Source organism: Asterias rubens, chromosome 13 (assembly GCF_902459465.1).
Source record: "Asterias rubens chromosome 13, eAstRub1.3, whole genome shotgun sequence".
NCBI lineage: Eukaryota > Metazoa > Echinodermata > Asteroidea > Forcipulatida > Asteriidae > Asterias > Asterias rubens.
In genome coordinates, this window is record NC_047074.1 from 3,145,660 (window position 1) to 3,214,249 (window position 68,590).

The 68,590-nt window shown below is 40.5% G+C and overlaps 4 protein-coding genes across 4 annotated transcripts; 2 read left to right on the plus strand and 2 right to left on the minus strand.

The window, feature by feature from the left end:
- The first annotated feature begins 492 nt into the window (after positions 1–492).
- On the plus strand, positions 493–5,133 carry LOC117298583 (polyamine oxidase 1-like). The gene is made up of 2 exons (XM_033781901.1): positions 493–812; positions 2,567–5,133. Exon 2 carries the CDS (start codon positions 3,072–3,074, stop codon positions 4,455–4,457), a length of 1,386 nt encoding a protein of 461 aa, XP_033637792.1. The 5' UTR covers positions 493–812; positions 2,567–3,071; the 3' UTR covers positions 4,458–5,133.
- A 7,583-nt stretch (positions 5,134–12,716) lies between these two features.
- Positions 12,717–39,302, minus strand: LOC117298550 (structural maintenance of chromosomes protein 4-like). Its single transcript, XM_033781865.1, has 25 exons — positions 39,260–39,302; positions 38,693–38,762; positions 36,669–36,886; positions 35,900–36,094; positions 34,957–35,136; positions 33,634–33,798; positions 31,952–32,079; positions 29,877–30,017; positions 28,987–29,137; positions 27,906–28,070; positions 26,833–27,011; positions 26,345–26,585; positions 25,424–25,585; positions 24,604–24,644; positions 24,172–24,359; positions 23,577–23,809; positions 21,672–21,795; positions 20,992–21,181; positions 19,888–20,005; positions 19,343–19,412; positions 18,589–18,719; positions 17,642–17,821; positions 15,999–16,231; positions 15,098–15,281; positions 12,717–14,571 (listed from the first exon to the last, which is right to left on the minus strand). The coding sequence occupies exons 2-25, from the start codon at positions 38,751–38,753 to the stop codon at positions 14,353–14,355; spliced, it is 3,897 nt and encodes a 1,298-aa protein (XP_033637756.1). The 5' UTR covers positions 38,754–38,762; positions 39,260–39,302; the 3' UTR covers positions 12,717–14,352.
- Positions 39,303–39,734: 432 nt separating this feature from the next.
- Positions 39,735–42,169, plus strand: LOC117298817 (succinate dehydrogenase assembly factor 2, mitochondrial-like). The gene is made up of 4 exons (XM_033782154.1): positions 39,735–39,839; positions 40,585–40,766; positions 41,367–41,476; positions 41,876–42,169. The coding sequence occupies exons 1-4, from the start codon at positions 39,762–39,764 to the stop codon at positions 42,001–42,003; spliced, it is 498 nt and encodes a 165-aa protein (XP_033638045.1). The 5' UTR covers positions 39,735–39,761; the 3' UTR covers positions 42,004–42,169.
- A 2,438-nt stretch (positions 42,170–44,607) lies between these two features.
- On the minus strand, positions 44,608–57,601 carry LOC117298514 (dehydrogenase/reductase SDR family member 12-like). The gene is given in 10 exon segments (XM_033781807.1): positions 44,608–44,982; positions 45,175–45,403; positions 46,597–46,704; positions 47,851–47,994; positions 49,522–49,617; positions 50,671–50,753; positions 52,645–52,710; positions 52,713–52,777; positions 54,166–54,248; positions 57,410–57,601. Coding segments are annotated over 9 exon segments (969 nt in total). The 5' UTR covers positions 54,222–54,248; positions 57,410–57,601; the 3' UTR covers positions 44,608–44,860.
- Positions 57,602–68,590: the final 10,989 nt, after the last annotated feature.

Sequence of the window (68,590 nt, forward strand, 5' to 3'; positions counted from 1 at the left end):
CTGAGAGACTATGAATATAATTTCTTGAGTATTTTTGAAATATTTTAGAATGTTTAGCATAAAAATAGTGGATAATAATATGGGAGTTTATTTTGTGTGGTGCAAAACTAGCGCCCTCTCATCCTTACGCTCAGTACAAGTGATTTAACGTCTCGAACAACAACTAGCTCCGCTTGCTACAAGCAGCTAGCAAAGTAGTCTTGGCCCACGACGGCAGTGATCGATAGTTGATAGTGCTACTACGCGCAGTAACAACAAAGCGCAGTGCACCATCGATCACTGACGTCTTGTACCAAGACTAATAGCACAGCGACGGCCGTATCAGTGCGCCTGCGCGTGACTCGTTGACCTTGTTTACGTTTTATGCATGACGTCCGCTTTCTGCCTTGTATCACCAATCACGTGATCAAAGCCCCTGCGAATCAGCTGACATTGTTTACAAAATAAAGGTCAGCTGTGTTTCCATTGTGTGTGTATTGGCAGTGCTAATGTCATAACAGTAAACACTGTGATGCGATTGTGCGATTGAGCCAGTGACGCAGTGCAAATAAAGAGCTGTTATCGCGAAGTCTTTTGAGTCAAAAATCTCGATAACGATTGAAGCTTTTCAATAGTTTTTTTTTCTCGATTTGTTCGAGAAAACCATTCTTTTCTGGACAGGAACATTTTGAGTTTACCGTCAGCGAAGTTGAGGGGAAAATGAAATAGGTAGTACCTCTCCCCTTTCGAATCTTTACTCTCTGAAAACTGACAGTTTCGTCTAGATTCTCTGGAAGTTGAAGACAAATTATTTTACGTCTGACTGTAAAGAGGTAAGCCATGTCTGTGTAAACATTGATTACATGTAATTATTTCGTTTGGTGTGGATTTTTTGTTTACAAGCCAATTTTATAATAGAGCGACTATTTTACCTACTGACACTTGTTTGATTTGTGCATTGGAAAAAAACTCTCGTTATAGTATAGTACTAAATCTAGGTGGTACAAAGACCCGGTTATATTGGGGCACTGTACTGATTTTAAAGTCACCTGGAAGTGGTATTTTTTCAAAATAAAGCTTTTGTCACTAATATATGTGTTTTGATGAGTGGAATGTGAATAAACAGTTAACTAAGGTTTTAAAAAATCAGTTCTTATGTTATTGACAAATTTAAGAGTAGACCCCGACGCGAGAGGGCGCTGTTCGTGATGTCAATCGAGGCAGACTTTGCCTGTAATGCGTAGAGTAAACACAATTGCAAAGTACATGTACGGACCAAGTCGTGAGTTTGTACGTTTCAAAAAAAAAAATTGTGTTTTTTTCCGGCAATGCCGACCAGGTGTATTGCTGCTGAATGCAGAAAAACACTTTTTGAAATGTACCAACTCACGACTTAGATACATGTACTTTGCACGTGTGTTTACTATACGCATTGCAGGCAAAGTCTGCCTCGATTGACGTCACAAAAGGGGTAGGCGGAGTCAGCCCCCCAAACAACTTTATATATTTTTTAAACATATAAATCGTGGCAAACAATTACTAAGAAAATTGTTTTATTGTTCGTAAGCATATATACTCTAATGTTTGAAAGAAAAAAAAAATCTATTTCCAGGTGACTTTAATTTTTGTGATATCTGCAAGGAAAGTGAAGATTTTAGAAATGGCTTGCAGGCCCGACCCGAATGCACCCTACATGTAGTCCAACCTTGTTGAGCTGTTTATGGCTCCGCTTTTAACATCGGTCTCATCACTGTCACCATGTAATGGCGACAGTGATGAGACCAATGTTAAAAGCGGAACCATAAACAGCTCAACAAGGTGGGCTAAATGCACCCTTAATGTGTACTCGGAACATTCCACATAATACATTTCATAAGGTTTCTGGCTGTAAATCTCCAGACACCAAAAACTACATTTTAAGGACCCAATGTGTAATTTCTTTTTCTTTTCCCCTTCGGCAACTGTTCTACTGGCATGCCAATCCGGAGGATCTTGTAAATTTTCTTGTGTCAACCCCCATAATAATACTTACAATTTACCAAGTAAGTTTTCCTTGTGGTTTATTACTTTTTAAATTTTTTAGTATAGCTGGTTAAATTTATCACATAAAATAATAATAATAATACATGTAAACCAGAAGGGAAAAAATAACTGATTTTTTTTTATGATTTGGGATTGAGCGAAGACAAATTTTCTAAAGCAGGATTTGAACCAACGACCTCCGGATTTCCATGCCAGTAGCCAGCGCTCAACCAACTACACATGTGTAAGCTATCTAGCGCTCTGTTGGAGTTCTCCCCATTTTGTCTGCCGCTTCCCAGGTTGTATATTGTAAACTTGGGTTTGATCTGTGGCTTCACGGTTGTATGGCTGGCGACTGGCATCCCCTTCCAAGGATTTTGAAAAAATAGGGACACCACCAACATAGGGCTAGATGGCCGTTTGTAGAATGCCGGCACGTTATTCCGGAGGTCTTTGGTTCAAATCCCGATTCTTAATCGTAAATTTTTCTTTGTTCAACCCCAAATCCTTAAAAAAACAAAACAAAAACATTTGCACTTCCTGCTTTTGTCTCGACAAATGTTAGGTTATCTGCTGGTTGAGGAACAATCACCGTGATCATCAGAGTTTCTTTCAAGTTTTTTTTCTCCGTTTGATCTTCATCATGTTTTTCTACCGCATCTCATGGAAGATTGCAGCTAGCTGATATTTGTTCATTCAGTTTTAAACTCTATAGTCCAGAAGAAATGCACAACTTCAAGGACCGACGCTACTTGTGGAAACAGCAGCTCGTGCACAGGCTGCATTTAAAGAAGACTCAGTTCTTGTCTATTTTACCCGACGACTCCTTCGCCAATTTAACCAGAACGATGAGGAACCAAATGATTTTGAGAACTACAGGGGAGATGATTCTCCCTGGAAAAAATAGACACAGTAATAAACATTTCTGTATAGCAAGCAGTTGTTAGATTAGACAAAAAAGAACTGCTTGCTTTGCTTCGGTGTGGAGTGTAAAAAAAAGAAGGAACTTTTTTTGAGTGAGGTGCAAGATTCTGTGTTTTGAATGAACCTTTGGATATGCAATTTTAAGAATGAGTTTGAACTTTGTGGGGAAACTTGGAGGAGGGGGTATCCAGCAAGTGGACAATGGGCAGAAGGTGTTAATTCTTGGTGCAGGCGCGGCGGGGTTGGCTGCGGCGAGCACTTTTTTGAGCCAGGGTATTGATCAGTTTTTGGTCATTGAAGGAGCTGACCACATCGGCGGGCGGGTACAAGATGTTGAATTTGGTGGAATTCAAGTCGAGAGGGGCGCCAACTGGCTCCAGCCCGAGGAAGGTCTCATTGAGAGGATAGCTGAAAGAGCCGGTCTAGCAAGTCACAGGTTGTCGTACGGCGAATCGTGGGATGCGAGAAGTAGCGATAAAGAGGTGTTCCCTGAGTGGGAGGTAGAGAAAGTGTTGTATGAGTTTAGCAACTTCATGGAGCAGGCGGTCGACTTTGCCGTGAAGTGCCCAGATGGCGACATGACCATGAGAGATTTCCTGGTGGATAAGAAGTGGTCAGTCAGGTCAGATATTATCCATAAGGCCATCGAGTGGTACCAGTTTGATTTTGAGTACTCCATTCCACCGGAGCAAACCTCAATTTCAAGCAGTAACTGGGAGCGCTGCAGCGAAAACAGCAAGTTTGTCATAGATCAGCGGGGTTTCAAAGCGATTTTCGCCGACGTGGTCACCCACCTGGCTCAAAAAAATGCTCTCAGGCTAAATAAGCGGGTCATCTCAATTGACCAGTCACAGAAAGACAAAGTCTATGTGACATGCGATGATGGCTCTGTCTTTTGCGCAGACGCCGTACTGCTCACTTTTAATTTAGGCGTGCTGCAAAGCCGTCTGGTGGCGTTTAACCCACCCTTACCAAAATGGAAAACGGCAGCCATCGACCATACCCCAGTCGGCGCCTTCACCAAGATTTTCCTCAAGTTTCCCCACAAGTTCTGGGACGACAAGGAGTGGATCATGCACATGAGTGACCAGCGAGGCTACTATCCGACCTTCATGAATATGGAGATGAGTGGCCTTTTCCCTCAAGGTACCAACATCCTCGTGGGGTTCGTCGTCGGCGACGAAGCTCGTCGAGTTGAGAACCAACCGATCGAGGAAACTCTCCAAGAAGTCGTCTCTGTTTTGAAGGATTTATACGGGGAGCAGGCAGTACCCCAACCCACCGACATTATGCTGTCTGGGTGGCTGAATGACCCTCTTCAGATGGGCGCCTTCTCGGTTCCGCACACCTCAAAGAGGGTCATTCACCAGCTACAGACTAGCGTCGGGAGGGTCTACTTTGGAGGGGAGGCTACAGATGAGAAATTTGCAGGGTACGTGATCGGGGGAATGAGGAGCGGACAGAGAGAGGCGAAGAGAATTACACGGCAAGTGTTTGGGCGTAAGATCAAGAGGGAAGGATTTAGCGGTTAATCATGCTTTGAATCCAGTATTGATTTCATACAGCTACTAAGAACACACCTTTTAGACAATAATAGTAATATGGACTTGTATTTGCGGAAAATTGATCCAGTCGCATACAAAAAACAACAAGGGTGGCACAAAAAATAATTAGTACAGAACAAACTTATCAACAAGTGAAGAGAAAAGCTTGCGAAACAGTGCATCTTGTATAGCAGACTTTGTCTTTGTTTAAAGAAAGGCAAGTTGTGTTTAGGCAAGTTCATTTACTTTGATAAGATTACAAAATAAATATAAGGTTTGCGGTAACACCGTCTAAAAAAAAATATATCTAAAAATAATCTTTAATTGAATTGCCAGTGATAAAACGGTATATATTGGGAAAAAAAAAAAAAAAAAAAAAAAGAAATTGGTGATGGGTTGGGAAAGTAGCACCAGAGTTGTGTATTTAGAGAGTTGCGATAACTTGCAATTAAAAGCCAGACGAGGCTGTGCGTTGTGCTTCATGTGGACTGAAAATGGGGTCCTGCAAGCAACCCCGCGTCCGACTAAAAAAACTAGTCCCTCCGTTATGCAACTTTTGTCAATACACAGCTCTTAGGTGTACCACATTGATATTTGTATGAAAATGTGTCCACCAAAATTTATATACATGTAATGGTCAAAAAAAAAAAAAAAAAAAAAAAAAGGGTTAGTATGGATGATTTTAAATGTTGTTGCAATCTTGATTACGCCTCTCTCCGTCTTGTCTATATTTTTGAATATTTCTTCCTCATGTGTAGCCTTCCATTACTCATTGTGAAGTTTTAAATTGCAGTCCACAAGAGTATTGACGACAACTACATTTGTATGTGACGCACACCACAAGATAAAATTTTTTGTTTTTTTGTTTTTTAAAGGCAGTGGACACTATTGGTAATTACTCAAAATTATTGTTAGCATAAAACCTTACTTGGTTACGAGTAATGGGGTGCTGTTGATAGTATAAATCATTGTGAGAAACGGCTCCCTCTGAATAACGTAGTTTTCAAGAAAGAAGTAATTTTCCACAAATTTGATTTCAAGACCCCAGAATTAGATTTTGAGGTCTCAAAATCAAGCATCTGAAAGCACACAACTTTGTGTGACAAGGGTGTTTTTTCTTTCATTATTATCTCGCAACTTCGACGACCAATTGAGCTCAAGTTTTCACAGGTTTGTTATTTTATGCATGTTGAGATACACCAAGTGAGAAGACCGGTCTTTGACAATTACCAAAAGTGTCCAGTGTCTTTAATGGAATCTTTACATTGACTCTCAAGTATTTTCATTTAGTTTGCAAGCGTACAAAGTCACGGCATTGACTTTGTTAGAATTTGTTTTTTGGTTTTGATTTGATGAGGTCTCCTTTACTGCAATTTAAGGCTTTTATGCAATGAATGCTCTGTAGTAGCCTGAGGTTTGTGGATTTGAAATCTCACAAGTTTCCACTGAATAGGAAATTGCTACTAAAAATGAAATTTCGCATTCTTTCATAATATTCCAGTAATCGTGTGATTCAAAATTTAAGATTGTAGTGTAACATTTATGAATCATAATCTAAAACATTAAAACAACAAAAAAAAGAAACGAGAAGAAAAGTATGAAAGCTTTATCTGAATTTTTTTTAAAAAGTGGTTTGTTAAAATGCTCTTTAAAACTGAATTGAAAAAAAAAAATTAAATAATATAAACATGTATCATATTTTTGAGGTAATTGATTTAAACAAATGGCACAGAAAGGATCTAATTCTAATGTTTATTTTAAGTTTCCAATAAAGTTAAGTTTACTGTTAAAGATAGGGTCATAGATTGGCATTTGTCCATGCAATATTGATTTATATGTAGGCAAAATTTTCAAAGAAAATACAACTTGAGTGGCCTGTAGAAGTTTTAGCTGAAGACGGCAAAAACTGTCGCATTACTTTCATCAAAAAACATTGAACCCATTCCTGTAAGTGAGGTGTTGTAGGTACACATATTTGGCAACAGCATTCCCCAAAAGACGCCAGGTAAAAATTTGAATTGTCCAAACTCGCCTTGGGGTTAGTTTTTGAGACATATGAGTGTCATGGCCGAGTGTGGGTTCGAATCCCGGTCGTGACACTTGTGTCCTTGAGCAAGATACTTTACTATAATTCACTTTTGGGTAGGAGTAAAAACCCCATTTTGGGGGGTCAGTGTGTTAACAAAGTATAATCCTACTTTTAAATAAATGACATGTTTACAATTTAATGTTTAGCTTATATATTTTTGCACCTTGTATATTAAAGCACAGTAACGTTAAGGCACCGTATGCATGTATCCATAAAAGACAAAGGAGTGATAAATGATTTTAGTTTTTGTTGTTGAGAATTTCCAAATATTTTAACATCTTTTTAGCCAACTATAGAACACTTTGTCAGTGATTCTTTAATAGCTACATGTTCAGCGGGAATGCTATTTTAACTTGTTTATAGGGTTCATTGTAGGCCCTAATGTGTTTATCATTTTTTGTATGTGTGGTATTTTATGCTTCTGATTTTGTTGTTATTATCCATGCAAAAAATAGGCCCTAACTTTAAAGGGAAGGTACACAATTGAGCTCAATTGGTCATCGGAGTTGCGAGAAAATGATTAAAGAAAAAACACCCTTGTTGGACGAATTTGTGTGCTTTCAGACAGAAATAAAAGACTTCTAGCTAGAAGACTTTTATTATTTTAGTGACAAATTACCTCTTTCTCAAAAATTACGTTACTTCAGAGGGAGTCGTTTCCCACAATGTTTTATACTACCAACAGCTCCTCACTGTTCGTTACCAAGTCAGTTTTTCAGTTAATATTTGTTTTGAGTAATTACCAAACGTGTACCTTCCCTTTAAGGTTTTGAAAACCTAGTTACACTTCTGCCATTAGTGACATGCGGTCAAAACGACAATACTTTGATGTCATCTGTGGAATGTTGCGTTCTTGTTGAAAAACACCTGACTTGGTAACGAGTAAAGGAGAGCTGTTGATAGTATAACACATTGTGAGAAACAGCTCCCTCTGAAGTAACATAGTTTTTGAGAAAGAAGTAATTTCTCACTAGAATATTTGAATTTGATTTTGAGACCTCAGAATGTGATTGTGAATTCAAGAATCTGAAAGCACACAACAAGGGTGTTTTTTTTCCTCCAATATTCTCTCGTAGCTTCGACGACCAAATGAGCTCAATTTTTCACAGGTTTGTTATGTTATGCATATATTTAGATACACCAAGTGAGAAGACTGGTCTTAGACAATTTAATTACCAATAGAGTTCAGTGTCTGCAAGGCAATGGACACATTTGGTATCAAAAACCAGTATTCTCACTTGGTGTATCCAAACAAATCTGTGAAAAATTGTAAACTTATTTGGTGAAAGTTGTAAGAAAATAATGAAACAAAAAACACCCTTGTTGCATAAATTTGTGTGCTTTCAGATGTCTCAAATATTTTATTAAGTGAGAAATTGACTCTTTCTATAAAATTGTTACCTTAATAGAGGTAGTCATTTCTCAAAATGTTTTATAATATCAACAGCTCTCCATTACTTGTAACCAAGTAAGATTTGATGCTAATGTTTGTTTTGAGTCGTTACCAAAAAATGTCCGGTGCCTCTAGGCTAAGCAAAATTTACAGGAAACAAGTCGCAAATGGTACCGGTACACAGGCCTATTACACACAGTGTTTATAAATTGTACGCCTGGAAAAAAAATCTGTTGCCTTTCTTTGCCTAAGCTACTAAGAATGTTTTCGTATACGTATTGTAAAAAATTGACTTAAAGTTGACATTTATTATACCACCAATTAACCTAGGATTGAATGAACCTGGAACTAATTAAAGCAAATTATTAAATCAACAATTTCAACAAGGTATTGTTTATTAATTGTGATTATTGGAGATTAACGTTTGCTTGCACTGTAATTTCATTCAGTATGATTGTAATGGTGTTAAACATTAAATGAGGTAAACAAAATGATCTGGAATTTGTTGTTAAACGAATTTGTTTTTGATTAAGGTGTTTAGACGTACATGTAAGATTTCAAGCTTGCAAGATGTGAGAAGTACAAAATAAAACAGGGATCAGTTTGTATGAAAATTATAAAATCATGAAAATACAATTCAAGGAGCTCCTTGATGTTTGCTATTAAAGGGAATTACAGATCTGTCCTTAAAAATAACAAGAAATGGCAGCCATTTTAATTGTTCTTGTACTTGCTTGTTTAAAAATACCCCCTTTTTATTTTTTCAAAAGAAAAATCTGCAACGACCCTTTCTGCAAACATCTTTCTCATCACACTGTGTGCCAAATTCCATGCTGTATATCATTACGAAAGACACGATTCCCTCAAATATTTGCTTTTGCTCCACTGAAATGGTTTCAAAGTCTGTACTTTGATGGGTAGGCCTACTGTCTGCTGCTGGAGAACAATACAATTGTATCTGTGAACGAACTTTAAATACCTTCACAAAGTTCATGTCAAGGCATTGTCTGTGGGATGGCCGAATACAATAGACAAAAGGTTTCAAGGCTGTGTTTTTTGACAGCTAAACAAATCCATGAATAAAAATTTTACATGACTCTGTACTTCAGGACAAAGTACATCCTGTTTTTCTGCAGATGCCAAGTCACAATCGGTTCCGCAACAGTAAAGTAAAATAGTCAGCCTGTTTCCTGAACTTAAAGCCATTGGACCCTTTCGGTACAGAAACAAAATAAAAGTTCACAGATTTACAAATACCTTACAGGGTTTACAGAAGGTAATGGTGAAAGACTTCTCTTGAAATATTATTTCATGAAATGCTTTACTTTTTGAGAAAACAAGTAAAACAATATCAATTCTCGATAACGAGAATTACGGATTTATTTTAAACACATGTCATGACACGGCGAAACGTGCGGATACAAGGGTGGGTTTTCCCGTTATTTTCTCCCGACTCCGATGACCGGTTGAGCCTAAATTTTCACAGGTTTGTTATTTGGTATAGAAGTTGTGATACACGAAGTGTGGGCCTTGGACAATACTGTTTACCGAAAAGGTCCAATGGCTTTAAAGCAGTAAACAAGGCCAGCAACATTGATATTGCATAATAAACTATGAGGGGTTTCAATGACATAAAGGCAATGTCCTCCCTTAACAGTGGTCCGCTGGCTGAATGCTAGTTGAAACAACTGAGAACCGACTCTAGCCGCTAGGCTACCTCTGTGGTCTAGTGGCAAGACATATGTTTTACATGTAACATTACAAATGCAAAGGTCGTGGTTTTGGTAAGACATCTGCTCTAGCATTGGCAATGCAAAGATTGTGGTTTCGAATCCCACCTGAGTGATATTCTAACTGCCTCTAACCACCAGGCTAGCTGGGTGGTCCAAGTAAGACACCTTCTCTAGCATTAGCCATGTAAAGGGGTTGGGTTTGAATCCCATCTGATTGAAAATTCGGACTGCCTCTTTTTACCGGGCTAGCTAGGTGGTCTATCGGTAGACTAGCATGGCAAATTTCATGGGTTCGAATCCCACTGGAGTTATATTGGAAATGCCTCTATTCACTGGGCTAGCTGGGTGGTGGTGGCCCAGTGGTAAGACATCTGACCTAGCATTAGCAATGCAAAGGTCATGGGTTCAAATCCCACCTAAGTATTATTCAAAATGCCTCTACTCACCAGGCTAGTGGCTAGCTCGGTGGCCTAGTGGTAAGACATCTGACCTAGCATTAGCAATGCAAAGGTCATGGGTTCGAATCCCACCTAAGTGTTATTCAAAATGCCTCTACTCACCAGGCTAGTGGCTAGCTCGGTGGCCTAGTGGTAAGACATCTGACCTAGCATTAGCAATGCAAAGGTCATGGGTTCGAATCCCACCTAAGTGTTATTCAAAATGCCTCTACTCACCAGGCTAGTGGCTAGCTCGGTGGCCTAGTGGTAAGACATCTGACCTAGCATTAGCAATGCAAAGGTCATGGGTTCGAATCCCACCTAAGTGTTATTCAAAATGCCTCTACTCACCAGGCTAGTGGCTAGCTCGGTGGCCTAGTGGTAAGACATCTGACCTAGCATTAGCAATGCAAAGGTCATGGGTTCGAATCCCACCTAAGTGTTATTCAAAATGCCTCTACTCACCAGGCTAGTGGCTAGCTCGGTGGCCTAGTGGTAAGACATCTGACCTAGCATTAGCAATGCAAAGGTCATGGGTTCGAATCCCACCGAAGTGTTATTCAAAATGCCTCTACTCACCAGGCTAGTGGCTAGCTCGGTGGCCTAGTGGTAAGACATCTGACCTAGCATTAGCAATGCAAAGGTCATGGGTTCGAATCCCACCGAAGTGTTATTCAAAATGCCTCTACTCACCAGGCTAGTGGCTAGCTCGGTGGCCTAGTGGTAAGACATCTGCTCTAGCATGGCAAAGGTCATGGGTTCAAGTCCCACCTGAGTTATTTGCCTGTGGGGTAGTCTCTTTGTAGTTTTTTTTTTCTCGTTGAGGAGACACGCATTTCATAATAATTCCCAACTACTCAAGGTTGGAAACAATGGCTGCATATACTTATGAATATGTCAACACCCTCGTTATTTTTTTAACCAGAGTCAAATACCATCAGAGGATTACAGTAACAGGATGTGTGGGTAAAAAAAATCTGCATTAAAAACATGATCAGGTGTCGGCCATGTCTGAATTGGCGGCCACAACACAAAATAGATGTTTTTGACTTTGAGTATAGGAAAGCCTTGGTAACACGTTAAAGGCACTGGAAACTATTGGTTATTACTCAAAATAATTGTTAGCATAACAACTTACTCGGTAACGAGCAATGGAGAGCTGTTGGTAGTATAAAATATTGTGAGAAACGGCTCCCTCTGAAGTAACAGACGTTCTGAGAGAGTGGTAATTTCCCACTCGAATTGTAAAAGACTTCAGGCCCGACGCCTCTATTAGGCATCTGAAAGCACATAAATCGATGCAACGATTGTTTTTCTTCTCATTATTCTCTTGCAACTTCAATGACCAATTGGGACAAAATTTTCACAAATTTGTTATTTTTTGTTTGCATAGGTTGGGACACACCAAGTGAGAAGAGTGGTCTTGACAATTACTAAAGGCGTCCAGTGCCTTTAAGCAACAGCCACCAATTCCATTCGGACCTCATACGAAAAACAAACTGTACATGTACGTCTTGCTTTTATAACACTTTCTTCCTTTGCAGTGTATCCAAATATCCAAATCTGAAATAGATAGTGGCACGGACAACAATACATTTCCATCTTATCTAACAGTACACTAACAGTCATCAGTGTCTGTCGAGTCTTATTTTTTTATTGTCAATTGTCTAAAAGTGCACTCCACTTAAAATTGTGACTGGATCAATGCACAATTTTGGGGTGTCTGGGGGGGGGGACACTAAACAAAAAAAAGTAGAAGAACTTTGTCATAAGATTATAATGCAGTAGTACTGATTTTTAACTATTTTCCTCCTGACTCGCGCAATGGATCAAGTCCAAATTTTCCCAGGTTAGTTATTGAATGTACATGTATGGTTGATTACACTAATGTGAACTACACACTGTACATGAAGGCCTGGTCCACTAGTGAAGTTTACTCCTCGACGAGTTAAACCTATTATAGTCGCGACTACACCACTCATTTTATAATTCTCAAGATGCATTGTTGCAATGTGTGCTGCAAGTGCATCATAATAAAATTCTAGCTGAAATGAAAAGATTAAAAGGATTGTGTCACTGATGTCTGATTGTGATTTGTTTGTCGGTAAATTATGTTGTTGCGAAATAGTCGTGAGCGACACAATTGGTTCACCAAACAGGTAGTCGCACTAGCCACCCAGGCCTATTATGTACACTGTCTGTGACTGTTTTGTGACTGTTTTGTCAGCCTGTTTAAAAACATTTCACTTAACTCGCTGAAATACTGTATATACACACATCGATGTATAGTCTGTGCAATTGGTAAAACCAAACTGAATAGGCTACTCTATATCCCGATGCAAACTTAACATCTATTTCAAATATTAACCCTGAAAACTTTCTCCATCATCTAGAATCAAGAACAATAGCTGGTCCTTGGGGGGAAAAATATGAAAGAAGTACGGGGTTCTATAGACTTTTGTGTCTGTTTAATAACAATGTCCTGATTTTTCTGCCGGTAAAAAAGAAAGAAAGAAGAAATCAGACTAAAGTAGGAAGAATATCTTGCCTGTAGAATGAAAAGGGAGGAGGGGGGGGTCAATTAAATAAACACCATGAAGCATCTTCTACACCAAAAGGGATCAGATATTTATTTGCTGTCTACCAAGTATAGCAATTATTTACAATGTCTCGTTACAGTCAAGCTATAGGCCTACAATGTGAAAAGAAACTGCCATTCAACATTGAATATGGGCCTAGCAATCTTCCACAGCAAAACTTACCAACAGCGTCTTATTACATGGCACCAGCGCGTAGCGGCGACATCTGTGCTTACGGCGCATAGAATCACGTATACAGTTTGCCTTGAACACATATTTTTTCTAACAGCGCCATAAAATTGTGGTTCGATCTACACTTATATGAAGCCAATTATTTACAGATATTTACAAAGAAAACCGCCATGGACAAATTTATTTGTAAAACCATGATTCATTTTTTAGTTAAGCTGATATAAACAACTCAACCTTTCAACACTGGCCATTTGCGTCTAATCAATGGCAGTTATAAAACACCCACGGCTCGAAGGGGTCAGAGTGTTTGACAGCCTTTTTTTGTTTAGAATAAGACAACCTAAATAATTTATTGGTGGTCAGTTATTGATAATGAGTAGGCCTAATAAAGATTTTTCTTTCAGTTGATAAGGTCCTCGTCGGCTTGTTTTGCCTGAGTGGCTCTAACGTTTAATGTGGCCCACTTAGTTTGTCCGGTACGAACCCTTACAACTGGGGCATTTGGGACCATCCTTCACAGACATAATATTTATGTCCGTATTTTGCATCAACCTAAAATGCCAAATACTAGCCACTGGATAAGTAAGCTAGGTCATAGGTTTTGAATCCTTAGTTTACATTTATGAGAAATGGACGATAATAATTATTTACAATTATTTTTACAACGCAAAATACTGCGAATACAGTGCTTTATAGACACAGGTCTAAGGGCAAACAAAACAAATAATATTACTCTTTATCCCTACTACAAAATACACATCTATTGAATCGCTGCTAAAATATAGGATTCCAAACTGCCTCGAGCCACCAGGCTAGCTCGTGGTCTAGTGGTCAGGGTTTGAGTGATGTACATTTTGTACACAGGGCTCGGGGAAACAAATGAGTAGACAGTGCTTTACACACATTGTACGGGTAAAACCAACTCATAACATCTACATGTATTTACAAAATCTTGGTCTATAAAAAAACAATAGGCATAATTAAAAAAAAATTCGTTTTCCTTGAATAAACATCTTCCCACAACCCTTTCACCCAAATACCTCGTGGATTTCTTACAAATAAATCACGGCGTCAGCTTTGTCTAGTCGTGTGTTAGTGCACACTAGGACAACAAACTTTTGCAAACTTTTCAGGAAAGATTGTCTGCAATCTTCTTCATGGTCATGAAGGTTAGTAGTTAAAACGGACCTAAATTTTTACACATATAAAGTCAATACCAGGCCTGGAATTTCATCTTTTTAGAGGGTAAAGCCATCTCGTTTTAAAAGGGGCACCTCCATTGAGAAATCTTAAAATCTATGTGAACATTTGGAAGGGGCACCAAGGCCAAGACAAGGGCAACAGAGACCATGGCCTCTGTGTATTTCCAGGCCTGCAATACCTGTCTTTATCCTCGTGAATAAGGACAGGGGGACCGGTCTAATAAAAGGAACGTGCCCACCTTAGCTTGAAATAATGTCTTAGCAGACGAGTGGCTGTTGCGGTGGCTGTTGCGACACCTGTTGCTGCTGCTGCGGTTGCTGCTCAGTCAACGGTTGCTGTGCAGCGAGTTTCCTTGGGTTGATGGACACTGTCTTGGAGCAGTTATCCGTCTTGTAGATGCCGACCAATCGGTCGGCGAGCTCGAACATGTTGTTGCGGAGCGAGATAACGATGAACTGAGCATTCTTGGTGCGCTCCTGGAAGAGTTGATAAAAATAATAATGATTTTGGGGGTTGAACAAAGAATTGACTAGAGTGGGATTCGAACTAACGACCTCTGGATTAACGTGCTGCTGTTTATATTGATAAAAATAATAATATAAGTGGCTTCTTGGGATGTGTGTCGTGGTCGAGCAAATAAGAGCACCAAACACTAGCTCTGGTGTTTCTGTTCAGCAGAGTGTGGGTTTGAGTTCCGGTCGTGACACTTGTGTCCCTGAGCAAGACACTTGACCATAAATGCTTCTCCCCACCTAGGGGTAAATGGGTACCTGTGAGGGTAGAGATGGTTCTTGTGGTTGGTTTAGCTTGGTGCGCTACATATTTGGCAGCATATGCTGTATACTCCCCAGGGAGCTGTGGTGGTTTAAGGAATGAATTAAATGACCCAGTGACCAGGGGTATTAATGTTGGAAGCGCTTTGAGTGGCGATGCCCTTTTGGTGTATAAAGTGCTAAAACAAAACTGATTATTATTATTTGAAATTGGTGGAGGGTCCCTTACCTTGATGTAATGCCCAACGATGGAGACATTCTTGAAGTCCAGCGCTGCGTCAATCTCGTCCATCACATAAAGGGGGTTTGGTTTGAACTGATGCAGGGCAAAGACTAGAGACAATGAACTCAGAGTCTTCTCTCCACCGGACAAATTACAAATATTCTTCCAGCTCTTCTTGGGCGGACGAACACTAGAAAAAAAAACAATAAAGGAGAGGGAGGCGTTAATGGGCTGCGTTGGGCAGGGCTTATTGCTAGCAGGCTTCAAATTTTACACTGGACCGCTGGTCCGAGGCAAGTGATTTCAGTATTGGGCCACTAAGCTAAAGACAGGACAATTCCAGTGGCTTTGTATTTTTCTCTCAATCAATTCTACAAAATGATGTTCAAATGCCGAGTTCGAGTCTTACAAATATTTTTCAGTCCATCACGCATAAAACAGAAAAGATAAATATTTTTCTTAATGTTTTAGAAAGATGATCAAACCGTTTTCACATTTTGATTCTACTCTTTTTTAAATTTTTATTCTGGAATATAATTATAATCCTGGTCCAGTTTCTGAGCTACAAGTCCTGGCGTCGATTTCACAAAGCAATAAATTCCATCGTAAGACAAATTATCAGTATTACAACAGTGATTTGCATTGTGACATCCCACTTTCAATACTAAGCAACAACGATTGATTTGCAGTTACGATCAATCTTAGCTCTTTGTGAAATCGACCCCTAGCCCTGACTAGCCCGGCGTACATTGTCAAGGAAAAACTGCTATCGATTAGTAAACACCACTTCTCAATTTGCCCTGTGGGCTACTAAAACCTGTGCAATCTACTTCTTCCTAAAGATTAAATAATAAAACAAAATTTTAAGGCGAGGGTTTCAGAGAGTTGATAAAGAAAAAACATCTACCTGAAGACGATTCCTTCTGAGAATGGATCCAAGCTGTCGACAAGCTCCAACTCTGCGTCTCCGCCGAGCGTAATCATCTGGTACATCTCCTTCAAGTAGTCGTTGATGGAACCGAATCCTTTCATGAACATATCCAGACGCTGTTTGCGCATGTCCTCCAGGGAACGGCGCTGGCTGTTGCGCGTCTCAGTCAGCTTGTCGTATTCACCTACCCTCGCGAGGTACGTCTCTTCCTGCGAGGAATAAACCATGGGGATAAGTACCTCTAAAACATGAGACTCCCTACTATGAAACTCTAAAGTAAAACCCATAATGGGAAATTGATGTGCTCCTTCAAGAACGAAGTTCAAGGCATGTACATGCTATAGACCGATCCAGGCGCGCAAGTGCTGGGCGCCGCCATGCGCTGCTCGCCATTGCTGGGGTGTCTTTGTGCCTAGTTTTGTGCACAAAGACATGAGAAAATGTTTTCCTTTTCACTTTTTATGGGAATTGAATTTCTTCCTTGATACTCTATGAAATTTCCTTGATATGGCTGCTTGATATAACAACGTACTACATTCTTGATAAGTTTTTAAAATTAAGCAGAAAGTAAAATACTGAAATTCTGACAAAATACCTTGCCGATGTAATGCATTTTAGCGACATTATTTTATGCAGTTTCTGCGTCTTTGACCCCTAACTCGCCTAAGACAAGCACCTTTTTCAAGATGATTCGGCTTATATTGTTTTGCAAATATTTGTGATCAGTGATCTACATTGGTATATCATGGTGTCCTGTTAAGGAAATTGTGTTATTCGTTTAGGAAAACATTTTAATTTCCATAAAGAGTAAAAAGAAACATGATTTCCTCATTTCATTGTGCACAAAACTGGGCACATGTACACCCCAGCAATGGCGCGCGGTGCTAAACACTTGCGCGCCCGGTGCGCGTCGGATCGGTCTATACCTCGCATCACTAACCCCTGGTAGGGATGTACTGACAAACAATGCTGACAGGCTCCCAAAAGTGACTACTTTGAGCTCACGCTCTTTCCAACTGGAGGTTCAAAGCTTGTACGACGATTGTAGGATGCTTATTATGTGCATGTCAAAATGCAAGTATTTTGATGCGACTAGAAAAAGCAACTACAATAGTCACCCAGTAGTTAGACACTTCCTAGACTAAAGAAGAATGAGAGAGGGTCAGTTGCTATGACTTGATGCCCTGTTTTGTGCACCGGCCACATGCTATGCCCAATTAAAAGTTGCAATATACATGTACTGGCACATTTTAGTCAACCACTACAGGGGTAAGGAGTGAGCAGCACGTGCTGGGGAATCAAAATAGAGAGGCGAGATCAATCACCCCTGTGAACGAGTTTGTCGTTCACAAACCTGGGCCCATATTTATAGAGCTGCTTAGCACAAAAATTTGCTAAGCATGAAATTTCTTCCTCGATTAAAACAGGATCACAAACAAATTTTCCACATGATTTTCAGGGATAAGCAAACAACAGCTGAATACCAGTAACATGCAATATGCAACAACTGGAAATTTGGTTGGTAATCCTGTTTTTATCGAGGAAGAAATTTCATGCTTAGCAAATTTTTGTGCTAAGCAGCTCTATGAAATTGGGCCCTGGTGTAGATCCAGGCTTACTTTTTTCTTGAACTGTTGTATAGCGGCCAGGTTTGGGTTCATCTTTCCAAGTTGTTCTTCACACACAGTGATCTCATACTGTACTTCTTCAGAGTCCACGTTGGCAAGCTGCTCCTCATTCAATTCCACCAGGGTTTCCGGATTGTCACGATCGATGATGTGCAGCTCCAACTTACCAAGCTGCAAGAAAATAAATGTGAACATTTAAAGGCTCTGTACATGTTTGGTAATTACTGCACAAAAACCTACTTGGTATTAAACGAGCAAGGGAGAGCTGTTGATAGTATAGAACATTGTGAGAAACAACTCCCTCTGAAGTAGAGTAGTTTTTGAGAAAGAGGTATTTTCTCACTAAAAAAAACCCCCAAAAACTTCAGCTGAAGTCCCTATTTCTACCTGAAAGCACACAAATTTGTATAACAAAGGTGTTTTTTTCTTTCACCATTTTCTTGCAACTTCGATGACCAATGTCTGGTGTTAACTTCGAGCCCAGGGGTGGATTTCACAACGAGTTAAGACTAGTCCTATGACGAGTTAGGACAAGTTACTGGTCCCATTTGAGGAATAGCCTTACGTTGTTCATATCTCAAAGCTCCCATTCATTCCCTTGCCTCCAGAATGTAGCTGTTATGTTTTTAAATTCGCTTTCGTTATGTTTTTAATTTTGTGTCCACAAATCCCCCCCCCCTTTTTTAGAGCTGTTTTCCCAATTCCTGTTTGTCTGTTTAACTCAAGTAATATTTTTAATCTCGTATTTAACATATAAACTTGTACCTACCGTATATATTTTTGAAGAAATTTTATTGTTAACCAAATGCCATTAGTCTTTGACTTTTTATTTGGTGTTGTATTTTTATATGAAAGTTAACCCAATTTTGAATTGAATTGAAATCTCGTAGGACTAGTCCTAAGTCTTTGTGAAATTGAGCCCTGGTGTTTCTCCTCACCTCTTTCTTCCAGTGTTTGCCTTTCTGTTGGTTCTCTTTCACCAGATTCTCCCACTTCTCCAACTCATGTTTGACCTCCACCTGTTTGCTCTTAATTTCCGCTTCCTGCTGCTGGAGCTTGGATAACTCCACTGTCAAGAGGAATAACAAAGACATTGATCAATACAAGTAAGACATTAACCCTCTCAAGGAAGGCAATTCAAAGGTCACGGTTTGACCTCCCCCTGTTTACTCTTGATCTCCGCTTCCTGCTGCTGGAGCTTAGATAACTCCACTGCTAAGATGGTTTACAAAAACATTGATCAATACAAGTAAGACATTAACCCTCTCACAGTCCAGCCATTCAAAGTGCATGGTCAACCCTCACCGAGTCTGACCATTCATGACATACAAATGCAGGCCTGTGTATGCTTCGTTTTTGAAAGGGCAAGGGCACCAAGGCATTTTCAATTTGGTAAAGGGCACCCTATGAGGAAATTGTAAATTTCTACTGGAGTATTTCAAAGGCAATGACCAGGGGGCATGGAGGCAATCACCTCCGTGAAGTATCAGGCATGACATTTTAACATCGTTCAATACAATTAAAATAATAACCCTCTCCGAGTCTGACCATCTAATTGAGCCTGGGCGACTAGTGCCAAAGTCGCGACTATTGATTGCTGAGTCGCACCATGACTAACATTTTTCAACTACTCGGTTAATCGTGCCGCCACAGCTAATACAAAATAATAAGCTTGGACGGACATCCACTTACCCTTGCTTTGTTCCAGTTGTCCTTCCATATCCTTCATTTGCATCTCGGCCTCTCGGAAAGCCTCCAACACCTGAACAGAACAAACATCAAAATTTAAGATCCGATGAAGAAAAAAAAAGGAAAAATACAAATTCGGAGGAACGAAATATCTGACAATCATTCTAAGCCTTAACTGATAAAACTATTTATTTATTTATTAAATATATCTTTCGGAGGTGCTGTAGTTTTTTCAAAATTGAGTTAAACAAAAGTAACTTTTGCCTCAGTGAGATAAACATTATTTTAGCATTCATAACGGATTTACATGAACTCTCCTTACAACATTGCTCTGTGATTTTCACTTGTTTTCTCAAAAACATGACGACTAATGAAGCTGACACTTCTACAGGTAAATTAGAACACATGCATCTTCATTCGCAGTGAGTAGGGAATATGTCATGGCAAAACACATGATCTACAAAAGCTATAACAATTCTAAACATGTATTAAACGTTGTCGTTAGGAGTTTTATTTTCTGCGAGATGGGTTCCTTGGAAGTAACTTACGCTGGTGGCATCATCTTCTAGACGTTTGAATTCCACCTCAATCTTCTTCACAGCTTCAGAATTCTCCTTCTCTTCCTTTTCCATGTTCTCAACACTTTCTTGCCCTCGTTTGATATTCCTGAAAAAACGACAAAACTCTTAGTCTTAACCCTTTCGGCCAAAAGTTATTTTGATAACTCAAGCATGACGCAGAAATTCTCACACATCAGAATAGCTTGAGTTCAATTTTACAAGCACTATTATTATCTAAGAACAATCCTTTTACTTATTGAATTTCCTTTCATTTAATTAAAAAAAAACATTGAAATCAGTCAATAAATGTCCTGAAGTTCTTGGTCTTTGCTTCCCTAGTGTGTTCTGTAAACCCAAACACAACCATATGGTGCTCTGTAGGTGTTTAGCATTTGACGAGTCTCTCCACTCCAATTGTATTTGTATTTGTATTTGCACACATTTATTTCATTGCTGCCCTACATTTAAACTTACACATTTTTATAAGTATATTCAAATTATGAGTAGTTTACAGTATTACTTAGTATCTTAGGATATGAAAGTTTACAATGATTTAGATAGTTATATATTAGGAAGCTTTTGAAGTTGTTGCATAATAGCACAGGCCCCATACTTCACAGAAGGCAATTGCCTCTGTGCCCCGTGATCATTGCCTTGGTGCCCTTGAAATGCCTCAGTAGAAATTTTCAATTTCCTCATAGGGTGCCCCTTTACCACGGAGAAAATGCCTTGGTGCCCTTACCCTTTCAAAAACAAAGCATACATGCCTGATAGCAATACCGTCATTGGAAAGATCTGATCTTTCTCTTCCAATGATGGTAAGATTGGGTATAGAGGGTGGACATGAAGAAAAGTACAGCTTCTTTACAAATGGCCTTTGTGTTTAGGCTTGAGTTTTGTTCTTTTGGTTATCTTGGGCGACTCAATACACCCCTTTACAGTCCACACGGATGTAGGCTTGGGTATCATCCATTAGAAGCCAGGCTGGTAGAGCAGAGAGCGCTAACTCCCCAACTTACTGTTTGGAAATAAATGTGAGTTTTGATTTGCGTTGAATTGAAGTGGTTTATTGGTGATTTAAGTTCAGCTAACCTTTTTGCATTCTTGATGGCGACTTTAGCCTTGTTGATTGCAGTGGTCGTCTCGTCGATCTCCTTAGTGACCTTGTCCAGCCTGGCCTGCTGTACCTTCATCTTACTGCTACCGATCTCCATGATCTTATCATGTAGCGCTTTGACCTCTGCTTCGACCTTGGCAGCCGCTTCCGCCACCTTGTTGTACTCTACCATTGAAAGGAAACTAAAAGTTAGATTTGAATAATGTCTTGTGCGATGAGGATTGGGTAGTCTTAAGTAAATGTGATGCCATCAAGCTAAATGAGTCGTTTGTCGCAAATATCAGTATGGAAAAAACCTGAGCCGAAACAGGCCAACAGGGGTGAAGTAATTGTTTATTTTAGTTTTGCAAACATTTTCTTTACCAGACTGAATCTCAAATTTCCCTGCTCTGGGAATCTTTGGGTCTATGAATTAGCCTACTCAGCAGGTTTGTCTGCAGGTGAACAAATATAAGTAGCCAAAATAATTAAAGTACCATGGGTGGATTTCACATAGAGTTAAAACTAGTCTTATCTCCAGTTAGGACTAGTTACTCGTCCCTACTTGGGACTAGCCATACATTGTAATACCTCCTAGGACTAGTCCTAGCCTAACTCTTTGTGAAGTCGACCCCAGAACCAAGCAGCCGGTGAAATCGCTTGCACCTGAACCTACCTTTTGTGAACTTTGCTGCATTTTTCTCCAGAGCAGCCATGTCGATGTTCTTGCCTGAGTCACGGAACTCAATCTCGAGTTCTTTGATCTGCTCCCGAAGAGAAACTTCTTGCTCGGATTTTGCCTACAAGAGAGGAAGAAGAAACACACAAAAAAAGGTGAAAACTGTTTTTGACCTATGAGAAGATTGTTTTCTGAGTGAATTAAATTGAAGAATGTGAGGTCTTGGGAGTTTTATTTGAGGAATCCAGTCCCATTTGGCAGTCCAATGCCTGGTGTGTTTTGGCTGAGGGGTCAAGTGCACTGGACTGGAGCTCTGGTGTTTCTAATCAGCAGAGTTTGGGTTTGAGTCCTGGTCTGTGTAATTACTCAAAATAATTATTAGCATAAAACCTTTCTTGGTGACGAGAAATGTGGAGAGGTTGATGGTATAAAACATTGTGAGAAACGGCTCCCTCTGAAGTGCCATAGTTTTCGAGAAAGAAGTAATTTACCACGAATTTGATTTCGAGACCTCAGATTTAGAACTTGAGGTCTCAAAATCAACCATCTAAACGCACACAACTTCGAGTGACAAGGGTGTTTTTTTCTTTCATTATTATCTCGCAAGTTCGATGACTGATGGAGCTCAAATTTTCACAGGTTTGTTATTTTATGCATATGTTGAGATACACCAACCAGGGCTCGACTTTGGGGAAAAAATCCACAAGACCGCAGGGCTTGTTGCTCAGAATTTGTACTGGACCGGAAGATTTTTTACAAGACCAAAATTTTATTAGAAAAAAAAAAGTTAACACGATAGACGGCAGGCCTTTTTCATCCCTTAGGAGGCTTTTTTTTTTGCTGTGAAACCCAATCAATAAAGTTCCATATACCTACTTCACGTCATTCTCGCCGCCTCAAAAAAAAAAAAAATCCGATTTGACAGGCAAATCACCAACAAAACACTGCAACGTGCAGCATTCATAAAAAGATCGTCATAAAAAAAGATTGACCAAAAATTTGACAGCAGTAGTCAGAAGCTCATCACTGTTGGTAGCCATACTAAGCAAGACGTTTGGCAACAAGACCTTACTTTTAATCCATGCAACACAGGGATGTGTGGTATTGCAACCAGACCTTCTTAATGCAAATTCAACACTCCTTTGTAAGGTAACAGACTTTACACATGGTCAGTGGTAAACAAACATCGCTGTACTAAGGTGTGCCGCCGCGCCGGGTACCAACACATCACTCCCTCGTGCACTCTCCGGGTGCATAAACATAAATGGTTTGAGACTAGATGTACAAGGTGTGGGCTTGTTCGGCATAAAGTTTACTGGACCGAAGCTAAAATCACTGGCCTCGGGCCTGCGGTCCAGCGTGAAATTCGAGCCCTGCCAACTGTGAAGGCTAGTCTTTGACAATTACCAATAGTGTCCACTGCCTTTCAGCAAGTCTGTGTTTTGTTAATGTTTTCTTGTTGCTTGTTTGTCTTGTCTCCTTGTTTGTAGTTGGTCTGTCTAGGCTCTCTTCTACAAGCCTTCGCTTAATCTATAGTCTCACACTCAGCAAAAACTCTACCTGTCAAGTTGATACATACATGGCGTTACCGCAAACCAAATTTGATAAGTTATCACACGAGCACGCGCGTTATAACCATGAGCGTGCGTGTTATAGCGAATTTATCTTCCAGTCTCACGTGCAACGCACATATCGTTATTTCGCGACAAACAGCATGCACGCGCACAAAGTTTAGAATGTAAATTTGCACTGTCCGTATACGGAGCGTGACGCATTGACGCTCACAATACGCACTGTGCAATAACAAAAAACTGGAAATAGTATATAGGTTTTTATCCACCCTCTACTTCGAGCATCTGATTGGTGGATTAGCGCGTACTGGAAGATAAATATTATTATTACCTTGATATCCATTTGATGTTTCTTCAGGGTCAGCTTGGTCTCATTCAGCTGTTTCTCCAACTCATGGGTGCTTTGTTCCAGCTCACGGAGTCTCTCGCGATGCTCGGCAGTGCCGGTTCGCTTTGTCTCCAGCTCTCGCTCCATGGCCTTTAGTTGTTGAGGGGTGACGTCGACGACGACCGCGCAACCCATTCTCCCCTTGGAGACTTGCTTACCACCTCCGCTCATTGTTCCTTAGGAAGGGAAGGACGGGCGATTTTTAGTCACAATTTTTTTGGAGGTTAATTTTCCTTACTTGCAGCTAAGAAGCTGAGTTGCGAAGGACGTATTTGTACTTGGTTGGTTTCCTCTTAAAACAAGCCTGACGCCCTTTTGGGGGAATCTGAAAGCACACAAATTTGTGCACCAAGAATGTTTTTCTTTCATTATTCTCTAGCAACTTTAATCAAAGATTTATTTTGGGGACATTATTTTGGGATACACAATGGAAGAATACTGGTCTTTGACAATTACCAAAGGTGTCCAGTGCCTTTAATATTGAATCTCTGCACATTTTTGCTTAGCATAAGTAGTATTTTCTGTTCCGTGGTATTACCTGTAGCCTCGATGAGCTGTCCGTTTAGAGTAACCACTCGATGCCGTTTGCTTCCCTGGAGACCGATCCTGGTGGCTTGATCGAGGTCCTTAGCGACGAGGGTGTTCCCCAAGGCGTAGTAGAAGGAACCGGCATACTTAGCGTCTTTCATACGGACCAAGTCGTACAGACGAGGGACGTTCTCAGGGCTGTGTAGGGAAAACAAAATAGTACATAATTATTTTTAGAGGCTGATATAGATTATATTACTTCAAGCACACTTGAATACTCAATTCTGATTGGTAGAACCTTTGCAACAAGGAACGTGGTATTCAATTCAACTCAACATTTATTTCTATAATAGATCTTTTCGCAAATACTCGTTACACGCGGGTTAGGCTTGACCAGCATGCACCTTATCAATTAACGAAAATGTAGAAAATAAAAACTTACGAATTGAATTTCGCTTGTGCATTCCTGGCACGCTCAACCATCTGAAAGAAAATTGTGAAAAAAGTCGTCAAACAAAAGTTATTATAACAAAATGCGAAAAGTTCAACATAAGTGCAACAGGTTTGGACACAATGTAGACTAGTTCGTTCTCTTGGTGTGTGATTTACTCCTTTCAAGACAAGCTTAAGGCTTCCAAGAAGACATTGTGAGAGAATTCTGAAATTAGGAAAAAATCCTTAAAATCACACGGGGGTCTTGCATGCAAGGTTTTAGCCAGGATTTTGTAAAAGGTGTAAAAATTTGCTGGAAATTTTTAAACTTGGTGTCCAAATTGTTCACTTACAATACATGTAAATGACAGATGAAACAGGGTGTCCAAATTTAAAACAGGGTGTTCAAAGGACACATACACCCCTCTGGCTCACTCTATGCTTAATAATATAACATCGAAGTCTTACATAGCGCATGTATCTACCAAACAAGGTACTCAAGGTGTTGAGTATATGCAAACTGTCAGAAAGATAGGTGAACTCTGAGACCCAATTATGTAGCACCTTATAAGGGTTTACAAGGTGCTGCGGCGCATACAGCCGCCACAGCCAGGAACACCAGGGCAACCCTTTCTCTTTTCGTAACACAACACATGGAACCAGTGGCTTTACGTCCCATCCTACACAAAGCAATGGTTTAGTGTCTTGTTTCAGGACACAAGTGTCACGGCTGGGGGTTCCAACCCACGCTCTGATGACCGGAAACATCAGAGTTTGAATTCAGTGCTTTTAACGGCTTGACCAGGACACTTCCACATTCTTGCACGTACCTTGTCCATAGCTATAAATGTCGCAACACCAACGTTGTTATCACGAAGGAACTTGACACATTTCTCTGCCGTCTCGATGTTGTCGACCACGATGTTATCCAAGGCTCCACATGCTGTGGATATCGCTACGTCATACTTCTCATCAATAGCTCCTAAATCACCCTAAAATTAACAACAAATACAAAAATTTGCTTTTTGATAAACAACATTTTCTTTTAAAACATTTATCAAGTTATGAGAAGCTTTGCAGGTAAATGGCAACATTGATTTTGCGGAGACGATTTATGCTTTTGCAGTTAGTCAGATTTCAAGAAAAAAATGTTCTCTGCTGAAAATATACTAGGGGACCAGCTACATTGACAAGTTCATTAAAGTTTGGCTGGTAACCTGTTTTCGGTACGCAAGAATTTGTTATACTTTGAAAGTTGAATGCCAGCAGTTTTATAAAGTCCTCATCTAAAATATGCTAGAACGATATGCAGTACCCAAGTAGGCATATTCAGCTACAGCTACCAGGCCTGCAATTACGAGGCCTCTGTTGCCCCTGGTCTTGGTGCTCCTTTAAAAAGGTCCCATAGACTTAAAGATTTTCCACGGAAAATGCCCTTTTAAAAAAATTAAATTGGCCTTGCCCTCTCAAAAGAAACAAAGTTTCAAGCTAGAGCTACGTTTGCTTTAAACCCGGTTCACACTTTCTGCTAACGTGAATGCGATATAATTTTGACATCACAAATTCGCATCAGTTGGAATGTGCTCAACCCCTGCTAAGCGTTCACTGCGAAAGCAGCCAAGTGACGTTGAATTCGTATCGCATTCGCAGGAAGTATGAACCAGGCTAAAAGATGTTGCTAAAGGACGTCCTATACTTCAATGTATGATGATACAGAAATAGTAGATTCGGACATAGCTTTATTCTCTTACCAATCTGCCGTGGACGCCTGGAATCTTGCCCTGCCTGGTCTGCTCCATCAGTCCCTCTAGGACAGCCCCACGGTCTCTCGCCGACTGCAGGGAGCTGCGAGCTTCTTCCACCTTGGTGACGAGGGAACGTAGGTCCTCGGACATCTTGGTCTCGGCCTGCTTGACGCTCACTAGCTCACTCTGGGCCTTGGGAAGCTGTTTGGTCAACTCTGGGATGTCGCGCTCCAAATCCTTAATTGAACTGTGGTTTAAAAGAAAAGGCAAGATATATAAAAACGATGGGAGACGTTTGAGACGTTAGTGGGTAACCAGCTTTGCAGGCTCACAGTCGAGGTTCTGCAATTCACGGTGAGTGGCGACTCAATTTTCCCCCAACACCAAATTTGGGGGTTATTTTTGAGAACCTCTGTTGTATTTCCTTTCCACAAAAAGCTAAACAAAATATAACATCAGGGGTCATACTGACATGAGATGATTGAACAGCTTACCTCTTGCGTTCTGCCAGTGTTGCTGTAGCGTTCTCCAAGTCAATCTTGGCTTTCTCAAGCTTGGCCTTGGCTCCGTCTTTCTTCTTAACCTGGGTGTCCAACTCAAAGTCTGCCTCTGCCTTCCTTGATTTAGCCTCGTTCACTGCTTTCTGCATTCCCATCAGTTGTTCCTCTTTAACCTAGGGGAGAAATAATTTAGAGGTGTGATTATACCGTATGTCTCCAAAAAACTATACACTTTTGAAATGGCTGCCGAATAAAAATTATATGATTCTGGGGGAACAGGTTTAGATGTATTGATAGCTTATGGATTAAACTTGAATATGACACCAAAAAGTCAGAATATAATTAATCCTTGGGTAAGCGCTGCTCACTGAAGATTAAGTAGCCGACATCTTTGAGTGAATTTTGACCACTCCAAAGTACTTAACTCTCACAGATTGGAAAGATAATTACTGCGCAACCTAATTTTCATACCCTTTACGAAAGTGAGCAGTGCTTTACCCAATCATGAATTATTTTCGGACTTGTTGGTGTCATATGAAAGTTGAGTCCGTAAGCTATCCATACATATAAACCTCTTCCCACAGAATCACATATTTTTTATTCGGCAGCCATTTCAAAAGTTTTTAAAATATTTTTAGACACCCTGTGCAAACACCTGGATAAGCGAAACAGTAAAGGGACAGATTTGGTAATTGTGCAAGACCAGTCTTCTCACTTGATGTATCCAAACATATGCAAAAAAAAACAAACCTGTGTAAAATTTGGGCTAACTTGGTCGTCGAAGTAGCAAGATAAAAATAAAAGACAAAACACCCTTGTCACTTGAAGTTGCCTGAGAATGGCCTCAGGCCTAAAGTCTTTCTCAGATTCAAATATTTTAGTGAGAAATTACCTCTTTCTTAAAAACTATGTTACTTCAGAGGGCGTCGTTTTTCACCAATGTTTGTATGACAGAGATTGGCTGTTAGCAGTTTGGCATTCATATCCCCTTGTGGGAGTTTGCAAAAGAAGTTCCCTTGGCGGGAAGATCATCAAAACAAACAGACAATCAAACAAGTGCTTCTTACGTCTTTCTCTTCCTGTAGGCCTTTCGTCTCTGTCTTTAAGGAGGCCATGATCCCACTCATCTTCTCTTCTTCTACTTTCAACCTCTTCTCAAAGGTTCCCATTGTCGCCTCCAGATGCTCAATCTGCTCCTCGCTGTTTTTCGGGACGGCTTGCAGCTCCTCAAGCTAGTCAAAACAAAGAGGAAACCAGTTCAAGAGTTACAACTTTCAGTAAACTACAAGCCAGTTTGGTAGTTACTCTTATAATTATCGGCAATAAAAACCTTGGTGTGATGCCTACAGCAGATTTCATCTACTGTAAAGTATTTTGAGAAACATTTCATTTCAATGTAATGTGGTTATGTATTAGAAAGATATCGGTTTTTATGCCCCAAAAATTGTATCTGGGAAGCATTAACGAAAGCACATTTCTCAAATTGTTTATTCTTATTTAGGAATATTCTTCCTGCGTGGACATATTCGTGCGGCATTTTGGGCGATATTTCAAGATCGCAACCATCTTTTTAAATAAGCTTTGTGCGATACATACTGGGCAGCACAAGCTGTGTTCTCCCAAAGGAGCCGAGATGGTCTTAAGGAATTAAATTGTCCAAGTAACCAGGGGGTAAAAATGTTGAAGCACCGTAAGCGTCACTGAGCGACAGGTTTGAGCGCTATATACGAAGACAGTATGGCAGTGTCATGGCCGAGCGGTTAAGAGCACTGTATTCAAGCACTGGTGTTTGATCAGCAGGGTGTGGGTTCGGATCATGGTCATGACACTTGCTACATAAAATTAGGGAGGTAGTACTTTCTGCTCTACCGGCCAGGCTTCGAATTGATGATACCCAAGCCTACATTCGTATGGATAGTAAAGGGGTAACCCTGTTTCAGCCCTAGGAGTAGGTGGCAACGGCCTCTGGAAAAAATAACTGTAGCCCACACCTTGAAGTGGCCTTCAGGCCTTGTGTGTCAGGCGACTTGCACAAAAAAAAAAAAAAAAAGTAATCGCCCAAGGACACAATTCCATACTTTGACTCTTGATAACTAAGCAATCAGAACTGTCTCGTCTAGAACTTGATTTCCTGAAACCATCTCTTACTTTGGCTCTCTCTTTCTGCAGGCTTTTCGTCAGCTTCTTCTGTTTCTCCTTTGTATGCTTGAGGTCCTCTCGACATTTCACATCTTGCTGCTCGAAATCGGCAAAGTCCGCCTTCTTCTTTTCGGCGATGTCACAAAGCTTCTCGTAAGTCCTGATGCAGGAATGTTATAAACAATTAATACTATAAGTAAGATTTGAAACTATGCATGGTGGAAATACGATATGGAAAGGTTTGCGGTAACACCATGTAATGACAACCTCTAAATGTGTTGGGGTGGTTCTGAAAAGAACCGTTGGTTTCAGCTCGACGTTTAGATCAGTATGCTCTGATCGTCTTCACGTCATCACTACTCTAGTCAATATCGCTTTTTCAACCCCACATTTTATTACAATTTCTCTTGTAGTTTATTACTTGATATTTGAAATAAAAAAAGTTACATCCCCTGAAGGAGAGCTCTCTCACTGCCACTTCGCAGGTTTCATCAGAAACATGGGTGTGATCCATGGTTATATGGCAGATACAGCTTGAATGACTTCTGAGCCCGGAACATGCCAAACAAAGATATTGACAAAATAGGGAGACCACCAACATTAGGGCTGCAATCCCAGCCAAAATGCTTGGAACACCCATTCCCACACGCTACTTTTATATATTTTATTTTATTATTTTATGCAAGTCGCCCCAAAACAAGGCTAAAAGCCACTCTAGGGTTACAGAAAGAAAACATAGAAAGAAAACATAGACATGCAGAAACTCAGTGGAGGTGAAGGTGGGAAGGTTGACATTCCTCTTAAAAGATGGAAGATCATAGGATGAAGGGAAACATGCACCATGACAAGACAAGAGGCCTTTGTTGCCTCCCTGAAGTATCAGGCCTGCATCTTCATACCTGAATATTTTCTTGTTCTCTTTGGTCTTGGTTTTGTTCTCCTCGATGAAGTGATCCAGTTCCTCTTTCATTCCCTTGAAGGAGTCCGCCACCTTGTCTCGTTTCTCGACGGCCTTCATCCCGTTGTGATCGCATTCCGATCTTCAGAAGTAAACACAAGACATTTTATTGAATCAGCATACATGTAGTAGAGGAGTGTAGAGTTTACTTCACCCCGGACATTGTTCCCAGGGCTGATTGATCTTGCAGTGCAATTTTCCCCTAAGCATGCCTTGCTCGCTCATAACCCCTGGCAGGCCTGTATGCTTTGTTTTATAAAGGGCAAGGGGACGAACGCATTTTCTCCTTGGTTGGTAAAGGGCAACATATGAGGGAGTTATAAACTTCTATTGGAGCACCTCAAGGGCACCAAGGCAATGACCAAGAGGCATCGAGGCAATCACCATGTTGCCTCCGTGAAGTATCATGCCTGCCCTGGAATCGATTCATTAAAATGTACTAGTCTACAAATATTGACTTTTTTGAGCGTTCTGGTTAAAACTACAATTCCCAAGGTGATCCCTTGCGCCTAGGGAAAATGGAACAGTCCGGGATCACTGAGGGAATCATATCTTTAACCATAGCACGAGTAAAAGCAGTCAATATTTGTTTTATAACACCCCAACAGACTATTTATCATCCTCGTACACGTTACGTTGGTGCGCCTGTTTCAGATACACAGATACACAACTGATTGGGTTTGAGGTGGGTAAAAAGACGTCTGGGTACTGCACGCCAAGAAATAGTCGTCGTTCTATCACACGGCAAAGGATGCACTACAACACCGCCGTTTCTAGTAAAATTAAGACATATCATGTGACACGCTCTAAACCAATGAAAAGGCAGAATATTTATAAGGGGTGTTATAAAATCTGACACACGTTAATTAGGGCTATGGCAAATCCACTCTATGCTCAAGTACGGTAATGTTTTAATTCAAGTCACGGTAGCCTCTCATTCTTCTTTGATCTTGTGATATGTATAACTGAATGCAGTTTAGGGCGACGGTGTAAAAACATGAATCATTTTTGAAATGGAATCGAGTCAAAATACTGGCACTTTCAAACATACAGACTAAAGGCCAAGTCACACCGGCAACGATGACGAGAATGAAAACGATAACAATAAAAATGCACGCCCTCGATTGGTTGAACGAGCGTGGGCGTAATCTGCGTGGAGCATTTCAACCAATCGAGGGCGTGTATTTTTATCCTTATCTTTTTTGTTCTCGTTATCGGGGCCTGTGTGACTTGGCCTTAACTCCTTCAAGTGCTCAAAGGATTTTATTGAGCATACAGGCAAAGTAGTCATCCATGCGTTGTTTCTCAGAACATTAGGGGTTAGTGAGGAGGGGTATAGATACAGCGCGTTGCCTAGGGTAGCAAGGCCGCTTTACTTCCAAAAATACTACATAATCTGTTTTGTTTTGCTTATGTTGAAGCTGCGTATTTTAGTGGCCCTTAGCCTTATTCTGCACAAATTTCTGACATGCAACTTTCTAATTGCAAACAAAGAGGAAAAGGCTGATCACACTTAACTTTTGTTCAATGTTTTTCAGTTTCCTATAGCTGTTTTTTTTTTTAAAGGCAGTGGACACTATTGTTTATTACCCGAAATAATTATTTGCATAAAACCCTTCTTGGTGATGAGTAATGGGGAGAGGTTGATAGTATAAAACATTGTGAGAAACGGCTCCCTCTGAAGTGCCATAGTTTTCGATAAAGAAGTAATTTTCCACGAATTTGATTTTGACACCTCAGATTTAGAACTCGAGGTATCGAAATCAACCATCTAAACGCACACAACTTCGTGTGACAAGAGTGGTTTTTTTTCTTCATTATTATCTCGCAAGTTCGATGACCGATTGAGCTCAAATTTTTACAGGTTTGTTGTTTTATGCATATGTTGAGATACACCAACTGTGTAGTCTTTAACAATTACCAATAGTGTCCACTGCCTTTCAGAAAAAGAGGAAATCAGCTGAAAAGTTGCATACCTGAAATCTGCATTAAAATAAAAAGCAAAGGAAAACTTACACATATTTGTTGTAGAGCAGATGTTTCTTCTTGGTGATGTCATTCTCCATCTTAAGGAATTCCTGGGCCTCCTTCATGGGCTTCTCAAGTTGCTCCATCTCAGACTCCACGGCCTTGACTCGTCCCAACTACAAAGCAATGATTGTTATATATTGGTAAATGAAACCAGTAAAATCGTGAAATGGTTAACTTCCTGGTCATGACACTTGTGCTCTTGAGCAAGGCACTTCACCATAATTGCTTCGTAAAAAGTTGGGAAGGTAGTACATTCTGCTCTACCAACCAGGCTTATGTAGTGGATGATACCCATGCCTACGGACTTTGAAGGGGATAACCCTGTTTCAGCCACTGTAGTACATGTTGGTGGCAATGTGGTCCTGGTGATAGTTGATTTGGGTCGAGTGTAGCCCTCACCTTCAAGTGGCCATCTGGCCTTGTGAGTTGGGCGATATCTCATTAAAAAAAAAATACATTCAAACAAAATTGAATAGGATTTCAAACTTTGCTTGGTGGGAGTATCATCAGGGCCCAATTTCATGGCTCTGCTATACCGTAAGCACAGAATTGGCGCTTACGGAAGAAGGGAATTCTGTGATTACGGCAAGCGTATTTCACGGGTTAGCTGCAAATTTTGGCTTCTGCGCGTGCGTTACTAGGCATTCTACGCTTACAAGGCTAGCGCAGAAACTCGGCGCTTGCACGTAAGCGGGGACCCGTGATCGTAAGCGTAGAATTCGGCGGTAAGCAGAGCCATGAAATTGGGCCCAGGTGAGGTTTGCTGTAGTACCATGTGTAAATCTCTTTTGAGTAGTGTTGGTTCTGAAAAGAACATGTGGTTGACAACTCATATTTTCAACAAGTAGTACATGTATGCTCCGATAGTCTTCAGGAGAAAGCTAACTGAAGACAATCAGAGCGAAACGTTGAGTTGTCAACCACCGGTTCTTTTTAGAACCAACACTATTCAAAACAAAATTTACAGATGGTGCTACCTCAAACTTCATCAGATCCCCTCAAACCTCACCTGATCATAATATATTATTGAAACTGAGTCTTAAATCATTAACTATCCACAAAACATGAAGTGCTATCCTTTTCCGATCGTTTATATTTAGTATTTCTAAGTTGTCAACCACCCGTTCTTCTTAGAACCAATACTCCTGATAAGAAATATACCCATGGTGCTACCTCACACCTCACCCCGATCACAATATTTGAATGAATATGAGTCTGAAACCATCCACAAGAGTGATATCCCTTTCACATAGTTTCCCTTTCCTGTAATTGGCGGTTCGTCCACTGTTGGTTTGGACAATAAATCAGAACAAAAAGAGGAACATTTTCAAAGGCACAACGCAAGTGCGGAGCGAGGCAGCCGAAACGCCACGGGACATGATACCCACAATGGTACCCTAGAAAATGTTGAGGTTTATTATGCTCTTAAGTGCATTTTTAGCATGAACTAGGCTTACTTTACATGATTGTAGTGGTACACTGTTAATGCCAGGCATATACTAGGCTAAAAAAAAAAGAAATCTGAAAAAAAAAAAAAAAAAAAAAAAAAAAAAAAAAAAAAAAAGTTTTTTTTTTCAGGTAAAAACACACAAAAAAACGTGGAATTCCGCGGAAACGCGGAAGAGTTGCATGCCTGATAAATACAAGTACAAATCATTTATATTCACCTTTTCTCCTCTCTCTTCGTTAAGCTCCTCAACGGTCTTGGCCAACTCCTCGATAGGCTCCTTGAATTGATTACTGCCGATGATGTCTTCTAAGTACTCCAACATTCCCTCTTCGTGCTCCGTCAGTGCCTTGGGCTTCATCATGGCTATCTGCTCCACCTCACCCTAAGGATGTAGAGGGAAACAAAATGGAAATATCTTGAGAGTAGTCTCTTCAAGAAAGATGCACAAGCTTTGGAAAACACCCAGAGGAGATGTAAACAAATGATAGCTGGCCTTAAGGACAAACCATACAGTCAGAGATTGCGGGCTTTGGCAACCTTACTACCATGGGCAGCGCGCCATATCACCTGCTAGCTCTGCGTAGGTCTCTAACCCCTGGGAGGGAAACTTCGCTTTGTGTCTTTGATTGGCTCTCATATACGCGCAAAATATGAAACGGTTTGCGTCTTCAAAAGCTCTATATGACGAAACGTGTGCGTATAAAGATGTACGTGTTCACTTGTTTGTCACGCAACACTGAATGCCAAGGCAAGTTTATGATTTTTATTACACACAGCACATCCAGCGTGTGCGCGACTAACGCCCAACACAGAACGGATCAACCACAGGACTAATTGTAATATCCAATATATTTGGTTATTTTAAAGTCACACTTCCAGGGGTTATGATCCAGCAAGGCATGCTAGGAAAAAATGGCGCAACAAGATTGATCACCCCTGGGAACGAGCTTGGGGTTTTGGGTCTGCCAACACTGTCCTACAGGAGGAAAAGAGCAGATGTGATTCAGATTTTCCGTATACTATCAGGCATTGATGACATTGACACGGCACATATCTTTGAACTTCAATCAGTATCGAAAACCAGGGGTCCTAACATCAAGATATTCAAGAGCAGGTCACATTTTAGAGTAAGAAATTAGTTTTACTCCCAGCATGTAATAAACGAATGGAACAACCTACCCTCACAAATAGTTAAAATATGGAACAGTGATAAGACAAGCTAACCTACTGGCTAGTCTAAAAAGGTTAAGGGCAAAACAAGCAGGTCACCCTGAAGCAGGTTGTACACCACCAGAAGTACAAAACTACAAGTTTGGGCACAATGTGGACTTTTTCTTTCTCCAATTTCTGACTGTTTGACTTCTACAGAATTTGAACGAATGCTTGAAACGTTGTTGAGAACATTTTAAAAATGGGGAAAAATCCTGAGAAATCACAATTAATGGATCAACTATCTTTTAAATTGTTCTACCCTAAATAACCACACACCACATTGCATGTAAAATATCTATAAATTTAATCGATATACTGTTAAGTTTACCTGGAGAATGAGAAAGCGATTGTGATCTAAATCCACACCACTCAGCCTCAGCAGCGCGGTTACTTCTTTGAATGTGGCTTTCTTGCCGTCCACATAGTAGCTGCTACTGCTGTCCTGATGCGCTGTGCGAGAAACCACAAAAGCACTGTTGGGGACCACCTTGTAGTCATTGTCACCAGACTGAAAAAAAAAGACAAACAAAGTTGAGAGTCTTCATCAGACGAATGTAAGAACTCCTGAGAATTAAGCTACATAAGCCTGGGCGACTAGTGCGACTGGTGTCGTAGTTGCGACTATTGGTTGCTTAGTCGAGTCGCAACTACAGTTTTTCAACTACTTAATTAATCGTGCCGCCACGACTAATACAAAAATAGTTGCGACCACTATGCAAAAAGTCGTGTTTACCTGTTTGGTGAACCAATTATGTCACTATGACTATTCACAAAACCCAATCAGACATCAGTGACACATCATTCAATCCTTTCAGAGTGAACTTTACTATATTGTGCCTGCAGCAAAAATTGGTCGCGATTAGTGTCAAAGTCCTGACTATTTGAGGTGTGACAAGTCAAATGGTAAATTTCACTAGTCGCCCAGGCCTAACTGACATGCCTGACATTTCATCTTTGATCATGTTGAAAGGACAAGGCCATTTTCATTTTGCAAAGGGCACTTCCACTTGAAAATGTTAGAGTCAATTGGAAACTTTGAAGGGTGCCCAGACCAAGAGAAGGGGTTCGCCCCGGTGTTCCTGGTTGTGGCTGCTCCATGCGCCGTTAGCACCTTGTAAACCTTTATAAGGTGCTACATAATTGTGTCTCAGAATCCATCACTGCAATAACCTACTCTGAAAGGTTGTAAATACTCAGTCCTTGAGTACCTTGTTTGGTAGATACGAGCACCAAATAAGACTTCGATATTATATTATTATATTATTGTATACCCCAGTGTCGATGATCTTCTGAAAGTGAACTGCCACCGTGCAACTGGTCAGGTTTCTGTGGTGTTCCGATTTATGGATCAGCACTGAGAGCTTTTTGGATCGGATCTTGGCCGCTCGATATCCAAAGACAAACAACATGGAGTCGATCACGTTGGATTTGCCGCTGCCGTTGGGTCCGATGATGCAGGAAAAACTCTGAAGGAAAAAGAAAAGTTTTATTTTACTCAAATAGTGTTCAACAATAATAGCTGTAGCCCGACTCATTAAAGCTAAGGATTGAAGGCCCTAATACGAAGAGTGGGGCTAAAAGATGTTACTTTAAAGGTAGGGTCATTCAATTGGTAACTACTCCACAAGTTAATGACCGTAAAAACTTAGTTGATGAGAAACACTCTAGCTGTTGATAGTATTTTAGAAAGAATTCTCTTTGAAGTAATATGATTCAAATAATCGTTAACCTGAAAACAATCTCCATCAACACCTCGTCCAGTCTTATATGAAGTTCTAGTAAACAAATACTGGGACAGTTGTTTTTACTGTTTTCTCAGTAAGATGACCCTGTGTTCAACTAAAACTTTCACGTTTTATTGTGTCTTTGTAAAAATATGTCCTACATAAATGAGCATTATAATGACAAAAAAACAAAACAATCTATGACCCTACCTCTAAAAAGGGGTGAATTTGATTGTTCTTTGTTGCCACAAATTGCAAGGACATAAACCCCTGATGTCAAATCAGAAAATAAGATTGATAACGAATTAATAATAACCTTGTGAAACGGTCCAAGCGAGATCTTCCCGGCGTAAGACTTGAAGTTGTCCGTCACAATTTTGGAGATCATGAGCCGTGGTTCATCCGGGGCTGGTGGTTTTGAAACGCTGCCCCTACTGCTGGTTTGTGACGTGTCCATGGGTGGGTCTACCGGTGTTTCCGTAGGAGTATCTGGATTGGCGTCTTGTGAAGGGACACCCTGCTCTGCTTCATTTTCTTCAATAATAAAACATATTAATAATAAAGAGTTTATATATATCGCACACAATCACAGTGAAGTCTCAAAGCGCTTTTGGTAAGTCAAAAGAGAAACACCAGGAATGTTACACAAAAAGTACAGAAAATACGGAAAGAGCAACAAAATGCATATCAATGACAAATAATTTCATAAAAAGATGTCTTTAAAGGCAGTGGACACTATTGGTAATTACTCAAAATAATTATTAGCATAAAACCTCACTTGGTAACGTGTAATGGGGAGAGGTTGATATTATAAAACATTGTGAGAAACGGCTCCCTCTGAAGTGACATAGTTTTTGAGAAAAAAAGTAATTTTCCACGAATTTAATTTCGAGACCTCAAGTTTAGAATTTAAGGTCTCGAAATCAAGCATCTGAAAGCACACAACTTCGTGTGACAAGGGTGCTTTTTTTTATTTCATTCATATCTCGCAACTTCGACGACCAATATAGCTCAAATTTTCACAGGTTTGTTATTTTATGCATATGTTGAGATACACCAAGTGAGAATACTGGTCTTTGCTAATTACCAATAGTGTCGACTGTCTTTAAAAAAGATGTTTTTATAAAAGACTGTTCTAGAGAGGAACTTTCTTTGAGGAGTGAATTCAAGAGTTCAAGATATGCAACCTGAAAGGCCCCTTGCCCATACATGTATGCTTTGGTGGTGGCATGGAAAGGAGTGAAGATTTTGCGAGCAAGTACGAAGATTTTTAGTGAGACAGTAGTCTTGGATCAATTCTTTGAAGTATTGAGGAGCCACAATGTATACCATGTGCAACAAATATTTTTTGTTTAACTGCCACTGGTAACATACAGAACTAGAGTATTTAAAGGAATTGGGGTACTTTTTGTAACACAATGTCCACAGACTTACATTAAACTTACACGGTTTGAAGATAATGATGGTAGAAAGCTTCCCTTAAAATAGTACTTGCTAAAGGTGCAGTAGTTTTTGAAAAAGGAATATAAACAAGTCACAAAAACTACACGGCCTCAGCAAGTAATATTTAAAGAGAAGTTTTCTACGTACTACCATGGTCTTCAAACGGTGTGAGTTTAATGTAAATCTGTGGACATTGTGTTTTCTATTACAAAAAGTATCCAGATCCATTAAGAACAAAGATAACTTATTACATGTGTAACAAACTAAACTGAAATTCACAAAAATTCCATTATTACCCTCAATTTATTATAAATTGAATTGAATTGAAACTCAACTTTCTTGAGTATTCCTCAAAGTGTAGTAGCCCTCTACTACAAAAATAAATTACAATAGTTTCCCAATTTGTTGTAGTTGAAATGGTTTTGCCTCTTTCCGATATGCAGCAGTTCAGTTATGGAACAGTCTTCCAGAGTTTGTTAAACAGGCCGAGACATCAGAACAATTCAAAACCCAGTTAAAAACATATCTTTTTACTTTGTACAATAATTGTTTATTTCCTTTTACAGCGCATAGGGACTTCACGTTTATATGCACTATATAAGAATGGTTTTTAATTATTATTATTATTTATTATTTTAGCTTTTCTCTGCATGTCTTGCCCTTTCCCAACGCAACGGTCTTCAACAGGCATGACAGGCCTGATGCTTCACAGAGGCAACAAATGCGCTTTTGCCTCCATGGCCTATTCCATTGCCTTGGTGCCCCTTGAAATGCCCCAACAGAAATGTACAATTTCCTCAATGGGTCTGGGTGCCCTTTATTTAATTTAAGAATGCATTATTATTGGTGCTCTTGCCCTTTCAAAAACGAAGCATACAGGCCTGGTGCGGGACATACCTTTATTTTCCATTGTCTCTGTATTTATATCCTCCATTGGCTCTTCATCTTTGTTTGCCATCTCACCACGCTAAAGTTCAAGACAAAGATAAGAAAAACTCACAATTTGTTTGTGTTTAATTCAACATTTTATCCAGCAGACATCATTATTCATTGTCAATGCTTGTTTACTTTAACTTTAATAAGAATCCAACAGTTACTCCCTGTTTTACAACTCAACCGGAACATGGGGTCATTAAGATATTTTTTTCATTGCCAATCCGGTAATCCAAACAAGTACACTACTACTAGGCCTACTAGTATTTATACTTAAATAGTAATTATGGCACTGAGTGATAGTATGTGCATTGTAAACATGGTAAATATTTTTGTGTTGTTGATCTTGATGTCGACTGTTTTGAATTTACGTTGCCCGTAAATGGTGTGTAAACACAAAATAACACGTATCATTGTGATAAAAGATTAATTTTAGTATGAATGAAACAACCCAAACTATGTTACATTTATAAAATAGCAAAATAAACGGAGAATAAGTTCTTAAAACAGTGATTTTTGGTCGAAACTCACCTGACATTTGACTTCAATAGCACGATTGAAAATGGCGCTGTACGTTGACCGCCTTTTTAACGAAAGATTTGATTGGTCGAAATCCTAAATGTCAGGCATGTTCAATAACTTGCAGAATGAAACTTTTTAAGAATATAATTGAGACATGTTAAAGCACTTTTTAAATAATCAGCTTGACGTTGATGCTATATTTTTTTAATAATTGCAAAAACGACGCAAACATATGTTTTAAAACGTATTTTATTTATATTCATACGTTTTTAATTATTTGTACTGAAACAAGTCTAGCTTCGAAACGCTGGACCTTTGCTCACTCGTCCCTGAAACGCAGTGACAATAGCACATGGGACGAGTGAAGACTTCTGTATAATATAAACATACCATTCGACAACTCGACCGAGGCACTAACTCGACATAAAGTTGGTACCTTGACGTCTCCTCATAAATTCACAAACACTAAAGTGTTGGTAACCAGACTGTTAAAATTACATAAGAATCAAAGATGGCAGCCTCCATAATAGCCAGAACAATTTTAGCAGGTTCATGCAGAAAAACGCTCTGTTTTGTTTCAGCAAATTCGGTAACAATTTGGTTAAATGAAACTCAATTATTTAAAGGATAGATCGCAAGTAGATCGCCATTAAATTACGGCTACACACTACACAGCACAGACCGTCGATCCGACCACGTCTTCTCAAAAACACCGCATTTCAATTTCATTTGTTGTTGTCAATGGTTGGCGTTTGTTTACGTAACGTTTAATTCATTTGTTGATGTCCATTTCATTTGGTAGGGCCTATGTCCTTTTGATTATAGAATTGGACAGTTTTGCTGAACGAACACTCAATTATTTGTCTAATTGTTTTGTATCCCGGCCATGGCTGTATTTTTATGTGTAGTAGGCCTAACTTTACTTAGTTTAATAATATTATATTGTTCGTGAACTTTATTATAAATATTAATTTTGGTGTGGATCTTTCATATCAATCAGGCGGTAAGTGACAGTGGGCGGAGTGGGCCAGTCCAGAGCAAGGATCCTTGCTCTATCAACAACATCTATCATGTCTATGCCAAATCTGATTGACATACACACATAGTACATACAGTAGTTGGATTTAATTTGGTGGGACAATTTGAATTTCAACTTATTAATTTTAAACTATAGTTGCGATAACGTAACCCTCCTTCGCAGTCGGGAGGACGGTTACGTTATTGCAACGATAGTTTCAACTGATGATAGTTAATTAAATAATTATTTAAAAAGTTATTTGAAAACAGTAATTAATCTTTTTCTTTTTATAATGTTTTTATCAATACTTTTTCAGGGTCATCTGAGGCCATTGCATCGACTCTCTTCCAGCGGCCCTCCAATTGACCCTCCACCCACAGAAGAGATATCTATCCCTGAATGGAAGCAGCCAGTTGATGAAGCCATTGAGCTGCAACGAGCCAGACTACTGTACCAGAGCCGTAAAAGAGGAATGCTGGAAAATGGTCTCTTGCTCAGGTACAAGGTCTTGAAAGAAATATTGTGGTTAATCTATTGTTGGAGATCTTAGCAGCCACAAACGGCTTATACCGAAAAGCCTCCGAAATGGCTGCAAATGTGACCTACTTCCCGGCAACCAAAAAAGGTCAAGTTAAGGTCATGACCTAAAAAGACAGAACAGACATAATTCCAGTGTTTCCCTTGTTAACAAGTTTAATATTGTCTTTCCAACCACTTTTGCAAGAGAAAAACAAGTTTCTGCGTCTTGGTGAGTATGGTGATATACAGAAATGAAAGGCATCTCAATGGTTAAAACTATCCAAGTCACTGAAGGGGATCTCCCCAAAATGTAAGCTACAGAAAGGGCTAGCATTTACAAATTTGTGGACTCCACTCAATGGCAAAGAAAAAGACAAATCATGAAATAAAACCATTTAAAATGCTCTAGAATGCACAGAAAAGCTTCCACAAAACAAATCGAGATAAATCAAGAAAAGACCTTCCAAAAAATTCAGCGAGCAGGCTTCAGCCAAACTTGACAAATTAGGATACAGAATGCCCCAAAGTTTAGAGTACACAACATTTAACAAACTGTGATTTTTCAATTGTTTTTTTCAGCACTTTCGCAGCTCGGTATCTTCCAACATTTGACAAGACACAATTAGAGCAGTATGACTTCATGATCAACAAGCCTGATAATGACTGGGATATATTCCACTGGGTGACAGGTAAGGCTAGCTCATAAATGTGTGATGAAGAACACGTTTTAACATGCCCGATACTTAACGGAGGCAACAGAGGCGATTGCCTCCATGCCCCCTGGTCATTGCCTTGGTGCCCTTGAAATGCTCCAATAGAAACGTACAATTTCCTCACAGGTTGCCCTTTACCAAGGAGCAAATGCCTTGGTGCCCTTTCTCCTTCAAAAACAAAGCATACAGTCCTGTTTTTATTTCCAGCCCCCCGCACCTTTCGTTGTTCCTGTACTTCTTAGGATTGTTTTTGTAAACTATATAAACTCCAAAGAAGTACAACAGTTTTTTTTCTCGTAAATTATGTAAACTCCGATGAAGTATGAAACGAAGTTAAATAACTTATTTCTCTCCCCTGTTACTCGCTGTTGTTAGATCACAAACCAACACCAGAGGAGTTCAAGAGTGATGTGATGGACCTGTTGAAGAAACACGTCAGTAATGTGAATATGGAATCCAGGATAAGACAACCCGATCTTCCAGAAGATGAAATCCGACAATAAATTGAGGATCTTTAACTCAGGTCTATGGTCATTCAATACCAACATGGTTGGATTTAGATAGATTGCTATGCTTGGTCCAGTGATAAGCAATTGTCCTTAAAGGCAGTGGACACTGTTGGTAATTACTCAAAATAATTATAAGCATGAAACCTTACTTGGTAACGAGTAATGGGAGAGGTTGATAGTATAAAACATTGTGAGAAACGGCTCCCTCTGCAGTAATGTAGTTTTTGAGAAAGAAGTAATTTTGTACGAATTTGATTTCCAGACCTCAGAATTAGATTTTGAGGTTTGAAATCAAGCATCTGAAAGCACACAACTTTGTGTGACCAGTTTTTTAAAAGTTCTTTCATCATTATCTCGCAACTGTTACGACCGATTGAGCTCAAATTTTCACAGGTTTGTTCTATTATGCGTATGTTGAGATACACCAAGTGAGAAGAATGGTCTTTGACAATTACCAATAGTGTCATGTCCTTAATCCCCCACTCTCCAGTTACTAAACACCACCACGCTTGGACTTGGGTAAGATCAGTTTGCAAGGTCCATTGATAAGTAATTGTTACTTGTACAGACTTCTCTTGATCCTCCGCTCTCTGTAGCCACTCAACACAAAATGTTGTGGAACTTTATAAGCTTGTAATGCCGTGTCCAATGATAAGTAATTACCATTTGGGTCTCAGACTTTCTGAATACTTCATTTTGGCAAGGAGAATACATGTAATATGATTTTGAACTGGAGGGTTATGGGCAATGGTGAGTTGGTTTGTTATTTAAATTCCTTTGTAAATACTGTATGTGTAAGTGTTTTGAATAGTAATAAAATCTCACACAGAGAAAAAGTAAATTTGCACATTTTGTTATGATTTATTTGATTATAAATATGTGTATATAATATATCGTAAATTTTTCTTATTATAAAATTAATTAACATTAAAATGTCGGCTTAATTTTAAATGAGTACAAAGTTCATCAAAACGGGCAAAAAACACAGGCTTTGGAGTTTCACACAGGCCATGTCTGAAGCGGCTGGATTGCTGAATCTTCACAAGTTGAAGTATAGTACGTTCTTGTCACCAACACCCTGAGAGGAGAGTTGCCTACTCTTTCCAAAACTTGATGAAGTTGAAAGTCGCCCTGATTTTTTAAGCAGAAAGTTCTCAAAAATAAACCAATCTTTCCATGTTCTGAATACAACAAAGTTGAAAACCTCCCTGATTATGAAAACTTTTTTCAGATTTTGAGTGTTCAACATCTCCCTGGTTAGAGATGCAAATGTTGGCAACTCTGCCTAAACAGTTCAGATACGGCCATAATGTCGGATGCTGACCAAACAGTTGTACTAACTGAAGGGAAAACACAAGGAAACCCCTATCTACTTCTTCCTGACTTTTTGACGACCAATTTAGAGTTAAATCCTTCAATTAACAATTAATATCTGCACAATATTACCATTGATTAAAAAACTGATTCACAAATGCTGCAGTGCTGGTATTTTAAAGGAAAGTTCATACTTTCGTAATGAGACAAATTCTGTCAATTAACAGCTGCTTAATAATAATATTGATTAAAAAACTGATTCACAAATGCTATAGTGCTCGTATTTTTAAGGAAAGTTCATACTTCTGTCAATTAACAGCTGCTAAATAATAACATTGATTAAATACTGATTCACAAATGCTGTAGTGCTGGTATTTTACAGGAAAGGTTGTACTTTCGTAATGATACTAAACAATTTTTTGGGTTATAAATATTATTTGGGTTGTGAGCATCCTGCGAAATGATTTCTTCTGGAGTGAATTTCCAAAGATTACCTGCAGGTGACTTACTGAAATTTCTTTGGTGTCTGTTTGAGGGCTACCCACAAAACAGCCAGAAATACGTCTGATACCCAAAGTCAACTCCCAAATTGTGGATGGGCTTGATGCTCGTGATGAAAATACCACGGCAGTTTTGATCTGAATCCTCCAAATGTAGGCACTGTGTTCAACTGAAACTATCACGTGTGTCTTTCATTGTATCTCTCTTGAAAATTTCACCTTTAATCAGCATTACTATGACACAAACCAAACAACAACCCTGTGTTTAATAGATAAAAAGATAATTAAAATGTGCATGTCCAGCAATCTGGCCAGAGCAGCTGCTAAAGCCATCAGTTCTAACATGGTCTTGAGCTTTCAAAAAACAAAATATAGCGAAAATGTTGTGCCCCCGAATAAGGCGTAGAGTGACTTTTGGTAAGGGGCTACAAGAAGATTTTTTTTTTTAGAGATGAAACTAACTCAGCTGAACATAGGAATTGATATTCCTCTTATAACACTTTGGATGGAATAAAACACACACAAGACAAGGAGCTTTAAGATAAGCATTACGTGCAATATAACTGTTGAAATGGCTCTTTGTTCTACATCTCACCAAACTAAGAGTGTATGGCTGATAACAGGCAGAAAGCCTGGGCCCAATTTCACAGAGCTGCTAAGCACAAAAATTTGCTAAGCATTAAAAAATTTTCCTTGATAAAATTTGTTGCATATTGCTTGTTACTGGCATTCAGCTGTTGTTTGCAAATCCTGAAAATCACGTGGACAATTATTTGGAATCCTGTTTTTATCAAGAAAGAAATTTCATGCTAAGCAAATTTTTTGTGCTTGGCAGCTCTATGAAATTGGGCCCTGATTGCCATTCAAATACACTGATAGGATGAACCAAGTCGGTGGGTGGCACATTTAGCATGAAATACACCTACACATCAAAAATATAAAGTTCCCTCTATTATGAACACAAAGTAAATAGTCTGCATGATGCAACAGTTGACCTCTACTAATTGGTGACCATCATTGAATTTGACCCCTGACCTCTACTGTTGGACGACTCTGAATGGAGTCGCCATTTCATCAAGTGTCTTCATGAGTTGCTCCTTCGTCTCCATCTTAGATTTGGTCCATGCGAGAGCAAGGTGGGTAGCAACAGCTTTCCGATCTGCAAAATAATAATAATAACGATGACAAGTTATCACTTGTTTCTGAAAGAGCCACAGGGCCTGGACTTCCTGCATGCACGATTTGTACACAGCTCAATAATGGAAGAAAACCTAAAATCTTATATTTTATGGAGATTGCACCATCTAATTTTTATATGATGAAAATGCCTGTTACGAAAATCCACACTCACCCAAGTAAAACTGCCCACTTGGTTGATCAAGCACAGCTTTAGCGATACACAGCCATGTAATTGTATCACCTCCCTGCTCTGGTGATCTTAGCCGGTCCTTAAATGTCTTATGGAATTCCGGCATGGAGGTTCGGACGGCTGGAGTGTCGGCCCAGCCTGGATGCATCACAGAGAAGTGCACTTTGGGATAAGTTTTAGCCCACATCTCTGTCATTACAACTTGCTGACGCTGGAAAGAGTAAGAAATTTTTGATTTAGAGTTGAGACCAATGGTTCTTTTCAGAACCACCCCAACTCATTAGAGATAGTCATTACATGGTGTTACCGCAAATCTTTCTGTATCGTATTTCCACCATGCAAAGTTTCAAATCCTATTTATTTAGATTGTTGTGATTCGAGTTTGAAACTTTAGGTCAATAATGAAATTTATTTATTTTTATTTGAAAATCCAACTCCAATGACCATGAGAAGAGCAGCGCGGCTCTTTCATGACAAAACAGCCTCACTCAACATTTTTGGGTTCATCATAAAGAACATTTCTGGGTAAATTGAGTGCGGTTTGTCCATTTCAAAGTTTCAAAGGCATGCTATTGCTAAATGTATGTATGGATAAAAATATAACAAGTCCTTTCTCTGCCTCCTTTTACACTTTTATCCTGTATGATGCTATCTATCTCTGTACTTTTCTCAAAATTTTATTTTTGGAGTAAAGCCTGGTACATACTTCCTGCGAATGCGATACGAATGTTGACAACACAAATTTGCAACGAAATTCGCAGTGAGTTGAGTTGTGTTCAACTCTCGTACGAATATCGCAGTGAGAGCAGAGTTGTTACGTCAAATTTGCATCGCATTCGCCAAGGAAGGGCCGAGTGGCAGGTAGGCATACACACAGTCGGGACTTTCACATAATGGAACAATGGATTTGTGTGAGTGCAAACTAATGTACAGGGCCCACTTCATAGCGCTGCTTAACGGTGAACAAATTTTGGTGCTTACTGTAGCAGAAAATTTCGCTTAGCTGTAAGCGTATTTCGCAGGTAAGCAAGAAAATTAGGCGACCAGCTTGCACGTTCACCATGGATTTGCGTTGCGACGCTGTAAATTGTTTAAGCAGTAAGCACTGGAAGGTTAGCATGTCTTCACAGGTGCTTATTGTAAAATGAAAAATGGGCTATAAAATGGCAACTCAACGAAATAGACCGATCCAATAAGCTCCGCCCGATTGCGTATTTACCAATCACAACCACTTGCACAACCACAAGTTCGACACTATAAAGTCCAACATCCATGCGCACATGCTTGGCACGCGCTGCAGAATTGTGCAGAATGGCATTGGAGAGGCTCACATGTTCTTGCTCACACGTACGCCATGGGCAGAGCCTAATGGAACGGTGTATTGGGCCCTGGTTAGAGAGTTACCTTGTTTTGTGCATAAACCATCGTGCCATCAAACTTGGACAAACGTTCACTTTGAAGATCAGTAAGATCTAGCTTCTGTGTGTACATTCCTCCAGAAGAAACTGTTATCTGAAATTTGTATCAGAAACAAATAAGTTATGGTTTTTCTCATAAAACAATGACCCTTGCTTACCCTTGCTACACTACAGATGTACTACAACTACTGTACATGTACATGTAACATGAGGTCATCAGGTCTTAGATCGGCAGCATTAATCATCACACATACTCTCTGTCCCAAACTCGTCTGGTAAGTTATGGAGACCGTGCCTTTTCCAGCTGCGCACCCAGTCTCTGGAATTCCTCGCCAGACGAGCTGAGGGACACACCATGATCTGTCAACATTCAATATTCTGCTGCCAATTCTGCTGCCAAGATATTGACAAAATAGGGAGACCACCAACATTAGGGCATGATAGTTCAGCTGGTGGTACACCAGCACGTTAATCGTAGGGTGTCATGGCCGAGCAGATAAGAACACCGCACCGACAACGCACCAATAAGAGCACCAAACTCGAGCTCTAGTGCTTCTGTTCAGCAGAGTGTGAGTTCGAATCCCGGTTGTGACACTTGTGCCCCTGAGCAAGACTCTTGACTATAATTGCTTCTCTCCACCCAGGGGTAATGGGTACCTGTGAGGGCAGAGATGGTTCTTGTGATTGATTTAGCCGAGTAGCGCATAATAATGCTGCACAGGCTGCATACTCCCCACCAGGGAGCTGAGATGGTTTAAGGAGTGATTTAAGGCCCAGTGACCAGGGGTAATAATGTGAAGCGCTTTGGGACGCCCTCCGGGTCTGAAAAGTGCTATATAATAACGGGTTATTATTATTATATTATTACTATTGTTAATCCACAGGCGGCACAATGATGTTCTGCTCTGCAGTGTTGTTGGTCTCGAGACCAGTTTCGGTCTCATTCGTCTGGACTCCCCCTTGGGACCTTCAGGTCTTGGTCTTGGTCTCAGACTTTAAACCTTTATCACGGTGTGGTCATCTTGATTTTACTCCATTCCACCTCATTGTAAACCAAATTGAGGCTGGACAAAATAATAGTCTGGTGCCATGCATGCGTCATTACTGTTATGGAAACAGGGAACATGACCAAGATGGTGACAGCAGGATAAAGTTCTATCGGGTCTCGTCTACAACACTGCTACTAATGGTCAATTTTAATTTGTTCAACCCCAAATCCCAAGTTAATTGGTTTACTTACAACTCTGGACCCCTGTGCGTTGCTGAGCAATGGGATCAATGCTGTCGTTAATAGAAATGTTCCCATGGTGTTGGTGGCAAAGTTCTTCTCTAAACCTTCCTCCGTCACCTCCCGGGTGTTCACCATACATCCTGCATTGTTTACCTGAAGAAGTAAAAACGACAGTCAGTGAAGTGGGACCCTGGCACTGGTACTCATGTACTTATTAAAATGCAAAATATACGTTTGGTTTTGAACCGTTTTATTGTTTCAATCCTATAGTTGGGGGTGCGTTCGGTAAGCTTCCCTGGGTCGACCCCCTGGTGCTCACTCGGGTGCCAGCCCCTGACAAGAGCTAATCGAACGATCACACTCGCCCTCTCGTGGTAACGGCATGCACCTCGGGTCACCCCAAAGTGACCCACTCCACAAGCAGGGCACTGGGGGCTGACCCGGGTGAGCCCCTGGAATGACGTCAAAGCTATTCAAACACACGGGGGCAGACCGGGATCGACCCAGGGAAGCTAAAGGAACGCACCCACAAATGTAGATGTATACAATGAAACTAACATGTAAACAATTCTTTTCAAAAGGTGGTCACATTTTTGAGACATCACCAACAATCCAGGTCCACACAGGAATAAGAATCCCTGAGAAGCGTCTCAGATTTACATTTTGTGGCATCAAAACTAACATCTTTCTACATAACCACTTTATTTCGAAGTGAAATGTTTCTCAAAATTTGTTTTATATCGAAAGCTGCAGTAGGCTTGTAACCAATTGCCAATTTAAAGGCAGTGGACACTTGGTTAAATCTCAAAATGCATCTAGCAGTCACCATTGATTGGTAGCAGTACTTCACTTAGCAGTACATTCTTTGGGTAATCTGGCAGGCAAGATACAACACTGGTCATGTGAGAAAGTTGACATTTTGTGTCATAATTTCCACATAAATCCAAGAGTTTTGAAAGTAAAAGCTGGACAAGTTATGAGATGTGCCCCCTTTCATCATAATTAGACAGTGCAATCTTAAAAAAATACAACATTTTATGTTTTCTTCCATTGAGCTGTGTACAAATCGTGCCTGCAGGAAGTCCAGGCTCTGTGGCTCTTATGTAAACATGTGATGTCACAGGTCACATTGTCTATTGCAGGCCTGGAACTTAATCTTTGAGAGGGCAACACCATTTTCATTTTGCAAAGGGCACTTACATTGGAAAATCTTAAAGTCAATGAGAAACTTTTGAAGGGGCACCAAGGCCAAGACCAGGGGCAACAGAGGCCACGGTCTCAGTGTAATTCCAGGCCTGGTATTGATACAGCGTGTTGCCCATGGTAGCAAGGCTGGGTTTGTAACATCAACAAGTTACATTCAGTGCTAACACACATTAGTGTATGGGTAAAAACCAAAATTAATATTCTTTATCCCTGATGCAAATTTAACATCTATTATATATCGTTGCGGTACCCGCTGCCAAAACATAGGATTTGAAAACTGCCTCTAGCTACTGGGCAGTCTTGGTAGTCTAGTTGGTAAGACACTGCTGTAGAATTGCAAGGGTCGTGGGTTCGAATCCCACCCGAGTAATATGCCTATGATATTTTTTCACAGGACTCGGGAAAGTACGAGTATACAGTGCTAACACACATCCGTGTATGGGTAAAAACAAAAAATTAACAAAGTGACATTACCAGTGCGTTGAGTTTTGTCTCTTTTTCTTTGAACTGCTCTGCGAACGCATGAACTCCCTTTGGTTTCGACATGTCCAGTATGTGAAGGTGAACATTCTGAAATCAAAGATTATTGTGAATAAATTAAGAAAAACTGCGGACAGAACTGTCCGAAACGGTTACACACCTAAATGTTCTGAAACCCCTCTGTTCCAACACTCGTAATGGATTTTCCTATTCCTTAACTCTAAGCCTAGAATGTAAATCACTTGTCAGATTTGTATCCCTGGTGGTAACACCAGATTAAACCATGGCTATTAATGTTTTAATAAGGGAATAAAAGGGTAGCGACGAGTTCTTTAACGGCCGTTTAAAACCGGCAGGGTTGTTGTCTTGTGATAAAGGCCCAAGCCGAAGAAGGCCTTTATTGCACGGCAACGACCCTGCATGGTTTGAAACGGACGTTTAAGAACGAGTCACTACTCTTTTATTCCCATTCATAAACGCCCTTTTGTTAACAAACGTGAAAAGAATCCAATTAAAGACACTTTGACAATTGAAAATTTGAGGTTTGAAATATATTTTTTTCATAAACTTTGCGTTGGGGTTGCGTGTCCGTGCGTGCGCGCTTAGAAATATATTACGCGCCTGCTTAGAAATAGATTAGGCGCTGTTACTAATAGCTATGAATCGCATTCTGCGTGATAGTCTTGCGAGCACGGGCCCAACACACGGAAGCCAGCCGATTATAAACAGCGCCGGCTGGTCATTATCAACTGTTTAAACACCCCACATGACGCGCTCTCCACCAATAGGAGTAGAGAAACTGTCTGGGGTATTTATGAATAGATGATAAAATGCTAACACACATCGGTGCAAGGGTAAAACCAAACTTATGTAATATTCTTTTTCTCTGGTGTAAAATGTAACATCTATAAATCGTTGCGGTACCCGCTGCTAAAATATAGAATTCAAACTGCCTCTTAGCTGCCGGGCAGTCTCGGTGGTCAAGTTGGTAAGACACTGCTCTAGAATTGCAAAGGTCGTGGGTTTGAATCCCACTCCAGTGAGATTCTTGGGAAAGACGTACCGAGTACACAGTGCCAACACATTTTGATTTAAGGGTAAAAACTAATTTACACACATTTTTTGTTTTGCATAAACACAAACCTCATTTCCGCTGGCCTCAGTGATTTCTTTCAGTGCCTCCTCCCCTCTTTCTGGATTTCGACACACCATGTGCACAGTGCCACCTATTGGTAAACATAATAAAGTCAAGAAACTTAATAATATTTTCACCCAGAAAACTCAAACAAAGAATCCTGGGCCAGTTTCACAAAGCACCAAAATTCATCTTTAGAGACGATTTATCAGAAAGACCTTGACAGTGATTTGTATTGTGAGCTCGCACTTTGCAATTACAGAGAATGCATATGTTTTGTAATCTATTAAAATTATTGGCAGTAAAAACCTTTGGATAGAATCCTACAGAAGCTTTCGGTAGTCAAAGCATTTTGAAAAAACTTTTCACTTTGAGGTAATGTGGTTATGTAAAAGGTTATAAGTTTTTATGACAACAAATTTGAATCTTAGAAGTTATAACGCCGTAATGCTTCTTAGATTGTGTATTCCTACAAGGGATTATTTTTCATGCGTAGAAATTTTTGCTACGGATTTGTTGTTTTGTTATATTTAAATAGGATTTAAAAATTCAAATGATTCCCCCCCAAAAAAAACCTGGATACTTTGCTGCCTTTAAAAGTGGTTCGCAGATAAGATCAATCTTAGCGCCTTGTTAAATCTAGCACTCGTTCCTCTAACTCGATAAAAGTGAGATCGATGTCAATGGAATAAGAATTCTTACACAATTCTTTTACTGAACAGTCACCCCCAGTTCTGGACTTAAATACATGTAGTTGCCCTGGTCTTTGCCCGAGTGACACTTCAAAAGTTTCATACAGACTTAAAGATTTCCCAAGGGAACTACATTAAAATGGCCCTGCCTAATGTAGAATGCCTAGAGACATTCCGGGTGTTTGACCCCCCTCTGTCAATGAATGAGTCATTTTCATTCAAAACACGCAAGTCTTGCACCCAGACCCAGCAACCATCAAGGTTCTAATCCTACTCATTCTATCAATGGCAAATCTCCTATACATCCAGGGTTCAAGTAATAATAATAATAATAATAATAATAATAATAATAATAATAATAATAAGCATTTATATAGCGCCATCTATCTAGAAAACTAATCCGAGGCGCTGGAGAGGAAGAAGTTTATACAAAGAAAAGGATCACAAGAGTGCCTAATAAAGTGACTTGGGAAGCAAATAGGTTTTTAGTTGCAATTTAAATGTGTCTAAGGAAGAAGCTGTGCGAATGGCTATTGGTAGAGTACTCCAGAGGGTTGGTGCTGCATATGAAAAAGCCCTATTACCATAAGAGGCGTGTGTCCTCGGTGTCACAAGAAGACACTTGTTTGATGATCTGAGGCTGCGTTGAGGAATGTATTGTGAAATAAGTTCATTGAGATAGCCTGGTGCTAATCCATGAAGTACTTTCCCTGTTAAAAGTAAAATTTTTAACTGAATACGCTCTTGTACTGGCAACCAATGAAGTTTCTGTAAAACCGGTGAAATATGATCAAATTTAGAGGTCTTAGAGAGGACCCTAGCTGCTGCATTCAGGGCATGTTGGAGTTTATTTACATTTTGTTTAGAAATATTGAACAAAAGACCATTTCCAATATCTAAACGAGATAAAACAAAGGCATGTACCAGGATAGAAGCTGATTTGTCATCAAGAGTTCTACGAAAACTGTTCAGGTTATGGATATTATAATACACAGACTGACAAACTTTCAAGTACAGCTAAGTGTATAATATCAGTTTAATAGATGTTAAATTTGCATCGGGGATAAAGAATATTAATTTTGGTTTTTACCCATACACACCGATGTGTGTAGCACTGTATACTCAGTACTTTCCCCGAGTCCTGTGTATATCAGTGTCGTCTGCACTGATAGCGGATAGCGAGTAGAATTGATATCATAATGATGGCGTACCCGTAATTATGACATACACATTGCACTAGCAGTATCCGTTCGCATGCAAAACCTCCCTATTATCTTAGCCAATACACACCTCTTCTTGCTAGTTCCAGAGCAGCACATTTTCCTATTCCGCTGTTCGCACCAGTGATCATGAAGACTGCGATGTTAAGTCAACATCAAGAGCTCCAGCTTCAAAACTCTTAGCTGCATGCTCGTAACCACTCCTGGAAAAAGACGTTGGTAAACCAAACAATAAATTTAGTTTAAACTATCATTGGAAATGGAGATTTTTCGATATATTCTTTTTTGGGGGGGGGGGGAAATTTCACAAAGTTGGCTGCTTTTTGTTAAAGACAGTGGAGTGGACACTATTGGTAATTGTCAAAGACCAGTCTTCTCACTTGGTGTATCTCAACTAATGCATAAAATAACAAACCTGTGAAAATTTGAGCTCAATCGGTCGTCGAAGTTGCGAGATAATAATGAAAGAAAAAAACACCCTTGTCACACTAAGTTGTGTGCTTTTAGATGGTTGAGTTTGAGACCTCAAATTCTAAACTTGAGGTCTCGAAATCAAATTCGTGGAAAAATACCTCTTTCTCAAAAACTATGTCACTTCAGAGGGAGCTGTTTCCCACAATGTTTTATACCATCAACCTCTCCCCATTACTCGTCACTAAGAAAGGTTTTATGCTAACAATTATTGTAAGTAATTACCATTAGTGTCCACTGCCTTTAAGCAAATTTGTTTGCTTACATGTAGTAGCTCTATTTGTACTGATGTAAGGATGATTCCCACGGTTATCTCTAGAATTCCTAAATAGTTTATTATTATTTTTTTCTTTCTTCATATTTCTGAACTAAATTATTATAAACGCAAAACCCCATAGTAACTGCAATCACCCAGTTTCGAGTCCACATGCAAAAATTATAGGGGGCGCTTTGCTTCATCCTTCGGATCGGACATTAAGCCAGAGGCGTAGTTATAAGAATTATATAAGCGCACATAAAAAAGACCTCAGTACACACTTATTGCAAAGAGAAGGGGGTTTGACACAGTAGAGAGGTTTCGCAGAGTCACTGATACTCTTACGTGAATAGATACGTCATAATACGTCATCACTTTTTGAGGTCCATGTGACGTACCGTTGTACACAAGTTAGAACAGTCGCTCAAAACGGGAATCTGTCGCCAAACACGTAGGTAAACAACGACTATATTTTGTTCATGTTTTTGTAGCGGATTGTTACTTTTTAATGCACCAGGTTTTCACCATGTCTATTTGAGGTATCATACATGGGTGTAGTTGGACATTTGTTAACCACCATGCTTCAGAAAAAGAGAAATGGACTAAAAAGCCCATGGGTGCGGCCATTTGGTTGATAGCGCCCTCTTGAGCCTCAAGTTGAGGGTATTCGTTAGAATTTTGCGAAACAAAAGTACACAGCTCACTTGATGCGAACGTGTACGGTTTGATATCTGTATGCGTATTCGTATCCGCGACTCTGCGAAACCTCTCTAGTGTGTCTGGCAGTGCGACTAATACTATCTTCTATCTGTGCACACTAGAAAGGAAGAGACAAAGAAAGGAATGAAATGTTGATGTACTCACTTGCAGAATTCTCTCACACCTTTGATGAGAAACACTGAGTTTCTGTACAAACTCATTGTGACAGTCCAAATAAGCAGCTCAACCTATGAACAGGAAATTGAGAGCAACTTCCATTTATTTCACATGAAAATGGCAACCAGATTCAATGGTATTTTAAAGATTCCTTAAACAAAATTCATGCCACAGATGCATCAAAGTTAGGCTACATGGATTTGAAAACTTGATCTGACCATAGAGCAAGGAACTGACAAAGTTGAGTCGTGATATATCCCAATTTGAACTAATAGATAATGGTCACAAAATAATTATGTTTGTTTTTCATTATTTTTAAGTCCAAAAAATACGCCACCAATTCCCGAGTTTAAAATAAGCATTTAAAATAACTCCCTTAATATATATTTGGTTTGCGGTAACACCATTATTCTACTACCGCGGAGTAGATGTTCGGGGGTTCGGGAGACTTCTCAGTTCTGAGAAGAACTGTCCTGCTTTTTTAACTATTACCCGGGCAGATGGTATAGAAAATAGGCTGGGACTACTACTTTAGCTTTTTAGGATCGTGATTAACTGTACTACCGTGGAGTCAGTTCTTGAATTTGGTCTCAATTAGGTAGATCTCCGTTAATGAGATGTTTGCCTGAATTCCTGTGTAAATCCTGCATTACCGTAATTCTTGTGCACACCTCAAGCAAGTAATTCCGTTCTCTTAAAGGCAGTTGGACACTATTGGGAATTACTCAAATTACTAGTTAGCATAAAACCTTAATCATAAATACCTCAGACAGTTTCGCTATTCCTATTGGTGGATAGCGCGTCACGTGGGGGTGTTTAAACCTTTGATAATGACCAGTGTTTATAACCGGTTGTGAGCGGATACTCCGCGCTAGTCTTGGTGCAAGACGTTTCTTGTTACGGGCGATGCAGGCGCTGACGGTGAGTTGGCCGCGCTGTGTGTGAAAGGAAAACCAGAACGTGTTGCACCAAGACTATACGCGCATGCGAACGAACGGAACCGGAAACTGTCGGAAATAGCCGTCTCAGTCATAACAATGCAACACACGGACGCCGAACATGTACATACCATGGAGGTAGAAACAAACAGAGCTCAAGCACGTCGGAAAAGGATAAGTTTCTTACTTTATTACTCCTTTTAAAGACAGTGGACACTATTGGTAATTGTCAAAGATAAGTCTTCACAGTTGGTGTATCTAAACATTTGCATAAAATAACAAACCTGTGAAAATTTGAGCTCAATCAGTCGTCGAAGTTGCGAGATAATAATGAAAGAAAAAAAACACAATTGTCACACGAAGTTATGTGCTTTCAGATGCTTGATTTTGAGACCTCAAATTCTAAACTTGAGGTCTCGAAATCAAATTCGTGGAAAATTACTTTTTTCGTGAAAACTACATTACTTCAGAGGGAGCCGCTTCTCACAATGTTTTATACTATCAACCTCTCCCCATTACTCATAACCAAGTAAGGTTTTATGATAATAATTATTTTGTGTAATTACCAATAGTGTCCACTGCCTTTAACCAAAAGGGCATTTATGAATGGGAATAAAATTTATGTAAAATTGTTGTAATTCAGCCTTTGTGCTGCGAGGACAGTTTTTTAATAAACCATTTTATCTATCTATCTAAAAGGGTAGCGACTAGTTCTTTCATGACCGTTTAAAACCTTGCAGGGTCGAGTTGCCTGTTTTAAATGGCCGTGAAAGAACTACATGTAGTCGCTACCCTTTTATTCCCTTACTTGGTAATTGCATGTACAATGAGCAATTGAGAGCTGATGATAGTATAAAACATGGTGAAGTGTTGTAGTTGTCGACAAAGAAGTAACTATCCATGAATTTGATTTTGAGACCTCTTTCAGCCCATGTCTAGTCTAGGCATGCAGCGGCCAGGTCTCTGTTGCGCTCATCGGCCAGGTCAGTATTGTGAGAAATAAGTTTTGTAGTAATACACACTTTCTTATAAAATCATCTGGTATTTATAAATTATGATTTGTATGGTCAGGTCAGGCACAGGTTTTTAAAACGTTGATGTTTTTTTTTTTTTTGGGGGGGGCTTGACCTGCTTTGATGAATAATGTTCCAAAGATTGACTTTCATTTGGTTTATTTGATTGTTTGTAACCATTATTCATGTTATTTTACTATTATTTATAAATTATTATTATTAAGTCTGTCTACCAATTGAAATGATCGATGTATAAATAATCGCTCAAAATATTTATTCTTAAAGGCAGTGGACACTATTGGTAATTACTCAAAATAATCATAAAACCTTTCTTGATTACAGCTCCCTCTAAAGTGACGTAGTTTTCGAGAAAGAAGTCATTTTCTACAAATTTGATTTCGAGACCTCAGATTTAGAATTTGAGGTCTCGAAATCAAGCATCTGAACGCACACAACTTCGTGTGACAAGGGTGTTTTTTCTTTCATTATTATCTCGCAACTTCGACGACCGATTGAGCTCAAATTTTCACAGGTTTGTTATCTTATGCATATATAGTAATAATGGCGGATTAACTATACTCCCTATAGAAAACAGGGCCTCCCCACACTCGGATAACCCTAACCCCAACCCTAAACCTGATTACATTCACACAGCGTGGATAGTGTGGCGCTGTAGATTATAGGCTAGGCCTACACTTTTTTGTATAGGGCCTTGTGTAGTACTACAGTAGTAGGCTAACTTAAAAGGCTATTATTATATTATTATTAATACTAATAATAGGATTATTGATTTGAATCAATCCCAGAAGACCAATGAAGACTGTGAAGACTGTTTTATACAGCCGTGATACTGTTCTACACTTCAAAGTTCAATTCAATCAAATTCAAGATCAAACTTGACAACGTCCTCGGGGAATGGGGTAATATATAAATAAGTTTATATAACACGGGCTACGGCTCTTTACCCCATGACCAACTTGCACACATAACTAACCCCTAAACATACTCTGACTGATTACGCAACGTACGCTACCAATAATACGCTACGTACGCAACGTTGCCATACACTACAGCCAAAAAGGGATGGTGGGCCTATGGATGTATGATGATGTTATATAATAGGCCTATATCATCGTAATCATAGTCAATACAATGATTATGAATGGTGCGCAAAAAGCTTTTATATACGAACAGGTTGTTGAACTTATCATTAGCAATTACGTTTACTTATTAATATTATATATTCATCATACACAGAGAGCTTGTTTAAAGACTACTTACCACTACGATGCAACCAACTTTAATGTCAACGTGCAAGCGCAACTATTCGTACCCCGTGTGTCTCGTCTCTACTCTCTCTACTCTCTGTGTCCGGCCGGCCGGCCGGTCGTCTTCTCGATCCTCTCCCCGACCCGGCCCTCTCGCACCCACAGCCTAGCCTCTTCGGCGGCGTCGAGAGAGGGCCGGCTAGGGGGGCCGGGAGGCCTAGCAGACACTTTTGGCATTGACAAGTCTGGATGCTAGATTACACTAATGCTGTTAACCAATGATTAATGGAAATTCAAGGAGAGTCAGACTACAAACTCAAGGGCGCATCACACTGTAATAGGCAAATATTCATGCGGCAAGCTAATTATAATTTTGTGTAACCCCACAGTTACTTTTGAAATAGGGCATTTAAGAGCTCATGCAATTAAAAGATTGTGTAGTTTTTAGTATATTTTACAAATTGGGGAATCTGTGTGTAAACTTGTGAGGTGTTTTGGTAAATTTAGGCTTAAAAGTTGGTCCTATTTAACCTCGGAATTGGAGGAGTGTCTCAAGGAAACTGGCAGCAAGTCGGTCGATTTTTTCCCGGTTTTGTTGTTATGTGTTTTTACTAGTGTAACGCATGTTTTAAGAGGCTGAGAGACTTAATTTTATACTTTTTGAATGGGTTTAAAAAACAAAGAATTATTTAAAAGTATTAAGGGGGTTGAGAATGATAAAGTTTTAGTATGGTCATGCGCCGTAAGTAATAGTAGTGTGTTGTATATAGCGCCCTCTATCAATTGATTGCACCTCTAGTCTATATAATCATAGAGTTTTGTGCACAGAGCTGTCGGAGAGAAAAACAAAATGTACAGCGGGTAATTTCGATACCAGTATCATGCTCAATCTTCAAAATTTTACCACCACAGGATTGCCATGTTCAAGGGCTTTCCTCTCGTACAAAACTTAATGCTCTGACGATTTTTAAGGCGGGGCCAGATGCGACGGCGCGAGCAGGCACCCATTAGAAATTGACGTAGACTGTGCGTGTATACAACGTATACAAAGACACGGCGCAGTCAGGATTCCAACCAACAATAGGGGGGTCATTCAAAAAATAGGCCGGACAATTAAAAACTTTCAGCAAGGCTCTGGAATAACTCTGGAACAAAAAATGCTAGGGAGATGCAGTTTGTACCTTAGTCATCCTGGCATGTTCCTGCGTCCATTTTTTAAAGGTTTAGGGCGACTTGCACACTTCTTGATAGAAAAAAGCTCAAGTAGGCGGGGTTGCTCAGAAACGATTTCAACAACCTCCACTATGGGAGTTTTGTGCACAGAGCTGTCGGAGAGAAAAACAAAATGTACAGCGGGTAATTTCGATACCAGTATCATGCTCAATCTTCAAAATTTTACCACCACAGGATTGCCATGTTCAAGGGCTTTCCTCTCGTACAAAACTTAATGCTCTGACGATTTTTAAGGCGGGGCCAGATGCGACGGCGCGAGCAGGCACCCATTAGAAATTGACGTAGACTGTGCGTGTATACAACGTATACAAAGACACGGCGCAGTCAGGATTCCAACCAACAATAGGGGGGTCATTCAAAAAATAGGCCGGACAATTAAAAACTTTCAGCAAGGCTCTGGAATAACTCTGGAACAAAAAATGCTAGGGAGATGCAGTTTGTACCTTAGTCATCCTGGCATGTTCCTGCGTCCATTTTTTAAAGGTTTAGGGCGACTTGCACACTTCTTGATAGAAAAAAGCTCAAGTAGGCGGGGTTGCTCAGAAACGATTTCAACAACCTCCACTATGGGAGTTTTGTGCACAGAGCTGTCGGAGAGAAAAACAAAATGTACAGCGGGTAATTTCGATACCAGTATCATGCTCAATCTTCAAAATTTTACCACCACAGGATTGCCATGTTCAAGGGCTTTCCTCTCGTACAAAACTTAATGCTCTGACGATTTTTAAGGCGGGGCCAGATGCGACGGCGCGAGCAGGCACCCATTAGAAATTGACGTAGACTGTGCGTGTATACAACGTATACAAAGACACGGCGCAGTCAGGATTCCAACCAACAATAGGGGGGTCATTCAAAAAATAGGCCGGACAATTAAAAACTTTCAGCAAGGCTCTGGAATAACTCTGGAACAAAAAATGCTAGGGAGATGCAGTTTGTACCTTAGTCATCCTGGCATGTTCCTGCGTCCATTTTTTAAAGGTTTAGGGCGACTTGCACACTTCTTGATAGAAAAAAGCTCAAGTAGGCGGGGTTGCTCAGAAACGATTTCAACAACCTCCACTATGGGAGTTTTGTGCACAGAGCTGTCGGAGAGAAAAACAAAATGTACAGCGGGTAATTTCGATACCAGTATCATGCTCAATCTTCAAAATTTTACCACCACAGGATTGCCATGTTCAAGGGCTTTCCTCTCGTACAAAACTTAATGCTCTGACGATTTTTAAGGCGGGGCCAGATGCGACGGCGCGAGCAGGCACCCATTAGAAATTGACGTAGACTGTGCGTGTATACAACGTATACAAAGACACGGCGCAGTCAGGATTCCAACCAACAATAGGGGGGTCATTCAAAAAATAGGCCGGACAATTAAAAACTTTCAGCAAGGCTCTGGAATAACTCTGGAACAAAAAATGCTAGGGAGATGCAGTTTGTACCTTAGTCATCCTGGCATGTTCCTGCGTCCATTTTTTAAAGGTTTAGGGCGACTTGCACACTTCTTGATAGAAAAAAGCTCAAGTAGGCGGGGTTGCTCAGAAACGATTTCAACAACCTCCACTATGGGAGTTTTAGGCACAGAGCTGTCGGAGAGAAAAACAAAATGTACAGCGGGTAATTTCGATACCAGTATCATGCTCAATCTTCAAAATTTTACCACCACAGGATTGCCATGTTCAAGGGCTTTCCTCTCGTACAAAACTTAATGCTCTGACGATTTTTAAGGCGGGGCCAGATGCGACGGCGCGAGCAGGCACCCATTAGAAATTGACGTAGACTGTGCGTGTATACAACGTATACAAAGACACGGCGCAGTCAGGATTCCAACCAACAATAGGGGGGTCATTCAAAAAATAGGCCGGACAATTAAAAACTTTCAGCAAGGCTCTGGAATAACTCTGGAACAAAAAATGCTAGGGAGATGCAGTTTGTACCTTAGTCATCCTGGCATGTTCCTGCGTCCATTTTTTAAAGGTTTAGGGCGACTTGCACACTTCTTGATAGAAAAAAGCTCAAGTAGGCGGGGTTGCTCAGAAACGATTTCAACAACCTCCACTATGGGAGTTTAGTGCACAGAGCTGTCGGAGAGAAAAACAAAATGTACAGCGGGTAATTTCGATACCAGTATCATGCTCAATCTTCAAAATTTTACCACCACAGGATTGCCATGTTCAAGGGCTTTCCTCTCGTACAAAACTTAATGCTCTGACGATTTTTAAGGCGGGGCCAGATGCGACGGCGCGAGCAGGCACCCATTAGAAATTGACGTAGACTGTGCGTGTATACAACGTATACAAAGACACGGCGCAGTCAGGATTCCAACCAACAATAGGGGGGTCATTCAAAAAATAGGCCGGACAATTAAAAACTTTCAGCAAGGCTCTGGAATAACTCTGGAACAAAAAATGCTAGGGAGATGCAGTTTGTACCTTAGTCATCCTGGCATGTTCCTGCGTCCATTTTTTAAAGGTTTAGGGCGACTTGCACACTTCTTGATAGAAAAAAGCTCAAGTAGGCGGGGTTGCTCAGAAACGATTTCAACAACCTCCACTATGGGAGTTTTGTGCACAGAGCTGTCGGAGAGAAAAACAAAATGTACAGCGGGTAATTTCGATACCAGTATCATGCTCAATCTTCAAAATTTTACCACCACAGGATTGCCATGTTCAAGGGCTTTCCTCTCGTACAAAACTTAATGCTCTGACGATTTTTAAGGCGGGGCCAGATGCGACGGCGCGAGCAGGCACCCATTAGAAATTGACGTAGACTGTGCGTGTATACAACGTATACAAAGACACGGCGCAGTCAGGATTCCAACCAACAATAGGGGGGTCATTCAAAAAATAGGCCGGACAATTAAAAACTTTCAGCAAGGCTCTGGAATAACTCTGGAACAAAAAATGCTAGGGAGATGCAGTTTGTACCTTAGTCATCCTGGCATGTTCCTGCGTCCATTTTTTAAAGGTTTAGGGCGACTTGCACACTTCTTGATAGAAAAAAGCTCAAGTAGGCGGGGTTGCTCAGAAACGATTTCAACAACCTCCACTATGGGAGTTTTGTGCACAGAGCTGTCGGAGAGAAAAACAAAATGTACAGCGGGTAATTTCGATACCAGTATCATGCTCAATCTTCAAAATTTTACCACCACAGGATTGCCATGTTCAAGGGCTTTCCTCTCGTACAAAACTTAATGCTCTGACGATTTTTAAGGCGGGGCCAGATGCGACGGCGCGAGCAGGCACCCATTAGAAATTGACGTAGACTGTGCGTGTATACAACGTATACAAAGACACGGCGCAGTCAGGATTCCAACCAACAATAGGGGGGTCATTCAAAAAATAGGCCGGACAATTAAAAACTTTCAGCAAGGCTCTGGAATAACTCTGGAACAAAAAATGCTAGGGAGATGCAGTTTGTACCTTAGTCATCCTGGCATGTTCCTGCGTCCATTTTTTAAAGGTTTAGGGCGACTTGCACACTTCTTGATAGAAAAAAGCTCAAGTAGGCGGGGTTGCTCAGAAACGATTTCAACAACCTCCACTATGGGAGTTTTGTGCACAGAGCTGTCGGAGAGAAAAACAAAATGTACAGCGGGTAATTTCGATACCAGTATCATGCTCAATCTTCAAAATTTTACCACCACAGGATTGCCATGTTCAAGGGCTTTCCTCTCGTACAAAACTTAATGCTCTGACGATTTTTAAGGCGGGGCCAGATGCGACGGCGCGAGCAGGCACCCATTAGAAATTGACGTAGACTGTGCGTGTATACAACGTATACAAAGACACGGCGCAGTCAGGATTCCAACCAACAATAGGGGGGTCATTCAAAAAATAGGCCGGACAATTAAAAACTTTCAGCAAGGCTCTGGAATAACTCTGGAACAAAAAATGCTAGGGAGATGCAGTTTGTACCTTAGTCATCCTGGCATGTTCCTGCGTCCATTTTTTAAAGGTTTAGGGCGACTTGCACACTTCTTGATAGAAAAAAGCTCAAGTAGGCGGGGTTGCTCAGAAACGATTTCAACAACCTCCACTATGGGAGTTTTGTGCACAGAGCTGTCGGAGAGAAAAACAAAATGTACAGCGGGTAATTTCGATACCAGTATCATGCTCAATCTTCAAAATTTTACCACCACAGGATTGCCATGTTCAAGGGCTTTCCTCTCGTACAAAACTTAATGCTCTGACGATTTTTAAGGCGGGGCCAGATGCGACGGCGCGAGCAGGCACCCATTAGAAATTGACGTAGACTGTGCGTGTATACAACGTATACAAAGACACGGCGCAGTCAGGATTCCAACCAACAATAGGGGGGTCATTCAAAAAATAGGCCGGACAATTAAAAACTTTCAGCAAGGCTCTGGAATAACTCTGGAACAAAAAATGCTAGGGAGATGCAGTTTGTACCTTAGTCATCCTGGCATGTTCCTGCGTCCATTTTTTAAAGGTTTAGGGCGACTTGCACACTTCTTGATAGAAAAAAGCTCAAGTAGGCGGGGTTGCTCAGAAACGATTTCAACAACCTCCACTATGGGAGTTTTGTGCACAGAGCTGTCGGAGAGAAAAACAAAATGTACAGCGGGTAATTTCGATACCAGTATCATGCTCAATCTTCAAAATTTTACCACCACAGGATTGCCATGTTCAAGGGCTTTCCTCTCGTACAAAACTTAATGCTCTGACGATTTTTAAGGCGGGGCCAGATGCGACGGCGCGAGCAGGCACCCATTAGAAATTGACGTAGACTGTGCGTGTATACAACGTATACAAAGACACGGCGCAGTCAGGATTCCAACCAACAATAGGGGGGTCATTCAAAAAATAGGCCGGACAATTAAAAACTTTCAGCAAGGCTCTGGAATAACTCTGGAACAAAAAATGCTAGGGAGATGCAGTTTGTACCTTAGTCATCCTGGCATGTTCCTGCGTCCATTTTTTAAAGGTTTAGGGCGACTTGCACACTTCTTGATAGAAAAAAGCTCAAGTAGGCGGGGTTGCTCAGAAACGATTTCAACAACCTCCACTATGGGAGTTTTGTGCACAGAGCTGTCGGAGAGAAAAACAAAATGTACAGCGGGTAATTTCGATACCAGTATCATGCTCAATCTTCAAAATTTTACCACCACAGGATTGCCATGTTCAAGGGCTTTCCTCTCGTACAAAACTTAATGCTCTGACGATTTTTAAGGCGGGGCCAGATGCGACGGCGCGAGCAGGCACCCATTAGAAATTGACGTAGACTGTGCGTGTATACAACGTATACAAAGACACGGCGCAGTCAGGATTCCAACCAACAATAGGGGGGTCATTCAAAAAATAGGCCGGACAATTAAAAACTTTCAGCAAGGCTCTGGAATAACTCTGGAACAAAAAATGCTAGGGAGATGCAGTTTGTACCTTAGTCATCCTGGCATGTTCCTGCGTCCATTTTTTAAAGGTTTAGGGCGACTTGCACACTTCTTGATAGAAAAAAGCTCAAGTAGGCGGGGTTGCTCAGAAACGATTTCAACAACCTCCACTATGGGAGTTTAGTGCACAGAGCTGTCGGAGAGAAAAACAAAATGTACAGCGGGTAATTTCGATACCAGTATCATGCTCAATCTTCAAAATTTTACCACCACAGGATTGCCATGTTCAAGGGCTTTCCTCTCGTACAAAACTTAATGCTCTGACGATTTTTAAGGCGGGGCCAGATGCGACGGCGCGAGCAGGCACCCATTAGAAATTGACGTAGACTGTGCGTGTATACAACGTATACAAAGACACGGCGCAGTCAGGATTCCAACCAACAATAGGGGGGTCATTCAAAAAATAGGCCGGACAATTACAAACTTTCAGCAAGGCTCTGGAATAACTCTGGAACAAAAAATGCTAGGGAGATGCAGTTTGTACCTTAGTCATCCTGGCATGTTCCTGCGTCCATTTTTTAAAGGTTTAGGGCGACTTGCACACTTCTTGATAGAAAAAAGCTCAAGTAGGCGGGGTTGCTCAGAAACGATTTCAACAACCTCCACTATGGGAGTTTAGTGCACAGAGCTGTCGGAGAGAAAAACAAAATGTACAGCGGGTAATTTCGATACCAGTATCATGCTCAATCTTCAAAATTTTACCACCACAGGATTGCCATGTTCAAGGGCTTTCCTCTCGTACAAAACTTAATGCTCTGACGATTTTTAAGGCGGGGCCAGATGCGACGGCGCGAGCAGGCACCCATTAGAAATTGACGTAGACTGTGCGTGTATACAACGTATACAAAGACACGGCGCAGTCAGGATTCCAACCAACAATAGGGGGGTCATTCAAAAATAGGCCGGACAATTAAAAACTTTCAGCAAGGCTCTGGAATAACTCTGGAACAAAAAATGCTAGGGAGATGCAGTTTGTACCTTAGTCATCCTGGCATGTTCCTGCGTCCATTTTTTAAAGGTTTAGGGCGACTTGCACACTTCTTGATAGAAAAAAGCTCAAGTAGGCGGGGTTGCTCAGAAACGATTTCAACAACCTCCACTATGGGAGTTTAGTGCACAGAGCTGTCGGAGAGAAAAACAAAATGTACAGCGGGTAATTTCGATACCAGTATCATGCTCAATCTTCAAAATTTTACCACCACAGGATTGCCATGTTCAAGGGCTTTCCTCTCGTACAAAACTTAATGCTCTGACGATTTTTAAGGCGGGGCCAGATGCGACGGCGCGAGCAGGCACCCATTAGAAATTGACGTAGACTGTGCGTGTATACAACGTATACAAAGACACGGCGCAGTCAGGATTCCAACCAACAATAGGGGGGTCATTCAAAAAATAGGCCGGACAATTAAAAACTTTCAGCAAGGCTCTGGAATAACTCTGGAACAAAAAATGCTAGGGAGATGCAGTTTGTACCTTAGTCATCCTGGCATGTTCCTGCGTCCATTTTTTAAAGGTTTAGGGCGACTTGCACACTTCTTGATAGAAAAAAGCTCAAGTAGGCGGGGTTGCTCAGAAACGATTTCAACAACCTCCACTATGGGAGTTTTGTGCACAGAGCTGTCGGAGAGAAAACAAAATGTACAAGCGGGTAATTTCGATACCAGTATCATGCTCAATCTTCAAAATTTTACCACCACCAGGATTGCCATGTTCAAGGGCTTTCCTCTCGTACAAACTTAATGCTCTGACGATTTTTAAGGCGGGGCCAGATGCGACGGCGCGAGCAGGCACCCATTAGAAATTGACGTAGACTGTGCGTGTATACAACGTATACAAAGACACGGCGCAGTCAGGATTCCAACCAACAATAGGGGGTCATTCAAAAATAGGCCGGACAATTAAAAACTTTCAGCAAGGCTCTGGAATAACTCTGGAACAAAAAATGCTAGGGAGATGCAGTTTGTACCTTAGTCATCCTGGCATGTTCCTGCGTCCATTTTTTAAAGGTTTAGGGCGACTTGCACACTTCTTGATAGAAAAAAGCTCAAGTAGGCGGGGTTGCTCAGAACGATTTCAACAACCTCCACTATGGGAGTTTTGTGCACAGAGCTGTCGGAGAGAAAAACAAAATGTACAGCGGGTAATTTCGATACCAGTATCATGCTCAATCTTCAAATTTTACCACCACAGGATTGCCATGTTCAAGGGCTTTCCTCTCGTACAAAACTTAATGCTCTGACGATTGTAAGGCGGGGCCAGATGCGACGGCGCGAGCAGGCACCCATTAGAAATTGACGTAGACTGTGCGTGTATACAACGTATACAAAGACACGGCGCAGTCAGGATTCCAACCCAACAATGGGGGGGTCATTCAAAAAATAGGCCGGACAATTAAAAACTTTCAGCAAGGCTCTGGAATAACTCTGGAACAAAAAATGCTAGGGAGATGCAGTTTGTACCTTAGTCATCTGGCATGTTCCTGCCGTCCATTTTGTTAAAGGTTTAGGGCGACTTGCACACTTCTTGATAGAAAAAAGCTAAGTAGGCGGGGTTGCTCAGAAACGGATTTCAACACCTCCACTATGGGAGTTTTGTGCACAGAGCTGTCGGAGAGAAAAACAAAATGTACAAGCGGGTAATTTCGATACCAGTATCATGCTCAATCTTCAAAATTTTACCACCACAGGATTGCCATGTTCAAGGGCTTTCCTCTCGTACAAAACTTAATGCTCTGACGATTTTTAAGGCGGGGCCAGATGCGACGGCGCGAGCAGGCACCCATTAGAAATTGACGTAGACTGTGCGTGTATACAACGTATACAAAGACACGGCGCAGTCAGGATTCCAACCAACAATAGGGGGGTCATTCAAAAAATAGGACGGACCAATAAAAACTTTCAGCAAGGCTCTGGAATAACTCTGGAACAAAAACTGCTAGGGAGATGCAGTTTGTACCTTAGTCATCCTGGCATGTTCCTGCGTCCATTTTTTTAAGGTTTAGGGCGACTTGCACACCTTCTTGATAGAAAAAAGCTCAAGTAGGCGGGGTTGCATCAGAAACGATTTCAACAACCTCCACTATGGGAGTTTTGTGCACAGAGCTGTCGGAGAGAAAAACAAAATGTACAGGGGTAATTTCGATACCAGTATCATGCTCAATCTTCAAAATTTTACCACCCCAGGATTGCCATGTTCAAGGGCTTTTCCTCTCGTACAAAACTTAATGCTCTGACGATTTTTAAGGCGGGGCCAGATGACGACGGCGCGAGCAGGCACCCATTAGAAATGACGTAGAACTCTGCGTGTATACAGTATACAAAGACACGGCGCAAGTCACGGATTCCCAACCAACAATAGGGGGTCATTCAAAAAATAGGCCGGACATTAAAAAACTATTCAGCAAGGCTCTGGAATAACTCTGGAACAAAAAATGCTAGGGAGATGCAGTTTGTACCTTAGTCATCCTGGCATGGTCCTGCGTCCATTTTAAAGGTTTAGGGCGACTTGCACACTTCTGATAGAAAAAAAGCTCAAGTAGGCGGGGTTGCTCAGAAACGATTCAACAACCTCCACTATGGGAGTTTTGTGCACAGAGCTGTCCGGAGAGAAAAACAAATGTACAGCGGGTAATTTCTGATACCAGTATCATGCTCAATCTTCAAAATTTTACCACCACAGGATTGCCATGTTCAAGGGCTTTCTCTCGTACAAAACTTAATGCTCTGACGATTTTTTAAGGCGGGGCCAGATGCGACGGCGCGAGCCAGGCACCATTAGAAATTGACGTAGGACTGTGCGTGTATACAACGTATACAAAGACACGGCGGCAGTCAGGATTCCAACCAAAATAGGGGGTCATTTCAAAAATAAGGCCGCGACAATTAAAAACTTTCAGCAAGGCTCTGGAATAACTCTGGAACAAAAAAATGCTAGGGAGATGCAGTTTGTACCTTAGTCATCCTGGCATGTTCCTTGCGTCCATTTTTTAAAGGTTTTAGGGCGACTTGCACACTTTTGATAGAAAAAAAGCTCAAGTAGGCGGGGTTGCTCAGAAACGATTTCAACAACCTCCACTATGGGAGTTTTGTGCACAGAGCTGTCGGAGAGAAAAACAAAATGTACAACGGGTAATTTCGATACCAGTATCATGCTCAATCTTCAAAATTTTACCACCACAGGACTTGCCATGTTCAAGGGCTTTACCTCGTACAAAACTTAATGCTTCTGACGATTTTTAAGGCGGGGCCAGATGCGACGGCGCGAGCAGGCACCCATTAGAAATTGAAGTAGACTGTGCGTGTATACAACGTATACAAAGACACGGCGCAGTCAGGATTCCAACCAACAATAGGGGGGGTCATTCAAAAAATAGGGCCGTACAATTAAAAACTTTCAGCAAGGCTCTGGAATAACTCTGGAACAAAAAATGCTAGGGAGATGCAGTTTGTACCTTAGTCATCCTGGCATGTTCCTGCGGTCCATTTTTTAAAGGTTTAGGGCGACTTGCACACTTCTTGATAGAAAAAAGCTCAAGTAGGCGGGGTTGCTCAGAAACGA

What these genes read in the sequence shown, in the direction of transcription:
- LOC117298583 (XM_033781901.1), top strand. Translation starts at nt 3,072, where the DNA reads ATGAGTTTGAACTTTGTGGGGAAACTTGGAGGAGGGGGTATCCAGCAA.
- LOC117298550 (XM_033781865.1), bottom strand. Translation starts at nt 38,753, where the DNA reads ATGGCAAACAAAGATGAAGAGCCAATGGAGGATATAAATACAGAGACA. An exon ending in GAGAACAAGAAAATATTCAG is followed by an intron (nt 29,138 to 29,876) that starts GTATGAAGATGC and finishes TTCCTGCATCAG; the next exon opens with GACTTACGAGAAGCTTTGTG. An exon ending in GCACAAGCGAAATTCAATTC is followed by an intron (nt 24,360 to 24,603) that starts GTAAGTTTTTAT and finishes TTCCCTACACAG; the next exon opens with CCCTGAGAACGTCCCTCGTC.
- LOC117298817 (XM_033782154.1), top strand. Translation starts at nt 39,762, where the DNA reads ATGGCAGCCTCCATAATAGCCAGAACAATTTTAGCAGGTTCATGCAGA. An exon ending in GTTTTGTTTCAGCAAATTCG is followed by an intron (nt 39,840 to 40,584) that starts GTAACAATTTGG and finishes ATACTTTTTCAG; the next exon opens with GGTCATCTGAGGCCATTGCA. An exon ending in GAAAATGGTCTCTTGCTCAG is followed by an intron (nt 40,767 to 41,366) that starts GTACAAGGTCTT and finishes TGTTTTTTTCAG; the next exon opens with CACTTTCGCAGCTCGGTATC.